The sequence below is a fragment of the Ipomoea nil genome, unplaced genomic scaffold (assembly GCF_001879475.1).
Source record: "Ipomoea nil cultivar Tokyo-kokei standard unplaced genomic scaffold, Asagao_1.1 scaffold0317, whole genome shotgun sequence".
Taxonomy (NCBI): domain Eukaryota; kingdom Viridiplantae; phylum Streptophyta; class Magnoliopsida; order Solanales; family Convolvulaceae; genus Ipomoea; species Ipomoea nil.
In genome coordinates, this window is record NW_017616745.1 from 195,176 (window position 1) to 265,343 (window position 70,168).

Genomic DNA, 70,168 nt, shown 5'->3' on the forward strand with positions numbered 1-70,168 from the left:
AAAAAAAAAAAAAAAAAAAGAGTTTGAATTCATTATGGAAGAAAATATTTAGAATCCACACTTTGATTGCTAGATTTTTGCTTAGATTTTATGGTTTTTGTAAGTTGAATATTTTTAGGTGCTGTTTGTTTTTTAAATGTCAATCTTGCATTTTCGGATTTTATTTTTGGAAACATAAAACTATAAAAGAGGTTATCTCAAAAAAAAAAAAAAAAAAAACTATAAAAGAGGTCGCCGTCCATACTCCATAGGTGGGGACTGGGGATATGGATACCAGGGATAGCCCAGGCAATTGCACCGGAGAAGAGTCCGCGGCGGCGGCCGGAGCGGGTTCACGGTCATTAGTGAGTAATATTGATGGAGAAAGCATGCGTGCAATGTTCGTGGCATCGTCACCGCTGGCAGCAAGATTAGAAGCGGAGTATGAGCAACATAATTTCGGTGATTTTAGGTTTAATTCTGGTGGTTTTAGGAGTGGTAGACCTGTGATGTTTGAGGGGCCGCCTGGATTTCCTGTTCGTCCATCTCATACTTCGAGGCCTCCCGCTAGGCCGGCGGCGGCTGCCAACTCGTCTGCAGCAACTCATCAACCCGGACAAAAGCGAGCAGCTCCGGCCGAGACGACAACCCAAGAAACACCGCAAATAGGTTATGAAGGTAAAGCAACTTGATTCTAGCAACCTAGAGCGGTCGGTCGGCAACCTTGATCTGAACCTCGCTCTTTGATCCTCAACCATTCTAAATTTCTCCCATAATTAATTTAATGTTTTTTTTTTTTGGGTGTAGGAGCCGAGTTGTCTTTAACGGAAGCGAGTGTTGTTTATGTGGAACCAGGAGAGGTTATTACTCGCTCCCTCAACCGATCGAATATAGAATTAATTGTTTGTTTGTTTGTTGGTTGGTTGTTTATGCATGCATTCCGCTTAATCTAAGGTTACGTTACGTTTCTGAGTCCATTACGTTGATTGAAATTATATTATTATTATTTGAATTTCAGGATTTATCATCCAAGATTATTGAATTTTGTCTTAGTAAGCTGCACTCAACATCATCATCATCCGCATCTGTTTGTGTGATATTATCGGCAGTGGGAGCCGTTTCTCGTGCTACGGTTCAGAGGAATCCCAATGGCTTTGAAACCTTTGAGGTGAGCTAGCTAGCTAGGTTTAATTATATTTGTGGTTGGATATATATGATATATATGTTATATTATTATTATGTTTATAATATAATGGTGCATGCATGTTTAATTTGTTTGTTTGTTTTAATTATTTAAATTAAATTATTATGGTTTAATTTGGTTTGGGTGCGGGGCAGGGGTGGCACGAAATCATGCATCTGGGTGGAAAATATGAGAGGAAGTGGTCATCGGAAGTGGAAGTAGGCGGCGAATTGGAACGCTCCATATCTGGGGGACTCAATATCACGTTGGCTAAAGGAGACGGGAGACTCATAGCCGGCCCTGTTGGGGGACCTTTAATAGCTGCATCAAACATTCAGGTTGTTCTTGGAAGCTCTGGATGTTGAGAATGCATGCAGGCCGCCGGAGAAATAATTAAAGTAGTACAACATAAATTGGATTATCAACATATATAAGTTTTTGTCATTTCTACTTTTATTTATTACCCTTCTCCCTTACTTTCTGCCTTTCAATACCAAACTCTGGATTATCTAAAAGAGTATCCATAATAGTGTATGTTTTTTTGTATTTTTTTATGTGCCATGTAGGAGTAAGAAGGGGAGGTAAAAAAAGAAAAAAAAAAACAAAAAAACAAAAAGAATGAATGAGTCTGACACAAATTTTTAAAAAATAAAAATAAAAATAAAAAAGTTGAGCAGTCGTTAGTGCGTGCACGGGGCGTGTGAGGTCTCCATCATTCGGAGACAAACGCAAATTTATGATTCAATAGTCAAACTGTAAACCCCATACAAATCATTTAATTTGCAGAAATTTATTTTGCCAAAAACCCCACCCCACATCAATAAAAATTTCTACCCATTTTTCTATTGTTCTAAAAACCAAGTATAGTCCACCGATGTGGATGCTCAATAATACAATTGAAAGCATGCATACAGTAATAATACAATTAAAGAGGTTAATTGAGTAGGAAATGTGTTGTATTGCTTATTTCTTTTTTCTTTTTTCTTTTTTTTTTTTATGGCTGGGATTGAGAATTCTCAATTCTATAATATTAAATTTAAGATATGAAATGATCTAAGGTATCATTGAGGGTTTGAGAGAAACATATAAAAATAAGGATTATATTGAGTCTAGATATCGGCTAAGCTTCAATGGAAGACCAACTACAAAAGCAAGCAGCTCCCGAGACGACGACAACCTAAGAAACGCCGCAAACAAGTTGTGAACTTGATTCTAGCAACCTAGAGCGGTCGGTCAACAACCATCAATCTGAACCTCGCTCTTTAATTTGATCCTCAACCATTATAAATTTCTCCCATAATTAATTAATTAGTAGTTCTACTTTAATGTTTTTTTGTTTTAGATGTAGGAGCCGACTTGTCTTTAATGGAAGTTTATGTGGAACCAGGAGAGGTTATATTATTACTCTCGGCCCTCAACCGATAGAATATACAATTAATTGTTTGTTTGTTGTTGGTTGGTTGTTATTGCATTCCGCTAAATCTAATGTTGAGAATGCCGCATGCAGGAGAAATTAAAGTAGTTGTACCGGTGGGGAGTGAGGATCGGATACCGGCATTTCAATTCGATGAGGTCACCGGCCCACGTTTCAAACACACTACACTAGTCAATGGACAACATAAATTTTTGTCATTAATTTTTACTTTTATTACTTTTTGCCTTCCAATACTCCGAATTCCCGGATCCGTTTTTTTTTTTTTTTTTTTTTTTTTAGTTGGTTCGTTAGTTGATATCTATCCTAAAATTAAAGTGTTGGCCTTGCCTTGTACTTTTGCCGTGCATTGTTTTTTGTTCTTGTTTGACTATGAGGCCGGCAACTAATGCATTCTATGATTCCGCTTTCTTTCTCTTTGATCTCTCACATGCGCTGCTCTATTTCATTCCATCTGTTTATTGGGGACAATAATACAATTGGTAGAATATTAATGCATGCATACAGTAATACAATTAAAAATATGATCAGGATTGAAAATTCTAGAATATTGAATTTAAGATATAGACTACTGGTCTAAGATATCATTGAGGATTTGAGAAAAACATATAAAAATGACGACTATATTGAGTCTAGATCAGATATCAGCTAAGTCTTAATAGAAGACTAATTATATTAAATAATATAAATATATGCACATAACTCTGTAAGTTTATATATATTATTGTGCACGTGTCGTGCAACTACATTATGTGTTATTATTATTGTTGTTGTTGTGATATATATATATATATATATATATATATATATATATATATATATATATATATAATAAATTATTTAAATCATTTTAATGTTGGACAAATTCATTATAAATGAATTTCTTTTTTCTTTTAGAATTATCAGTTGTATTGATATCAATTTAATAAATAGTGAATAACAAACACATAAATTTAATGTCGTATTTTTCTTTTTATAGTAAGTCATTTTTTTTTAAACCTAAAGTAAGTCATTAATTCAATCAAAATATAAAATGAGCACATTTAATATTATTATATTTATTCATTGTAACTATTTATGTTCAAATTTTTTCACCAAAAAAAAAAAAACAAAAAAAAACAAAATTTATGTTCAAATTTAGTTTACGACATTTATATTATAAATTATATATTGACATTGGAAGAATTATATATTGACATTGAAAATGATTGGACGATGGATATTTCAAGAAATTATTTCATTTTATATTTAATGGTACATCTATCAATTTATTTCTCAATTAGTCAATTAATAAATGTTAATTAAATAAAAATCGAATACATAAATGCTAATATAGTATTTCGTATATTTTTGCTAAGTATGTCCACCAAAAGTAAATATTTTACCTTTCTAGAAAAAAACAAATCTATAATTTTTTAGTATTTAATTATTATGTAAATCTTTGTAAGAATTCACATCATTTTTTGTCCAATATAGTAAAATATTTCGGTGAAAATTTAAAATTCGACTCCTATAAATTAACCTGGATATACAAGGTTCGGCCCTCATAAATCTTTTCAATTCACAAAGTAAGTCCTAATTCAAATGTCTCCTATAGTGTTTTCAAGTAGAACCTATTGCATTTATTCCTTCTTTTAGGTAGGAAATTTGTTATTGTTGTTTCTCATTTTGTCTTCCCATAAGTAATTCATCAATACTTTTGATATTTGCCAGAAAAAAAAAAAAAAAAAACAATTTTGGATGAAAAGATTTAGAATCACACTTTTGATTGCTAGAACTTTGCTTAGATTTTATTAATAGAAGATGATCAGCAGCTCAGTGTGCAACAGATGGTGATCAAGGCTATTTGATAAGGGCATTATAGTCTTTCTTCATGTATGGTTGTTATAACCGTTTTTCCCTCCATCCTCCTTGGCTATATATGTCTGCCATCTTCTTCTAGCTGATATACTTGATACAAGATGTACTCACCTCCACCATTAATGAAACTCAGTTCATTCATTCTTCACTAAGCCGTTCTCATCATGGCATCAGAGCGGCGATCGTACGCCGCTGCTATCTCCGGCGTAGGCGAGGCTTCTCCGTCGGCGAATGCCACTACTCCGATCAATGGATCACAAATCCCTGCTGCTCCAGGAGCAATTTTGCAGGAGAATCAACGCGGTCGTCCACAGAGGAACCTCAGCATCGAAGATCAGGATAATCCGCTCCTTCTTACTGTCAACGACAGTCCTTCGATCGTCCTTGTGAATCCGCCGCTTTCAGGGAGTTCCAACTACAATAGTTGGTGTATCTCTATGCGTATTGCGCTAGAGGTTAAGAACAAGTGGGGATTAATCAACGGTGATGTTGAGCCCCTATCCAGAGATCATCCGCAATACTCTGCTTGGCGCCGATGCAATCTCCTTGTTTGCTCATGGCTGTTCAAATCTGTACATCCTCAGATTGCTCAAAGCATAATGCACCTTGAAAACGGGAAGGACATTTGGGAGGATCTTAGAAGAAGGTTTTCCCAGCGTGATGCTCAACGCATTTCTATTTTGCAGAATGATATCTATAATATGAAGCAAGGATCTCTAAGCGTGAACGATTACTACACTAAGAGTCGAACATTGTGGGAGGAAATGAACAACCTGAGGCCTATTCCTGTTTGCAAGTGCACTTGTAATCTCGTCGATGAAATTCGGAAGGAGAGAGAAGTCGATCAGGTAATCCGATTCTTACAGGGATTGAATGACGACTACAGCACTTTGAAATCTCATGTCCTTGTCCTTGATCCTCTACCTGAGGTCTACAAGGTCTTTGTTATGGCCGAGAAGTTAGAAAGGCAGATCAACTTGACTAACTTGAACCTGGAAAGTCTGGACAGCATTCACTCTAATGCGGTGCATGACAACCAAGGTTCTATCAATGGAGATCATGTAGGAGCAGTTCTGAATAACTTCAATGGAAAGAGAAACAATGCCTCTAAACCTAAGTGCACCTTTTGTGGAATGCTAGGGCATACTGTTGACAAGTGTTATAAAAAACACGGATATCCACCGGGATGGATCCCGGGATACAAATCCAAAGGAAAGCAGGTTGCGGCTATGAATACTAATGGTACAGATTTGGGAGTCACAGCTGAACAAATGCAAAAGATAATGGCCTTTATCGAGTCTCAATCCCAATCTGCTCCTAAGGTTAACACCAGTGCAGCAGTTGCACTTGTGCCTAAATTTGATGAGATGAAGTCTACTGATGAAGGCAAGTATATCACTTCTCCCTATGTTAATTCTGTTGCCTTATGCTCAGCTTCTTGGATAATTGATTCAGGAGCTACAAATCATATTGTGTGCTCTTCTGATTTTCTCACAAACTGTCACAAAGTTGATAATGTTGCAGTCAATCTACCCACTGGTCAGAGAGTTAGTGTTGAACACATAGGAGATATTGAACTTGACAATGGTTTATGGTTGAGAGAAGCTTTACATATTCCCTTGTTCAAATTCAATATTATCTCCGTAAGTAAACTGCTTAAGGACACCACATATACTCTAACTTTTGTTGATGGACAATGTCTGATTCAGGGGATTGGAGTGATGGCTGGTTTAGCTAAAGAAGAAGGAGGGTTATACCTGCTGAAGAAGCCCCCAAAGAAGTCTGGAAAGGGATACTCAGTATATTGTAGAGCTATGGCATCAAAGATTAGGGCATTTCCCTATTAGCAAACTACACTTGTTTTCTGAAATAAATGTTCCAAGTAATAAGACTATGGCATGTGATGTATGTCACTTAGCAAAGCAAAGACGTTCTCCCTTCCCTTTAAGCAAATCCGCTTCCAACACTTGCTTTGAACTAATCCATATTGACATTTGGGGACCGTTCCCAGTTTGTTCCTTAAGAGGGGAACGTTATTTCCTAACCATCGTCGACGATTATTCCAGATACACCTGGCTGCATTTAATGACAACAAAGTCTGAGGTCAGGCAGTTCATACGGCGATTTCATGCCTATGTCCTTACTCAGTTTGGCATTTTGATCAAAGTAATCCGTAGTGACAATGGTCAGGAGTTCCTTATGAATGATTTCTTCTCTGCAAAGGGGGTTATTCATCAAAGATCCTGTGTTAACACACCACAACAAAATGCCATAGTCGAACGAAAACACCAACACATACTGTCTGTTGCTAGATCTCTTCGGTTCCAAGCCTGCCTTCCCTTGCAATTTTGGGGCCATTGTGTTATGTATGCCACCTTCCTGATAAATAGGCTCCCATCTCCCGTTATTGATTGGGAAAGTCCCTATCAAAGGTTGTACAAGAAGCCTCCCAACATTGAAAGTCTGAAAGTGTTTGGTTGTCTCACTTATGCTGCCACTTTGGCTCACAATCGACATAAAATGGCTCCAAGAGGGAGGAAATGCATCTTCATTGGAGTTCCTGCAGGTATAAAGGGTTACTTACTCTACGACATGACAGATGGTTCCACTTTTATTTCAAGGGATGTTACTTTCTACGAAAGTCAATTTCCCATGAATAAACGTACTGCTGAGAATCAGTGGACTACGCAGCCCTCCCTTCCGCATCTCCCTATTGATACTCCTCTGGATTTTTAGCCCCATCTGACTGAGCAGCCACACACAGCTGATAACCCTTTGAATTTTGAGTTGAGTAAGGGTGATCAATCCAGCTATATTCGGCATACAGATACACAGCAGACAGATGCTCAACCAGTGTTCGACACTCTAGCAGATAACACTGGTGATAATTCCCAGTCTTCTGAAAACAATGAGCCACAGCCAGCTCATTCCCTTGCAGATGATTCTGTTGATGTGAGGTCTGATAACCTTGTTTTGCAGCTCAGAAGATCCGAGATAACTCGTCGAGCTCCTATCCGTTTGCATGACTATTATTGTGATCCAATCACACAGGATGGATCTTCTCCGCACACTCTATCCAGTGTCATATCTTATGACACTCTCACCACTCCTCACAGGTTATTCTCCATGGCAGTTACATCAGTCAGTGAGCCAACCACTTACAGTAAGGCTGTCCAATATGACTGCTGGAGACAGGCTATGGCCACTGAAATTAAAGCTTTGCAGGAAAATTGCACATGGGAGTTAGTTGATTTACCACCCGGAAAGACACCTATTGGTTGTAAGTGGGTGTACAAAACAAAGCTCAAAGCGGATGGTTCTATTGAGCGTTTCAAAGCTAGACTAGTCGCGAAGGGATTCACACAGCAGCTGGGAATCGATTATATAGAAACCTTTTCACCCGTGGCTAGGCTCACAACCATTCGGGTGTTCTTAGCCACGGCTGCTTCTCGTGGATGGCTTATACATCAGCTCGACATAAATAATGTTTTTCTTCATGGCAGCTTAGATGAAGAGGTCTATATGAAACTCCCACCGAGGTTTCAAGGGAGCAAACCAGGGCAGGTATGCAGGCTGCTACGCTCTCTTTATGGCCTTAAACAGGCAAGTCGTCAGTGGAATTCAAGATTAACTTCTGCCCTCACTAGCAGAGGTTTTGCACAATCCAAAGCCGATCCTTCACTGTTTACAAAGGGACATAGCTTACAGTTTATCGCCATCCTAGTTTATGTTAATGATATATTGGTCATAAGCCCTCAGTTGTCATTAATCAATGATCTAAAAGTCTTCCTAGACAATACCTTCAAAATCAAGGACCTCGGCTGCCTGGGTTATTTCCTGGGAATTGAGGCACACACGAGCAGCAAGGGGCTTAACATATGCCAGAGGAAATATGCTCTGGATATTCTCTCTGAGTCTGGCTTCTTAGCCTGCAAACCTGCAAGCACCCCCATGGTTGCAGGACATCAACTTCGAGCAGAGGGAGGTGATGTTCTTGCAGATCCCGGTTCTTACAGACGCCTTGTTGGTCGCCTCCTTTACCTCACGGCCACAAGGCCAGACATCACATTTGCGGTGCAGCAGCTCAGCCAATTTGTAGACTCTCCAAAAGCTGATCATTTAGCTGCTGCTCATCGTGTCTTGCGGTATATAAAGAAGGCCCCTGGCCAAGGCCTATTTTATCTGAAAGCCAACAACTTGCAACTTCACATTTTTTCAGATTCCGATTGGGCTACATGCCCTGAAACTCGAAGATCTATCACTGGATTCTGCGTGTTCCTTGGCTCAGCTCTTGTATCATGGAAGACGAAGAAACAACCCACAGTTTCTCGGTCATCTTCCGAAGCCGAATATAGAGCTCTTGCAGCTACCGTTTGTGAGACTCAGTGGATCAAAACTTTGCTTGGAGATTTACAGGTTGAGATGGACAGGCCGGCTGCTCTCTTCTGTGACAGCAAGTCAGCCATCGCGATCGCTGAAAATCACGTCTTCCATGAACGAACGAAGCACATCGAAATCGATTGTCATATCGTCCGTGAGAAAATTGGCCAAGGGCTCATTAAACTGCTATCTGTTTCTTCTTCCAGTCAGGTTGCAGACGGTTTTACCAAACCTTTGCCGACTTCTCTTTTTCAGACCTTTATCTCTAAGCTTGGTGTTCAGAACCTTCACACTCCAGCTTACGGGGGGGTAATAGAAGATGATCAGCAGCTCAGTGTGCAACAGATGGTGATCAAGGCTATTTGATAAGGGCATTATAGTCTTTCTTCATGTATGGTTGTTATAACCGTTTTTCCCTCCATCCTCCTTGGCTATATATGTCTGCCATCTTCTTCTAGCTGATATACTTGATACAAGATGTACTCACCTCCACCATTAATGAAACTCAGTTCATTCATTCTTCACTAAGCCGTTCTCATCATTTATAGTTTTGTGAGTTGATTATTTTTGGGTGCTTTTGTTTTTTTGTTTTTTTTTTAAATGTCAATTTTGCATTTTCGGATTATATTTTTGGAAACATAAAATAACTATATATAAAAGAGGTCCATAGGTGGGGGGATCGGATATGGATACCCGGCAGAGCCAGGGCAACCCCACCGGAGAAGAGTTGGCGACGGCGCCGGCAGGTGCGGGTTCACGATCATTAGTGAGTACCATTGATGGAGAAAGCATGCGTGCAATGTTCGTGGCATCGTAACCGTTGGCAGCAAGATTACAAGCGGAGTATGAGCAACATAATTCCGGTGGTTTTAGGAGTGGTAGAGCAATGATGTTTGAGGGACCGCCTGGATTTCCTGTTCGTCCATTATCTCATATTCCGAGGCCAGTTGCTGTGCCTCCCGCTAGGCCGCCGCCGGCTACCAACTCGTCTGCAGAAGGTCATCAACCCGGACAAAAGCGAGCAGCTCCCGAGACGACAAACCAAGAAACGCCGCAAACAGGTTGTGAACTTGATTCTAGCAACCTAGAGCGGTCGGTCGACAACCATCCATATAAACCTCGCTCTTTGATCCTTAACCATTCTAAATTTCTCCCATAATTAATTTAATGTTTTTTTTTTTGGGGTGTAGGAACCGACTTCTCTTTAATGGAAGCGAGTGTTGTTTATGTGGAACCCGGAGAGGTTATTAATTACTCCCTCAAATCGAATATACAATTAATTGTTTGTTGGTTGGTTGGTTGTTTATGCGCCTTAATATAAGGTTACGTTACATACGTTGCTGAGTGTAATTATATTATTATTATTATTTGAAATTTCAGGATTTATCATCGAAGATTATTGAGTTTTGTTTTAGGGAGCTGCACTCTACATCATCTGTTTGTGTGATATTATCGGCAGTGGGAGCCGTTTGTCGTGCTACGGTTCGGAGGAATCCCACCTCCCATCCCAATGGCTTTGAAACCTTTGAGGTGAGCTTGCTAGGTTTGTTTAATTTGTTTGTTTGTTTGTTTGTTTGTTTGTTTGTTTTAATTAATAAAATTATTATGGTTTAGTTTGGTTTGGGTGCGGGGCGGGGGCGGCAGGGGTGGCATGAAATCATGCCTCTGGGTGGAAGCTACGACAAGTCGTCGTGGCAAGTAGGCGGCGAATGCTCCATTGCTGGGGGACTCAATATCACATTGGCTAAAGAAGACGGGAGACTCATAGCCGGCCCTGTGGGGGGATCCTTAATAGCTGCATCAAACATTCAGGTTCCGTTCCAATCTAATAATTTGTTAATTTGTTACTATACGTTACTAGCGATATATATGATATGATTAGTTATTAGTTGCTTATTTTATATTCCAATCTAATAATAATCTTATATACATATGACTGGTACATAGGTTGTTCTAGGAAGCTCTGGAGGCAGCGCAACTAACTACGATGTTGAGAATGCAGGCCGAGAAATAATTAAAGTAGTACAACATGGTGCAAATTAAATGCAGGTGGATATATATACCCCATAAAAATCACTTAATTTGCAAGAGTTGATTTTGCCAAAAAAACCCACCCCACATTAGTAAAAAACTCCTACATACCCATTTTTCTATTGTTCCAAAAACCAAGTATTAAGTATAGTCCACTGATCGATGTGGATCCTCTAACCTCTATTTCCTTCCATCTGATCTGTTTATTGGGTTCAATAATACAATTGAATGCATGCATGCATACAGTAATAATACAATTAAAGAGGTTAATTGAGTAGGAAATGTGTTGTATTGCTTTTTTTTTTTTTTTAGCCGGGATTGAGAATTCTCAATTCTAGAATATTAAATTTAAGATATTGACTGGTCTAATGTATTATTGAGGGTTTGAGAGAAACATATAAAAATGACGATTATATTGAGTCTAGATATCGGCTAAGCCTCAATAATGGCGGAAGGCCAACTACTATACATTGCCCATGGAGATGGCACTACCACAAAATGCTTCCAACTTCAGTTATTTTTTAAGTTACGTACGTATGTATAGTATAATGTTGATTATATTGTATAGTAGATCTTGTCGTAATAGTATATAACCAATACGATATGATGTTGTTTTCTCAAAATCGATGTGTTGATTATATTGTATAGTAGATCTTGTCGTAATAGTATATAACCAATACGATATGATGTTGGTTTCTCAAAATCGATGTCGTATTTTAACAACAAATAAAATAAAATTAACGAAATAACATGGTTATATATGAACATTTAACGTGGTATCATTTTTAAGAAATCTAACTATTGTATCTTTTTATAATTTTCTTAATAACGAGATACGAGTTCAGTTCTTTTTAGAAAATTGATGTTGTATATCTTTATTAAAATTTTTAAAAATAAGATTCGACGTCAATTTTTAAGAAAAATTGATGTCGTATCTCTTTATTAAAAAAGAAATTTAAAACAAGATACGACGTTATTTTTTTCAAAAAACCGAAGTCGTATCTTATTTTTAAAAATTTTGTATAACTTGTGAATCTTATTTCAAATTATTTGATATTTTTTCCTTTATGTAATTTAAATTTTAGGTATAAAACTAATTTTTTTTGGGTGAAATTTAGATATAAGACAATATGTTAACTTTAATATGGCATATTTTTTTGTCATGCCCCGGGCCTATAAAATAATAGGACCCGGCATGATTATTCATTTATTTTATTGTAAAAGATACAACCTCAATTCCATTAAAAAAACGATGGCATGTCTTCATTACAAATTTTTTAAAATATTTTAAGATAACAATGTTGGTTTTTTTTTTTTTTTTTTTTTTTTTTTTTTTTTTTTTAACAGAGAGGAGGGTTGAGCCCAGAAGATTACATGCAAAATGTTGCTCCCAGTTTATCTTGCCTTACTAAAGTATCCACAGTGGAAGAAGACCGACAAAGTAGCTTCTTATAAATAGGAGCCTATAATGTATACAAGCAATATTCTATATTTCTATCTAGAAAGATTATTAGCTAGTTTGCAAATTATTTTTGTATCACGTACAAGATGAAGTGTGTGCATGACTGCATGCCATTGTATAGTGTTTTTGCTAATCATCAAAGATAGGAAATTTGTAAAGTTACATTCTACAAATAGAAATTTGTGGGTCATTTTTTTTTTTTAAATATTACCCACTTACGCAGTATTAGATTATGCCTTACAAAATAGATACCATTAAAAATATAATTGAAAAATTATATTGTAAAAAAATAACATAAAAGTTAAATAAATAAAATTGCTTGAGCATAGAGGTAGGACTAGAAAAATGTATGATTAGTGAATGAGAAGGCGGAGAAGGTGGAAGAAGAGGATGCAACATAAGCATTGAGGAGCTCATTTTGGGTGGACCAAAAGTCGGCTTTTAGGCCGCATCGTCTAATTGCTTTGAGTATCTTGTTCCGATGAGTATACCCCGTCACGGTTACTTTTTGACTTCTCCCGTCTATTTCTACTTTCTCTATTCCTGTTATTTAATTTTGCATCATAAAATTAATTGTGAGTAATTGTGTTATGTTGTGTGTGTCTTGTGCATGTTAAAAAGAAAAAAAAAAAAAAAACAATAATTATTACAAAATTTGATTCCCAAAATTAATACAATTAATCCTTATTATTCAAGCCTGCCTTTGCATGCATCTGTTTAATTTGTTTATGTGTGGGGGGTGAGAGATGAGAGAGAGTACCTCTTAATTTGGATAAGCATTTGCGCAATCTTTTCTCGTGTATGCCAACCATCTCTACCTTCAATTCAACCACCTGCAAATTAAAAGCTTATTAGATAGCTTGGTGTTTAATTTCTAAATGGAAACATTATATTGCATACAAGAATTGAAGGAAACAGTAGTAGTGTTCCTCGTACCTCCATGAGTGAATCTATGATAGATCAGATGGAGCTATCCTAGCAGCTGATCTTGACTAGAATTTATCAAATGAATTAATGATATGATGAAGAGATCGAATTGAAGAGACAGAGGGCGGGTCTATATAATAGCTAGATGTATACTAAGTCTGGCAAGCTAAGTGAAGTGCGGAAGAAGGAAAGGAAGGAAAGACAGTAATCACAATAAGACTCGTAGCTTCTATATATATACACGATCCTTAAAAGGACAAAACATACATAGTAACTAAAGTACAGTGAATATAATAGGATATAATGTTGGAGACTGAGCCCTCATCTGATCTGATCTGCTTAATTTGCTTTATATATGCAATGACAATGTTAGATCTGGGTTGGCTGTTGGAACCCCAAACTCCAAAGCAAACTCTCATCATCTTGCACGCCTTTTCCAATCATTGCCTTTGACTGCTCTCATCTCATCTGGATGCTCTTCTATATACCTTTATTTTTCAGTTTCAAACAACCACAATAATCTCAATAATATATCTATAATTCCCACAAATACATACGTTTTGAAATATAAATTTAGCCTCGTATATACACAGGCTAATGAAGCTATTATGGTAAAATTAGCTAGCTTAAATTTATTAATTTAGTTTCCTGTTTGATATCTTTGAATATGGAATCGTTGATTAGTATTTGGTTTGAACTGAACTGGATTACATGAGTGCTATAATTAACATTTTAAAAAATATATATCACCCTCATTAATTAGTAATTGAAATTTCAATCATATTAAAAGTTGATTTATCATGTTATCATTTTATCAATTACAACTTATCTTTTATCTATTAGTAATTCGATCAAAGAAAGTTGCACAAAAGAAAATCAAGACTGAGATATATGTAAACATATACATGGCAGCCTGGCAGCTCTAGGAAATAAACTATACTGCAAGTTTGGTATTTCAATTCTTTTAATGATGCTTTTGTTTGATTATGCCTTCAGATGTAGGAGGATTCTTTTTTTTCCTTTTCCTTTTTTTTCCCAATGTTAAGAGTATAAAATAAAATATTATCACCAGGGCCGGTCCAATCATTTTCTAGGCCCGGGGCAGGACAAAAAAATGGGCCCCGGTTAATATATATTTCATGCCTAAGATTTAATTTAAATAAGAAAAAAATTACTAATATCAATAACTTTAAATAAGATTAACAAGTTTTTAATAATTTTACAGCGACAATAATAATCATGAAAAAAATTCTAGGTGCTTTCCTTAATGTAAAATAATAAATAATCGTATAAGTGCCTTCATAAATAAATAATTATTATAGTTTATAAAAATGAATAAATAATTTAAAATCGAGTCAACTTATAAACAATAACATTGTTATCATAATAAATAATAAATTAATTATTATTAAAAATTTATAAAACAATAATTACAAACATATGTGAAGCTAAAAATATTTTTTTGACTAGGAGAAAGAAATTAAAATATTTCAAAACGCAATAAAAAAATTCAAAAAGATATGAAACATAATTATCTAGATAAAATAGTTTGAATATAAAGCATATTATAAATCACACATCTTCTATATTTATATGATTTTTATAAATACTTTTTCTTTTAACTAGATAAATTTCAAACTTTTTTACAATAATTTGAATACAATGACACATGATAGAAACTTCTATATTACATTGATTAGATATTCATAAAAATGTACGGAGTAAATTATCATTTAATTTTTTTCATAATTCAATCTAAAAATATATCATATAACCCCCTCCGTCCTATTTTTATGTGTCTTGTTTGGTTAACATGAGTTGATTGAAGTTTTTTTAATTCAATTTTTCATAATATGTTTAGTATAAGTATATAAAAATTTATAAATTTAGAAACTGCATTAAAATTTTAATATAAAAATTTATATATTTAATATAATTTTTTTTCATATTATGTTTAGTATAAATTTATGAAAATTTATATATTTAAAAACTACATTAAAAATACTACTCCGTATTAAACACAAAAAATCATTAAAAATAATTTTTTAAAAGATACATTATAATATAAGCAAAGAAGTAAAGTTGAGGAATTCTAAAATGTAAAGGGAAGGATTGGATCACCGGCCTTTGATTGGAGGAGGTTAAAATTTAAATATCTTACCAACTAAGCTAATTCACCTTAGTATAAAATATATGTATATAAATTACTTATACTCAATACATATATACTATGTATAAGAGATAAGATGGGGCCCTCCCCAACCATGGGCCCTGGTCAAGGGCCCAGCCTGCCCTTGCCCCAGGACCGGCCCTGATTACCACTATGTAAAACAGTTTAATAACTCATATATATAAACCCAAAAAAAAAAAGTTTACAAGGTTAAAGTAAAGAAAAGCAAATGGACATTCGGATTGAGAATGACATCCGACATGCACAACAGAGATGACATTGACAATCCATATATATATATATCTTAGGATTAGAATGTCTGATTATCCGGAATATTCAAAGAACGGAGATCGTCAGAATCTAGCTAGGTCCAATATTCTAAAATGAATATCACATCCCAATCATTCATATACTCATGGCTGCTCCCCAATTTCTATTTTTTATTGTTCAAACTTCAAACAGAAGTACTTTTAAATATTGACCTACTTATAACTTCAATGAAATACACATTTGTATTCCATAAATAATTTTGATACTATTATTGATTTGATGATACCTATAAATATATTTTTCATTGATTTATATTTATTCTCATCCTCAATTTTAAACCTCTATTCTGAATATCAATCATTAGACTCAAATTCAATTATTTCATCACATATATTTTCTTTTTAATATGAAATGTGCATTCATATTCAATTCCATAAATACTTTCAATCTTATTATTAACCTAAAGACACATAACATATTATTTATATATATATATATATATATATATATATATATATATATATATATATATATATATATATATATATATATATATATATATAGTGGGCAATCGTTATGCTATGGACCTGTGTCCAGCATGCAATGTGGACACAGTAACGGTGCCGTTAGTGGCACCGTTATCTTCCACTTTTTTCTTTTCTTTTTTTTTTTTTAATTTCAGACCGCTTCGTTATAGGAGTATATGTTCATAATTTTATCACTATATGTTCATAATTGTAAGTTCATGATGTCAGAGCTCTGTGTTCATAATTCCATAATTGTACATTCATACTTCCATAAGTGTACATTCAGTACAAAAATAATGTACATTCAACACAAAAATAATGTACATTATATTCAGGGGATGTACCTTATTTTTGTACTGAGTATACATTCAGTACAAAAATAATGTACATTTAGTATATTAAAAATGTACTTTTTATTGTGGTCCACATAATACTGTGTGGACCATGGTTCACACAATAATTTGCCTACAGTGGGACAAGTAGTATGGCTATGAAAACTATGGATCGCAAAGTTTGGCTTGCGTAATATAGATTCCTTACAATTATACGGATTGCTAGAGCTGTCAAAACGGACCCAACCCGACATTGGGCCCGTCTAACCCGTATTTTAAACGGGCTGAGTTGGAGGATTTCCAGCCCGTCCCGTTTCCAACCCGGCCTGTATAACACGCACCCCACCAAATGTGTTGTATAATTGGATATTTTATTAATATTTAAAAACATTGTTGCTAACAAAACTTAAACCCTTGACCTTTTACTTAATTTATCAAATTATTACTATTGAAACCAATTATACTAAAAACACATGTTAAATATTTTTAATATAATTATATACCTATTTACATCATTCACAAGCATTATTAAATATATAATTGATTGATTTATATTACATTTATTACAAGTATTAATTAATACGGAGTACAATTAATTGTATCTTTATATAAATATTAATTTAAAGTTTAGTTATTATATAAATTACATAAAGTAATAAAATATATATTTTATAAACTTTATAACTTAATAGTATATATTATAATTACAAAATAAAAAATATTACATGTAAAATATATTTGTATTAATATAAATGAAATAAATTATAATTACATATTAAAAACTAAAATCTAATTTTATATGTGTATATGTTATATGTGTATATACATATTTGTATATATATAAATATACATATTTATTTAGTATGATTAATGTGGTTGATTGAAAATAGTCTTGGCTACTAACTTAGAGGTCATGGGTTCAATTCCTAAATAATATAACAATAAATATTTTAATTATGTAAAAAAAAAAAAAAAAAAGAATAAACGGGCTGAGCTGGCCCGTTTAGCTCGTCAACCTATCCTACACGGGTCGGGTTAAGAAAATCCCAACCCGTTAACAAATGGGTCAGCCCGTCCCGTCCCGTTTCCCGTTGAATCCGAAACGGACCAGCCCATATGGGTCGGGCTGGCCCGTTTTGACAGCTCTACGGATTGCACGTTAATAATTTCCTATTACCATAATATGATTTCCATAATTAATTAGTATATATTCATAATATTCTGTGTAATATTATTTAACTTTTGGTTATATATATATATATATATATATATATATATATATATATATATATATATATATATATATATTACATAATATCATATGAGGAATATATGTTAATTCAAAAAAGATAAATCCAAATTCATTAATGTGTCTATATTCATGTAATATTCCGTGTAAAGATTTCAATATTTTTGGTTTTATATATAGTACATAATACCATATAAAGAATACATGTTAATTATTACCTAATTCAATAAATGTGGACATTAATAATATTTTCATAATTTGTTCAATGGGCGCAATTATGAATTGGGTCAACCAATTCCAACTCCGTGTAATATGACCATAATAATCTATATATAATTAATTAGTCTATATTCTCTCCTATTTAAAATATATTTTTATTCAACTGTAAGGAATACACGTTAATTATTGCGATTAGAGCCAATAATAATGGCTTCACTGAGGCTCAAACTCACAAGCCTCCCCTATGGGAGTCCAATTCGAGTGTCATTAGACCACAAAGTCTTGGCTAATTAACTAATTAATACTTAATAAAATTTATTGTTAATTTGACTATTAATATTAGGCAATTATATAAACAATATATACAATTAATTAGAACGTGTAACGCTGATGTGAGCAAAATTAATATATTTTGTATTCTACAACAATATCATAAATTAATATTATGCTAATTCATCATTAATAATTAATCCAGATTATTATTAATTTGACTAATAATATAGATTAGCATAAATATCTATTAGGGAAAATGACATTTTTTTCCCCTGAGTTATATACTTATAGCACTTTTCCCCACTCAATATTCAAGTGGCTATTTTCCCCCTAAAATGTTAAATGGACATATTTACCCTTAAAATAAATATTTTATTTCTTTTTCTTCTCCAACAAATTATGACCATAATTTGGTTCAAACCTAATAAACACTATAGCAACCAAACTGAAATATTTCAATTACAATTTAGAATCGAAACTCGATATATTTAGAGTTTATTAAAATCGCGGAACGGACGGTTCATGTTCCGAACTGAAAAAATAAAATACATTTATTGTTGAATTTAGACTATTTTTAAAATAAAAATAAAATTTTAAAATATAAACGGTTCAAAATCGCGAATCGGGTCCGGAACCGCCGGTTCATGGTTCAGGATCCAATTTTTTTGATTCATATTTTTAATAAATTGAAATCCAAATATTGGGTTCTAAATCTGAATCATAACCGGAAACTTTTAATTCGATTGCTATAGTGTCCGATTCAATTCGAACCGAATCGTGGTCATCCCTACGTATACGCAATAATTTGTTGGAGAAGTAAAATAAATAAAATGTTTATTTTAAGAGTATAAATGTCAATTTAATATATTAGGGGGAAAAATCACCACTTTTAAAATAATTGAAGGGGCTAATGTGCTTACCAAAATAATTGAGGGGGGAAAAGTGCTCAGGGAGAAAAAGTGTGATTTTCCCTATTTATTATTTGTAATATGACCATAATAATATTTAATTTACTAATTTATGATAACATCAAAATATAAATAACAGATTTGATTAAAAATAAAGTGCAAAACAAGAGTGCAAACAATAAAAAATAACATAAATTTGTGAACTTTGTGATTTTAATTTTTACGGTGTGATCCGTTTCTGATTCTGAAGAATTTTAAAGCGCATGGAGTTCTTTGTATTATTTCGTCTGTTCCTAAATTTGTGCACTTTGTATGGATTTGAAATTTATAAGCTTTGAAGTTGAATTTTTGAATTCTTAAATTGAGTTAATTTTTGAATTCTTAAATCGAGTTACGTGTCATCTTTTATTAAATGGATTTCTCCTTTTCTAATTAAGCTAAATATGACCATTATATTTATTTTTATAATATTTACAATTAAATTATTTATCATTTCCCCCACATTAATTTTAGTAATAATATAATTATATAAATCTTATTACATATAGTTTTTTTTTTTAAAGATAATTGTAGACAAACGACTCCTATACTATTCAATCAATTGAGTGATACTTTTACACTAATTTTATAATAAAATAAATGTGCACTTTTAAATATTAGTATTGTTTATAATTTTCATCATTAATTTTATTATCTAAATATATAATAAAAGAATTATTTGCGCATCACACTGGTAATTGGACAATTATTTGTTCGAATTAAGCAAAAATAAAATCAAAAAATGTAATCGATCCAACAATTGCACTATATAATATTCATTGTTATAATTTATATAATTATATATCAATCCAAATATTTTTAAAATATTATAATAAATTTTTTTCGTGCAACGCACATGTGAAAATACTAGTTATAGACAAAATAGTTATATTTGGACTAATATCCACCATACGGGCGGTATAACCAACTCCATAGTATAATTTGCCGTGAATTATAACGTATGTAATTTTTTTGAAATCGTAACGTATGTAACTAAATTGTTCCACCTACAATTCATATACATGTTCTGAAGTTCCATCCCTTGATCATCTCCTATTACTCTCAGAATCTCAAGGTTTCGTGCGATTTGCCGTCTTCCTCTCCTCTCTTCTCTTCTTCATTGTACGCGACGCCATTTCATCCACTTTCTTCCTGGTTAGAATCGAAATTGAAGAAATCGAGCCGCCCAGTAGTTTTCGTGTGAGCCCGATTTGTATGGTAACGCTCTTCTTCTCACTGTATCAAGTGGAGAAATTCCTCAATTTTTTTTACAACACTAAATTTACTTCGAGTTCCTGTTGTCAGTCTTTCTGTGTGCTTGGGTTTCACTCCTTTTGAAACCTTGTGCTCAAGATTGGAGCTTTGGAGGCGATTTGCATATAATTTTTGACTGAGAAAGCTTTGCAATTGTCTTGATGGCTGAATTAGGATATCCTTTTGACAAGTAAAATTGATTCCTTTCATATCTAACAAGCTACACAAAAAGGGAAATTTTGGTAGGAAAAAGTGGCAAAGAAAGAATTTAGTAAAGCACAATACATTATGAATGTATCTTAATTGTGCGTGTTTATGCATAATTATTTTCTTTCCCTTACATGATGCCAGTAGTCTTACTTTTATATTCCACATGCTGATTATACATTGTCTTCTGATGTTTATTGTTTGCCAATCTGGTTTGTGGAGCAGAACAGTTATCTACTCTGTATTTAAACTTTGTTTTTCTAATTATGAAGAATATTTGATATGGTGTTGCTGGTATGATTTTGTGGAAGTAATCTTTGTTTAAACTTTAAATAGGGTTGGCTGGTCTAGTTGCTAGCAAACCTAGTTATCTCTTATTACATGAACAAGCGGCATTCAGTTTTAAGTTATTGATTCACTATGCAAACTGTTCTGAGTCATTGTAATACAGTTTAGATCAAGACCTTAAAATTGATGACAGCACAATCCATCCAGTCCTGAGTGTTTTGGGTTAGCAAGTTAGGGTTTCTTTGTTGGGTCTTTCAGGGATCTGTAAGAACAGTTAAGAAACTCTTTTTTTTTTTTTTTTTTGAATCAATGAAATTCTATATCTATACATATTAATGTTGCTAAAATATCCATTAAAGAGGTTATCACTTGTTAATTGTGAATGTTTGTCCTTTGGAATGGTTTAGCTACCTTTTATCTTAGGAACATCTAAATACATGTACTTCTGTTATGATCTTGAACATGCTTGATGCTACTTTTCCTGGTTTATTGCTCTTCTTACTGCTTATGTTTTGCAATGTGAAAACAAGCTTCCTTCTCTGTTCTATGTCTATGACATGGATTTTACAGAATGCTATCAGCACTTTCTAGAGTAATAATTTGGCAATGTTCTGTATAGGCAGTCTTTATTTGCACTCCTTCTATTCTCACTGTATCAAGTGGAGAAATTGCTCAATTTCTTTGCTTTTCTTTTGAGTTTCAACACAATTTACTTTCTATTAACTAACTTTTTGCTTTTAATCCGAGTTTCAACACAATTTACTGTCGATTTAAGTATCTACTGTTAATTTAATGGTAATATTTGTAACCTGATTCGAGGTTAATATAATCTAGCACATTTTTTCGGCTACGACTTGCATTGGGCTATCCTTTAGTTTTTATTTAGTTATTCTTGTCTGAATTACTTCTTTTTCTTCCTATATATGATACTCCGTATGATGAATAGTTTGTAGAGCTTTATATGGTGCTTGTGAGTTGTGACTGTCAATTTAGAATTGCTATGGTTGATTTTGAGTATTGATATATTATGGTTTATGGGACTGTAATATACGATGAATTGATCATTTTATGTGGTCCATTGATGTTTACACAGCCTTCAAACCATACGAGAGAAGTACACCAAGGCAAAATTTGAACAAGTGACTGACTTTCAGGTATGGGAATCATACTCCACTCACTTGGCTACCTTTTGAGGTTAATGAATTTTCTATGTATGCCTTGATTGTGGTGAGTGTAATTCCTGATTTAACTTGTAAAACCAGTCAATCCATTCCGTGTTTGGTAAGCTTCTGGCATTATTTAAGGGAAGCATTATTTGCAAATTAAAGCACATAATAGAAATGCTATTATTTGACTTTGTGATACACTGATACACATGTTTGGGATGCATGCATCCTTCAATTCTATGAGGAACATTTCATTCAAGTCCTGTCTATGCAAAACATTTCATTTGTTTTTCTCTATGTTGTAAATTGTAATGGATCTTGACAAGAAGGTTCTATTATTGTAACTGTATAATTAAGAACTCCCTCAGTTCTGTTAATGTAAGCAAAGGGTATATTTAGGCAGTATTTTCTGATCCAATCCTGTTATTTGCATCATTCTGAAATGCATCTGATATTTCACTGCTAATTTCTTCACCCTTCGCTTGAAAAGAATTTTCCTTGTTTGTTGATATGCAACAATTTTTTTGAATGTTGGCTCAGGTAATTTGGTTGTCACATAACTGTTCTGTTCTTTTGGTTACTGCAAGCATCTAACGGGGGAACCTAGGTGAGCACTGAAATTGCACAGATATCAACATGGATGCCTTGCGTTCAGAAAAGAAAGGGAAGAAAGTGATTGGGAAGAATTCAAAGCAGAACTTGAATGGGGAAAATGATAGTCCACAAGTTGAGGTTGAAGGATACTCCCGGAGGAGTAATTTAGAGAGGAGGCCTTGCATGATGCCCCTTCTACCCATTCCCAACATGGAAAGTAGTTCAAAGGCATCACTAATTTTGAGTGGAACAGCTTGTAAAGGAGTAACTGGGCCACCTATTGGAGCTTTTGACATTGGTGTCAGCAAATCTGCATACTATTTTCGTGTTGCTCTGCCTGGAGTTAAAAGGGACCCTGGTATGGTTTGTCACTCTTCATTCTAATTTATTGTCTTTAGCTTTTACTAGTTTCTATTCTGACACTAATTAATGTGGTGATTATGTGATTATGAAGCTTTAAAGGAGCTAAATAGTTAACATAAAAACCAGTTAGGCATTAATTGTGGTTTGGCACCCAAGCCTAATTTAGAAAGCTTGCAAAGCCTGCAAAAGGCTGCCGCATGGCAGCATAAGGCAGACTTCTGTACTAGTTTTTTTAAAAAAATTATTTATTATTTTATTAATAATTTGTTATTATATTCTAATATGATTTGGAAGTTGATCATTTTTAAAAGTGAGAGAGTATTGCAGGGGTGTACATAAAATATTAGGTGAATTACAAATTTGATGATGTAGAAGTAGGACTCACTTTTGAAAGTAAAAGAGTATTGTTGGGATAAGGATAGCCTAATATTTTATGTACACTGGCTAATTACTATTTCTTTTGTTATATTCTAAAGCTGCAATTTGAAGCATTACATACATTGTTTTCAAGAATAGCTACACCATTATATTATTGTGATTTGTGTCTCAGGCGACTTCAATTGTGAGATTGAACGTGATGGCATGGTTCATATCCGAGGGGTGACATCAACTGGCGGAAAAACCGTGTCAAAGTATTATCGGGTTTTTGCAATGACACATCAGCAGCAGTGCCCGCCTGGAGCTTTCACTCTGTCTTTTAGGTTGCCCGGGCCTGTTGATCCAAGGTTGTTCTCACCCAACTTTGGATGTGATGGTATTTTCGAAGGTGTTGTTGCAAAGTATAGCCCGTAGTTGCATGTATGCATGCATACAACAGTTTAGACTCGCCTGGTTTACTCGATCAGCCCTGTAATCCTGTATTTTGGTATTGACAATATAATGTGCCTTTTGTACTGTCTCCCTGCACTACACTTGCACATTCACTGCACTGCACTGCACTTGCACATTCACTGCACTGCAGAAGATGAAGGGTTACATAGGTGTTGAAATTACTCTTTGATGCTATCAACAAAATGCTGTGTTACTGTTATCAAGCTCCTAACAGATTAACAAAAGTTTTTAGATAATTAAATATTATTTTAATAAATAAAACAAATACTTGTAATTATAATTATTATTTATAAATTATTGAACTTTGTAGGTAAATGTTTGGGCAATGTTGTAAATAATTTTGTCAAAAAGTTATTGCAATAGTGAAAACGCTGTCATTTAGTGTTTTTGGCAGTAGTTATTTTTAGCTTGTTGGGTGCATGTTAGCCCATATTTCCAGGCTTCCGGCTACCATTCGCACCAATAATTCAATCTTGTATTTCTGCATTTGGAAATTTGGAAATTGGAATGTACTTTACTCATTAACCACGTCTTCGATCCCTTTGATCTTCTTACTCTCAAGTGTGCAATTCTGGTCGTCTTCTCCTCTCTTCTCTTTTTATTTGTATGACTGTTATTACCCAAGAATGGGAACCTAGGCTGTGGCCTGCGGGAGCCCATAGCAGGGGCCTAAGAAATAAGACTATAGCCTGGGTAGGGCGAGAAGATGACCCAAATCAAGATAGACGATTTGGAGGAAGATAGCTTGGGCATGACAATGTTTTATAAGGTAAATGACTGGTAAGTGTTGAAGGGATAGGTGTTGAAATTACTCTGTGATGGTTAGAACAAAATGCTATCTATCTTATGCCTAACAAAGATATAGATTCAAATTTAAGGGTTCATTTACTAAACATGGGATAGGTGTTCAAGGGTCGGCATAAGGAGATACTATAGGCAGATTAGAATGAGATTAAATAAAAATAAAAATTATCAGATTTAAATTTACCTACAAAATTTGTTCATGTACTAAACATGGCAATTTAACTTTCGTCACGTTATAAAATTATCAATTAGTACATTTCAATGTTTTAAAAATCCATTTTAAACAAATCACCATTTATATCATTTGTGTGTGTGTGTGTTTTATTTTATTTTTTAAATTGAAGTTGAGGATTTTATCAATGTCAAGGATAATGAAGGATATTAGTTTGAATTTGTTATAGAGTATTGCGAAGCCTAAGTTATCCCAAAAAAAAAAAAAAATCTAAAATTCAATGCAATAAGTAGATAATGATAGAGATAATCACTCTAAACCGAGTACTGGTACAACTGACTCTAAGAGATCAACATTGACCCACTAAGATTTGATCTCGTGACCTTTCATATGGAAGAGTCACTACATGTCATCTGAATACAATGCCCTTGGCAGTTGATTTGATTTCAAATAAAAATAATTTAAAAATAAAAAAGAAAGACCGGCGGTCCAAACTGAAACCTTCTGTTCAGGAACCGGGTTCCTTAAACGTTCCGCTTCCGCAGCAGTGACATCACCACTACCCTCACGCACTCACGCTCCTCCGTCTCCAGAAGCCAAATCTCTAAATCCGTCTGATTCCTCTCATCGTCTCCGTCGGCCGTCGCTCCAAGCTCCAGCACCCATATTTACTAGGTGACTTCTTGACTCCGGCTCTCTCATCGTCTCCGACTAGCGACGCGTTTCCTTTACTAGGAATACTAGCGTCTTTACAGGTTTGCCTCTAGGGTTTTACTGCGATATTGAAACTTCTTCTTCTGCTGTCATATATTCTGTTTTCTACTTTGGACATTGTATTTCATGGAATTAGAACTAGATATTCGTCGGATCCCCATGGTTTAGGTCATTGTGGACTTGTGGTAGTTCCTTATGTGCATATAATCTGATGCTACAATAAACCATGCATCTTTCTCTCTTGCCGTGTAGTTCAGAAATCAGAATGTAATTTCCACATATTTCAATGAAGAAAGCAGTCGTAGGTGGGTTGCCACATACAAGTGTTAGCAACTATTGATGGTTTAAGGTTAATTTTATTGATGGTACTTTGTTGTAGTTTATGCCATATTTGATCTCTATTGTACATTGTCCCCAAATTTTAGTGCTTAGCATGCTTATTATGAATAGTGTTGCAGAATTTTATAACCCCTCTTCTGTTGTCAGTAGGTAAAAAATTGAAAATTGGAGAGAGATTTCTACACTTCTCATTTGCTCATTAAAAAAATAATAATAATAATTACTGAGCAAGCTCACCCGTTTAGCCCGCCACGGGTTGAGTTCAAATCTCCCAACTTGTATTAAAAACAGGCTGGATTGGACCTGACCCTTTTGGGCCAACCCGTATTGACAGCTCTACCCTACCTGGAGTCACTCCCAATACTTACACTTAGTAGCTCCATTTTCAGCTTCCGCCATTTGAATCTGTGGTCAATCCAAAATGTTATTTTGTATTTCAAACAACTCTTTAGTAGTTGAGTTGAATTTACTCAATGTTGCAGCAGGCGCTAGGCACTTGTCGGGCGCTTGGGGGGCCTAGAGCGCCTAGGCGGCCGAGTAATCAGAGTATATTGTCTCCACTTTTCAGGGCTGGGAGTTGTTAGACTGTTATAATCTCTCAAACTAGTCAACTGCATATGTTGGTTGGTTGCGTACATGGTTGGAGGAATATAGAAGAGGAGTAGCTGAGTAGGAAAAAAAATCACTCAACCGAGTTGAGAGCCAACTTGGCGCCTAGGGCGCCAGTCGGTCGGCCGACTAAAAGCCGCCTAGAACTGAAATTGCCTCGGCCTAGGGGTGCCTAGGCCGATTTTTACAACACTGAATTTACTTCAAGCTCTTGCTGTCAGTCTTTCTGTGTGCTTGGGTTTCACTCCTTTTGAAACCTTGTGCTCAAGATTGGAGCTTTGGAGGCGATTTGCATATAATTTTTGACTGAGAAAGCTTTGCAATGGAATATGATTGTCTTGATGGCTGAATTAGGATTTCCTTTTGACAAGTAAAATTGATTCCTTTCATATCTAACAAGCTAACACAAAAAGGGAAATTTTGGTAGGCAAAAGTGGCAAAGAAAGAAATTAGTAAAGCACAATAGTAAAATACATATGAATGTATCTTAATTGTGCATGTTTATGCATAATTATTTTCTTTCCCTTACATGATGCCAGTTTTCTTACTTTTATCTTCCACATGCTGATTATACATTGTCTTCTGTTGTTTATTGTTTGCCAGTCTGGTTTGATGGAGCAGAACAATTATCTACTCTGTATTTAAACTTTGTTTTTTTTAATCAAAGAAATTCTATAATCTATACATATTAATGTTACTAAAATATCCATTAAAGAGGTTATCACTTGTTAATTGTGAATGTTTGTCGTTTGGAATGGTTTAGCTACCTTTTATCTTAGGAACCTCTAAATACATGTACTTCTGTTATGATCTTGAACATGCTTGATGCTACTTTTCCTGGTTTATTGCTCTTCTTACTGCTTATGTTTTGCAATGTGAAAACAAGCTTCCTTCTCTGTTCTATGTCTACGACATGGATTTTATAGAATTCTATCAGCACTTTCTAGAGTAATAATTTGGCAATGTTCTGTATAGGCAGTCTTTATTTGCACTCTTTCTATTAAAAGCTAAAATTTGGGTTTAACATATAAACTATTGGAAGGTATTGAGAGATTATAACCTTTTGTCAGGGCTGGGATCATGAGTTCTCATCAACATGCAGAGCTCCCTCAAGTAAAACCACTTGTAGCATTAAGTGGTACTGCAAAAGAAGGTGCCATTGGACCGACCCTTGGTTTGATTGACATTGGTGAGAGCGAGTATGCTTACCTTTTCCAAGTGTCCCTTCCTGGAGTAAGAGATAAAGGTCTGTTCTTCTACAATTTCATGTTCAACAATAGGTTATGGTTCAGGCAATCAAATGGATAGGTGCATAGAATTCTGATCAGTTGTATGCCAAGATCAGTGTTGACATCAGATTCTTATTGTACTTGAAAATGCTTTAATTTGCCTGGTAATCAATCTAGAATATGTTAATCAAAGTAAAACGTATGTTACTGCTTCTACTATTATAATACAATGACTACAGTTAAAGGATATTTGAATTAAGACCTATAACATGTCAATATGATTTCTAAGAAATGTAAACTTCTCTGTACTATACCCAGATGTTTTTTATGAGCATATATGGTGGTTGGTATTAAAGTGGAATTGATGTTAGTTGTATAATATCATACAGGTAATTTAAAATGCGACATACAGAGAGATGGCAAAGTCCAGATAGAGGGTATGATCTCAGAGTCTCAACTTTTAAAGAACGCCTCTGAAGTTTATCAAGTGAATGTACAAGAGCTTTGCCCACCCGGACCATTCACCGTATCATTCAGTTTGCCAGGAGCAGTGGATCCCAGGCTATGTTCTCTAACATTCAGACAAGATGGTATTCTAGAAGTTGTCGTACTGAAGTTTGGATTACCTCGGGTTTCAGCCGAAGGTTTGTCTGAAAATTGGTCCAATGGCTGGTTCCAACCTTCGTAACTGTAATCAGTGTTTAGGTATGTTTTCTTGATTATGGTCATAGGACATTTAATTTAAAAACTGATGAAGGTGGTTGTAATCCTTGTTGTGAAGAATGCGATAGAGTAAGGTCAGACTCCCCAAAGTCTAGGTTCCACCCACGCTTCATTTTCCTATATATGCTACTCCGTATATTGCTATTTACTAGCTGAATTATGGAAAATTGGATTTTGTACCATGACTACCATCCCAAATTCGTTTGATTTCCGACATGCTTTCCTAGCTAGTAGATATCCATATATAGTTGTATTTTTTGTCACTTAACATATGCTTTTTTTGGTCAATAAAAAGTGATTGGAACATGATTCTTGTATTTGAAAGTTACGAGTTCGATTGTTATTAACATTTTTTTGGTTAAGCTTGTTGTATAAGGTCTTTCCAGTATTGTAATTAATTTGTAAGTTATTACACATATTCAATCAATGAATGTCTGTTACTAAAAGTCTAAAACTAAGATTTTGATTCTAAGCATCAAAATTATACTCCGTAGTGTTGTGATAAATACAAGGTCAGCATCAGTTGAGGTTGCAGCTCCAATAGGATTATAGGAGGAATGAATGTTTATGAAACTGGTCAGCTTCAACTTTCATTTGACATGTTTGGTAAATAGTTGTTAGCTGATTAGGTTAGTGACTTTGACCAGTTGATAACATTAGTTGATTGTAAAAACATGTTTGGTAAATTAGTTGTTAGCTGATAATTGATTTCATACAACGTAATTTTTTCAAAAAGTTTATCAAAAAAGTTATTTTGTCTAATTTTTTAAATTTTAGTATTTTGAAATGATAAGTTGTTACAAAAATTAATTAATAAATTTATAGTGATCAAATAAGTCAATATTTACTCATATGATAATTATGTTACCATTGTCAATTTTCATAGAATACTTAATGAGTCAAAGTCTTCGTTTGTCTTGTTCGACGAAACTGGTGAACCTCAACTCTCATTCGACATATTGTCAATTTTCATTGAATACTTAATGAGTCAAAGTCTTCGTTTGTAAGTCTTGTTCGACGAAACTTGTTTCGTTCAACTCATAATTAACAGCAACGATATGGTATGATATACACTACAACTCGATCGATCTATCTGATCTATCACTTGAGCTTAACAAATTAAATTAAATTAAATTAAATGGCGTTGAAAGTGCTTTCGGCACTGGACTCCGCAAAAACGCAGTATTATCACTTTAAAGCTATCATCATAGCCGGCATGGGTTTATTCACCGATGCCTACGACCTCTTCTGTATCCCTCCCATCATGAAACTCCTCGCTCACATCCATTATCCCCACCAATGCGACGACACGCGCTGCGAAGTTTCTCCGGCCGTCAATTCAACCATGGTGGGAATAGCCCTCCTTGGAACCGTGATAGGCAAGCTGGTTTTCGGGCGGCTGGGCGATCTGGTGGGGCGACGCCGAGTCTACGGCTTTGCACTGGTGCTCATGATTGTCAGCTCTGTGGGCTGCGGATTCTCTATCTGCACCTCCACCACATGCGTCATCCTCAGCCTGGGTTTCTTCAGGTTCTTGTTGGGAGTGGGGATTGGCGGCGACTACCCTTTGTCGGCCACCATAATGTCGGAGTTTGCTAACAAGAGGACGCGCGGCGCTTTTATTGCGGCCGTGTTTTCCATGCAGGGTTTTGGGATCCTGCTCAGCTCCACCGTCACCATGGTTGTGTGTTCCATCTTTATCCGGGCTACCAACCTCTCGCCGGAAAATCTTCATACTCCGGCGTCGGCGGACTTGGCCTGGAGAATTATTGTGATGATAGGTGCAGTGCCGGCGGGGATGACATATTACTGGCGTATGATGATGCCAGAGACCGCCAGGTTTGAAATTTCATTCTAAGCTCGATCTCATGCTGATGCTGGCATAGAGTCATTATAATATATAGATGCTTCCAATTGCATGCGTTGACGTCACTTTATTTCTTCTTATTCGATCTATTTAAGGATTCCATAGCGGCAGTTATGTTTGTTGGTTAATTATACCTGGCCTAAAAATACTGAATCATAAATTACAATTAACACTACTTATAATTAACTAGCTAATAATTAACTGGCTAATTAACACTTTTACCCCTGAATTATTTCATTTTTAAAAATTTAGTCCTGCAGTTATTAATTTAAAATTTTAAACCGATTTATCAAATTTCATTAACAAACACTTTGTTATTAGGTTATTTTTGTCCTTTAAAAATTAATATTTATGGTTAAAGTTTTACTCTTTACATGTAAATTAATGTCATTTTTAATTGTAAATATTGATTCTAAATAATAAAAATAATGTTAATGAAATTTGACAATTATATAACACTAGGACTAAAATTACAACGTTATAAATAATCAATAAGCTAAATTTATTTAAATTAACTTGGGACAAAGTTTCAAAAAATAAAACAATTCAAGATCCAAAATTATATTATGCTTTCCCTATAATACTATGGCCCTGGTAACATAGTTAGCTTCAATTTTGACTTATTTGATAACTATTAGCTGTTTGACTTGGTTAAACAATAAGTGTTTAATTAATTAGCTTTTGGTAATAGCCTTTTGAGTAAGTTATTTTGCATGTAGTAGATAATGTTATTAACTAGTCAAATCCACTAATCAAATCAGCTAACAGCTATTTACCAAACACCTTATGCATATATGGTATAGGTACACAGCTTTGGTGGAGAAAAATTTGTTGCAAGCAGCCAAGGACATGGAAAAGGTGTTGGACGTTTCATTAAGCCCCATAGAAGAAGAGGAGGAAGAGGATATCGATCCAGAATTATCTTCTTCACCCATAAGAAACACACATTTCTGTAATAATGACTATTCCTTATTCTCCAGAGAATTCTTCCGCAGACATGGCCGCCACCTCCTTGCTTGTTCCCTTTCATGGTTTCTTGTGGACGTCGTCTTCTACAGCAGCAACCTCTTTCAATCCCACATTTACCACCAATATCTCCCTGCAACCACAAAAAATGCTTTCCTAGAGGCCTTTAACATCGCAAAACTCCAAACCATCATCGCCATTTGCTCCACAGTTCCTGGCTATTTTTTCACCGTCTACTTCATCGATCGCATTGGCAGAGTCAAAATCCAGATAATGGGGTTCTTTTTCATGGCCGTGGGGTTATTCGCCATTGGAGTCCCTTACTATAGCTTCTGGGCGGAGAACAATAATGGAGTTAAGGGTGTGGGGTTCATGTTCCTTTACGGACTCACCTTCTTCTTCTCCAATTTCGGGCCCAACACAACCACTTTCATAGTCCCGGCGGAACTGTTCCCGGCCCGGTTCAGAACAACGTGCCACGGAATATCCGGCGCCGCCGGGAAGGTGGGGGCGATTATTGGGGCGGTTGGTTTCTCCTGGGCTTCCCATAAGTACAAGCAGAAAGAGCATAGGGCAGGGATTGGAATGACGGCGTTGTTGGTGATGCTGGGCGGAGTTTGTATTGCCGGAATGATAAGCACCTACTTTCTGACGCCGGAGACCAAGGGGCGATCATTGGAGGACAACGAAAATTTTGAGGAACATCCTCAAAGATGTACTGCTTCCTCTATGTGTCTCTCGCACTGTTTCAAAGGATACACTGCTGTTGAGCCACGATCATCAACACCGCCAGCTAACAATAATAATCCTGCTGCTGCTGTTAATAATACTGCTTAATTCATCATCTATTTATATATATATAGAAGAAAAAGTTGTAGTAGTTGTGTGTAAAAAATATCAGATAAAAGTATTACGGGGGTGTATTCAATCATGACTTTTGTAGAGTTTTAAAGACTTTTAAAATTATAGATTTTAATAAACTTTGATTGACTTTCGTAGAGTCGTTCAAAACTTTTTAAAACTTTATAAGACTCTCTAAAAGTCTATACAAATAACATTCATAGACTTTTATCAACTTTTTATTTTAAAAAGTCTACAAAAGTCATTGAAATTCTAAATTGAATATTACGAATATAAACATAAAAATAATAAAAATCAAAAAATATATAAGTATTTATATGAATATTATGAAACATATATTAAAATTTGACGATGAAAAATTTGCTTTGTTCATGTATTTAGGGAGAATTAGAGATAGTTAGGGATAAAAAATTCATAGAAAAAATAAAAACCAATATAAACAAGCAATAATGAAGCAAAAATAATATTATTTCGAATTTTTAGATGAAGATTTTAAAGGTTAGGAGAGAAAAAAATTGGTAGAGTTTAGGTATGACGAAAATATAGGATAATGAAGAAAAAATAATTTTATTGAATTTAGATAGGTTTATAGAGTTTAAATAGGGGGAAAAATAGAGTTTAAATAGAGAGAGAAAACATTCAAAGTTGTTAGAAAGAAAATTTGAAATCTTGGGGTTGAGGGTTGGATTTCAACTATTTATATTTGACTAGGAAAAGTCTACAAAAGTCTTAAAATTAAAAAGTCTACAAAAGTTCATAACTTTTTGAATACCACATGACTTTTAAAGACTCTTTAAAAGTCTTAATCGAATACCACATGACTTTTAAAGACTCTTTAAAAATCTTGATTGAATACCGCCTAACTTTTAAAGACTCTCTAAAAGTTTGAATTGAATACCTCCAAACTTTTAAAGTTCATAAAAGTCTTTAAAACTCTATGAAAGTTATGATTGAATACACCCCCTTAGTGTTTTTTTATAAAAAAATAAATAAATAAATTGTGTGACTATTATATTAGTGGAAAATTAGAAATATAATGGATATATGTTGGATGCCTAAGAGGAGAGGAAATCACAAAAATTAATAGGACACGTAATGATTACATGAAGTGCATGAATGTAAATTACGTTTAAAGAGCTGAGTATTTGTGTATATATAAAGTTACAAAGATTCATGGATATATGTTTAATGTTTTATGTTACTATCAATTTCCTCTCTCTCTCTCTCTCTCTCTCTCTCTCTCTCTCTCTCTCTCTCTCTCTATATATATATATATATATATATATATATATATATATATATATAGTCAATTATATATGAATTTACAGCACAAGTAGCTTAGTTGATTTTGGTGTATTAGATTATTTTAAACTATGACATAAATCAAATTCGAGCTATCACAATGTACATGAGATAGTTATACTTAATGTAGTGAATTTTATATATGCAGTTATAGATTAGATTCTATCTTGGTAACTCAACTGAACATGAACCACAGAGGCTAAGGAACCCCCGGAACCCCCTCACTTTGAGAGATTGCTCTCACACTATGGCTGGTGAGACTTCACCTCTATGACCAGTTGAGCTGCCTATGCGGTCGGTCATCTTTTCATTATATCAAGGCTGGTGAGACTTCACCTCTATGACCAGTTGAGCTGCCTATGCGGTCATCTTTTCATTATATCAACCCTAAGGGCCCCCCACACCCCGGTCCGACAGAGCATGTGGGAGGATGTAAATCATGGTGACTCAACTGAACACCGCTGGTGAGACTCGATCTCTAGCCATTCTTTCAAAGTTTTACCTCTATGACCAGTTAGCTACCCAACCCATGCTAGCATCTTTTCATTATATTGCGGAGACAAATGGTTGACCCACAAATAAAATTTTGAATTGAGTAAATTACATATTTCCTATTAATCAATTATTATTAATGACAATAAAAAGGTCCAATTAATGATGGACTTACATATAAATGTCAGTACTGCCCTTAACTACGTCTTGCCTTCATCTTCCAACATACTCTCTTGTCTTCAAACTTTTACCATCAAATATGTTAGTAGATCAGTGAATTTGCAAGTTCACAACTTAGTCCGAGCTGCTCATTCGAATTCTGGTCGTTATATCTGGGAAGATTCCCCACCTCACTGTATTGGATCATTGATTAATTGAGTTTGTTTTAAAATAATAGAAAAAAAAAAAAAAAAAAGGCAAATCATGAAGTTAGGAAATTCTCGTGCATGCCTTCTGCTAGTTGCGGTGCCTCACGCACGTATGACATAAAATGCTATGGAGTATTAATTAACATTGCTATTTGTGTTATTTAGTATGTCGGATAAGCATGCCTAACAAACTTGAACTTACAAGTTTTAGCCTTTACTTAAGCCACTCTAGTAAATTGTTGGGCGGAGGTTATGTTGGTGAACGATTAAGTCCAACACTAAGTGGCTAAGGAAATTGTTAGGTGGAGAAAGGATCAAATTCACCATCCTACCTTTTAAAAATATAATGTGGCAACGATATAAGAAAATAAAGTAGCTAGCGCATTCATTATGGGCTATAACTTTTCATATAGTGGTAAGCGCTTGATATATTCTAACAAATGATATCAGAGTCTATCAAGGGTTCGGCGACTCTCCGTTAATAATGTAAAGGGGAGGAATTGGTGTCTAAAAAATGTGGCGAATTAAATATTCGAGATGACAATAATATTCCATTACTTGTATACGCACACATTTCCCATAATTAATGTGGAGAACAACCCTTTTAGCATAGAAACAATGAGTATGGGAAACATTTGAAGCATATATGGATGTTTTTGTAAGAATTGAAGTTATTGGGTGGGAAACAGTTTGTGTATGATTTCATAGCCGTTAGCAGTTAGGAGTATGTTATATATATGTCGGGTAAATGGGAGAACTGTCCTCCACCGTGGTGGCAGCAGGGAAAATGAATACACAATCAGGGGGTTGGGCCGTCGGTCCATTAATAAGGGCCCACACTCGATACATGAGAGGGCCCCTTTCTTTTCCACTGCAACACAATAAATAAATATATATATATATATATATATATATATATATATATATATATATATATATATATATATATATATATATATATATATATATATATAATATTCAAATGGGTTGGGGCCCTGCCTTAAGTGAGGGCGGAGGCTTTGAATTCAAAGGAACAGCAGAACAGCGACTCATTAATGAGTCACTTAACATTAAGGATAAGACAAAATAAAGATAAATGTCAAGTGGCTCGATAAATTTGTCTTACGTCAAAAAATAAATGTTTATAACACAATTTAACTGGAATAATAATCTACACAATTGTTATGTTGTGCATCCGTATGCACCATGCATGGTGCATACGGATGCAGAGACGACGTCGTTTTGACGTCTAACTTTAAAAAAAATTCAGAATTGCATAACTACACATCCATAATTTCATGACTATATATCCAGAATGACATAAATACACATCCATAATTTCATAACTATAAATCCAGAATTGCATAATTACACATCCATAACTTCATAACTATACATCCAGAATTGCATAACTACACATCCATAACTTCATAGCTATAAATCCAGAAATACATAACTACACATCCATAATTTCATAACTACACATCTAGAATTGCATAATTATACATCCAGAATTTCATAACTAAAAATCCATAATGAATGAATTAAAAAATGAATAACATAATGCTGTTGCTGGGAATCGAAACTATTTTTTTTTTTTAAGTAGGACGCACATTTTGATACAAAACGACATCGTTTTTGTATCTGTATGCACCAACATAATTTACCTAATCTACAAATTAAAAGACTTAGCCCATCCAGCTAAATAATCAACCTAGAGTTGATTCACCCTAACTAATGACAGAATTTAAGACGATAAATCTACAAAATAACTAGAGGTCAGAGAGAGATTAACCAGAGTGTGTCACATTATGTCCCACTAGTCGCTTACTATTATTATATTAGTTTGATCCTTATACCCACTTCAACAACATCACTTACACACACTCATTGCCTTATACTCACACTCTTGTAATAGTAATGGTACCTGGGTTGGACTTCTATTTAAAAGATTGTGAGTTTGAGTCTCAATGGAGACATTATTGGTTCTTTGTATTTCGATCAATAGGTTGAGAAAGTATATATATGAACAGATATTACATTGTAATAGACCAGTAGCATTCAAAAAATTGGCCGGGGCGGATTAAGAAAAATTATTTATGTGGGGCATAGTTCAAATAACTTTTGAAATGTCAATGATAGTGACAAAATATCAAACACTCATAATATGGTTCAAATACAAAATACAATATAAATTACAATACAATATTTATGATAGACTACCTGATAATTAGGCGGCAGAACTAAAATTATACTTGGCTGAGGTGAAATTTTAAAGTACTTTGAAATGTTATAAAAATATTTATAACAAAATATGAAACATAATCAATTAGATAAAATAGTTTGAATAGAAAATAAATTATATTTATAAATACTTTAATTTTAATTAGATCAAATTTAAATTTTTTAAAATTAATTTGAATATATATGATGAAATTAATACAAACATGTGGCCTCCATTAACTAAATGATTCAAAAAATTTGACTTAAAAATAACATTTAATTTATTAAAGGGCTGAAAGAGCTAAAATAAAGAAAACAACTAAGCTATCAAGTACCTAATAATTTGTACATTAATTTTGATTTTATATATAAGGGAGTGGGGAGGGGTGAGGGGGAGGGGCATCTACCTTCACTGTCTCTATTGTAGATCCATCCATGATAATTGGACAATTTTGATTCTCATTAAATTGACCGATTGCAATCACTAGTATATTCTGAACTCTTAATCTCTTTTATATTATCATAATGTCATTCTACACATCTCCTCAACTATTCTAATTTACATTACCAAATGTTTTTTTTTCAGTAATGTGATGGTTGAATGGCAATTTTTGTAAAAATTATGATACGCAATTGATTGGTGATGATCAATGCAGCAAGAATAATGTATATTACCTTATATATGTAATTAGGAAAATAATTAGCATTTATGTGTAATTGATAATTAGGAGAATAATTAGTTATTTCATTATTAAAATTACATTATTTTAAGAAGTGAGATAGTATATATATGGTACTCTATGTAATGTTAAAGGCATGCAGGAATCAATTATATTAAAAAGTTCTTCATTTTCTTTCGTTATATTGTTTTACTTTTGAAGTTTACCGTGACTCGAATACGGTTAGGAGTCAGAAACCTACTCGAAAGATTTCTTCCTTGCGTACTAAATTTCAGTATGTAACAAATTATGACTTGTATTGCAATCCCATGTAACCATCCTAATCCTAGTTTAAATCAAACAACAAATGAAATGGGTGGATGATTGGAAACCACGTCAGCTGTCAAAATTAGGACCCCATTCTACATATATTATTGATGCAGGATGAGACTCAGTAGATCTCAGTAATCTCACAAACAAATTAAATTGATAGGGGAGAAGTATAACACAACATAATAGTAACAATATATATATATATATATATATATATATATATATATATATATATGCCAATTAAGTATCTTGTAGTTGGATGGTATCATTGTTACTGTTTCAAACGGAAGGATATTAACTATATATCATGTTGGACAGATATTATATATAAGTTAGATTGTAGTATTAAAAAAATAAAATATTGTTTTGTCACGAACTCAATTATAACTATTATTTTAAAGTATTTATTGATCCCCTGACTGTGAAACTTTGATTTGTAATGATCAAATAGGAGCTGTGAGTGATCGTCTCATGCTTGAGACGGAGTAGGCTGTTTTGTTTTTCTATCCCTCAGCCTGGGGTGTCCCTCCTCCCGTTTGTAGTTTCAAAAAAAAAAAAGTATTTATTGAATAAATTTTATCTTTTTATAATATATAATAAATAATTGTATTTTGGAAACATAGTAGCATAGTATCATATCATATCATAGAAGAAATAACAAGTGGTGTGGAGACCTTTTTCAGCTGTGGTGTGTACCCCAGACCCAGGCCCTGCCTGCCTTCTGATGATGGGCAGCTAAGCTGAGCTAAGCTATCACCTATATCCAACAGCTTCTCACGTGTGCGTCCACAACCTTTTCTACCAAAGTCAAGCTGGATAATAATTAATAATAATGTGTCAAGCACATATGATACTTCTACAACTTCTTTTACGATATTAACTCTTTGAACTGCATTATTTAGAGAAAGTATAGAACATATATTTACCTTGTAATAGAGTCAATAGTATTAAAAAAAATTAATAATAATGTGATCGGGTGACAATGCAAAACATGGAGTGCATATGGTTTTCTAACATTAATTATTAACATATATATGCGGGTATACATTTATGTAGTCCAAAATGCATGCAAGAATAATGCCATAAATTAAAGTTATTTGTGGGTCTTGATATGCTCTTTATCAATGAGGTGAAAGCAGGGCGGGGCCATCATGTGTGTATATATATAGATGCAACAAGTCCGGGCAGGGAGGCACGATATAAGTTTAGTGATAAGCTAAGGCGGCGCCAGATATATATGGAGTAATTCATCATATATATATATATATATATGTGTGTGTGTGTGTGTATCGTAACCTTTCTAGGTCCACTTTCATCAATGAAATGAAGCATACATACCTACAATTGTATTTATCAATTATTGTATGTATTAAATACAATAGTATAAATGTCGATGTATGTTCATCTAATACTCCTATCCGTAAAATAATAATTATAAATGAAGAAAATGAGTAAAAAAGATAAGAGAGAGAGGGGGGATAACGTTACGTAAGAAAAATATTACATGTACTCTTATTTTCTACTTTTTAATTTTTACTTCACACACAAAATTTTGATATAGATATTTGTATTGGGATTCACATTAAAAAAATAGTCTATCAATGTCTGTCACATTAAAAAATAAAATTTAAAAAATATTATTTAGAAGTCTATGTAGTAGAACTCGAAGAGCATCCACACTAAGGGCATCCCCAATAAAGGGGATTTTAGATAGATTTTGGAATAGTAAAAGCTTGAGGTTGGATTTTAAACAAATGTGGTGGTTGAAAATTTAGTGGATTTTTCTCCTGCAAAAATGGGATCTTTGTGGGTCCCATTAAATATTAAACAAAAAGAAGAGATGAGAAAATAAGCGCGTACTGCGCAATTTTCGCGCCCAGTAAGGCGCGTGCATAGCACTCGCCTTCTAGGCGCGTTTGGCACAGCTTTTAATATTTCTTTTTCAGATTTCTTTTTTATTTTTTTCTTTTTTCTTTTTCTTCTCTTTTTTCCTTCATCCTCTCTCCTAATAGGCACCTAAAATACCGCAAAAAAACTCATTACTATTGAGGATGCCCTAAGGGGAGAATGTGGGGAGCATGTCAGATTAAATCTCCTTGTTTGAGTTCAAAGCTAATGTAGGGAAGATTTATTTGGGGAAGAATTCCTCTGCTAATGTTAAAAATATTGTCAGGAAGACAAAATAAAGAAGAAAAGGTGCTGTGCGCGTATTGCGCACAGCACCTGCCCATACGGGCGCGTGCAATGCACGCGCCCAAGGGCACGTCAGGCGCCTGACACTAATACTTTTATATTTTTTTTTTCAAAAATCAATTTTAATTTATTTTTGTTTTCTTTTTCTTTCTTCCATTTCATCTTCTCTTTCCTAATCACTCTTACATTCTCCCCCATTCTCCCCAACCATTGTGGATGCTGTTAGGTAATGGAATGAAGATGAGAGCATGCAGTACGTGCGCACTGCACTGAACAGCACAGAAGAGCAGTGCAGCTAGGTAGTAGATAGCAGGATGGATTACTATTTTTTATCTTCTGTAATCTGTGGTGACTATCTTTTACGTGATTTCATTTCTATGACACATTTCCAGCTTCTTTAAACATCTTTTTTCGAGTCTCATCTCATCTTTTAACTAAACTCCCTACTCGCTACCTAATCCTATCTATGCTTGCTTACGTTTACCTACATCTCTGCTCACGCCCGCACCTCTATTCCCAGTAATTATATATATTTGAAAATAGAGTTAAATTAGTCATTAAATTTTACTTAAAAAGTTAATTATGTCTTTAAATCTTGTAAAAACTACAATTAAATACATAAATATGTTATTTTGAAGTATTGAAGTTTAAAAATTGATCGGTACCCTATAATTACAGGTTACCTAAAATTCCTCCAACCCTTCCATAACTTTTCGGCTAATTACTGGTGACCGGTGACCAAAAATCGTAGTTGGAGTAGGTGACCAATTTGTCTATCTTCTCATTTGCCGAAGAAGGCAAGCCAGTTGTCGCCTTCTCCGGCAACTAGAGAAGGCGAGTAGGCGGCCAACTGCTTGCCTTCTCCAATTGTCGGAGAAGGCAGACCAACTAGTCACTTCCTCCAAATGCAATCAGCAATTGTCCGATCACCAGTAATTGTGGCCGAAATCTTAGGTGGCCTGTAATTACAAGCTACCAACCAATTTTTGAGTTTCAATGCTTCAAAATAAGATGTTTATGAGTTTAATTGCAACTTTTGAAAGATTTAGACCAGGACCTATTTGACTTTTTGAGTAAAGTTTAGGGTCATCACTTTCCCTATATATTTCTTTATTTTGCATTAATCATCTCATTTTACTCCTTACTAACTAATTCTTTTAATATTTCTTCATAGCTTTTACAGATGTTTGAATCGAATTTGTTTTTTTTTTTTTTTTAAATAAATTTAAAATTAGTATAAGATTGCCACACAAATTTTAAGCCGGCCTTTAAGTTCATTCTGTATTATTGATATTGTTGTGGTCCAAATCCAACATCCTCCATGTAAGGAGTAACAAGGTAGGCATGCATGCCCAGATAGAGGCCGGTGGGAGCTTGAAAGCTAAGGTATGTAGGTCGTTGAATTAGTAATGACTACACTAAAGTACAAATTAAACAAAAGGTTAATTATTATGCCTAGTTATCAGTCTAAACAATTAAGTGAATTTTTACAATAAAAAAGAATAAGAGAATAATGATCGGACTTTACAGAAAAATATATATATAAGTTGTAAAGAAGTTGGAAAGTGACCCTAATAGCACCACCAATCATTATCATTGTTATTTTCATTTATCATTGTTAGGAATGATTAAATATGATATATTGTGTAAGATGTGATATTCCATATATGCATATACATACAAAGTACATAAAATAATATAAAATATATATATATACACACACATATATGTTCACACACACACGCATAAATCTGTGCAACCAAACCTAACTTGGCATTTACTAGCCCCCTACCCCCTGTCCATCAATTCCCTAGTTTTCCCAAATTATTTGTATTTTTAATATTAATATAGGCAAACCCTTTTCAGGTGGGGCATTTTAGGTTCTGTCGCAAGCTATCTAGCTCTACCCTTTAATTTATGAACCCATTTCAAATCTATGCATTATATTGCCACTCAATACACTCACTATCCCTACAATACATACATATATACATACGCTAGCTCTCTGATTCCTCTGCTTTTAACCCTTCCCACATATAAATTCCCCCCTCCACGTTTCGCATTCTTCTCTTCTGTATATCTATACAACTTCAACTCAGGTTAGAGAGAGAGAGAGAGAGAGAAGTGGTGAAGATGTTGGGCATAGAAGATATACTGTGCGAGCTGAATAGAGAGGAGGATAACGGCGAGCAGGGTTTGCCGCCTGGTTTTAGGTTTCATCCCACCGACGAAGAGCTCATCACCTTCTACCTCGCCTCCAAGGTCTTCCATGGCACCTTCTCCGGCATCCACATCACAGAAGTCGACCTCAATCGCTGCGAACCTTGGGAGCTCCCAGGTACCTACATCTTCGATTCTCATCTCTTTCAAACATATATAAATTCAAGAAACATAGTACTATTCGGCGTATTAATTTCACCTAGCTAGCAAGGTTGTATCCGGCCATGCATATATAGTACGTACGTACGTACGTAGTCGTCATAGCTGCGCTAATGGATAGATGGATGTGCAGATGTGGCAAAGATGGGAGAGAGAGAATGGTACTTCTTTAGCCTCCGAGACCGCAAGTATCCGACCGGGTTGAGAACAAACCGGGCGACGGGAGCCGGGTACTGGAAAGCCACCGGAAAAGACAGGGAGGTTTACAGTGCCTCCAGCGGGGCACTTCTGGGCATGAAAAAGACACTGGTTTTTTACCGAGGACGAGCCCCTCGCGGTGAGAAGACCAAATGGGTCATGCACGAATATCGCCTTGACGGTCATTTTTCTTGCCGTCACACTTGCAAGGTCAGCTTCATTTCTTTCTCTCTCTCCATATATTTCCCTTAAACAACAAATAAATAATACACAGTACGTACTCCGACTTGCTTACAGTCCGTAGTAATGTATAATAATACTCCGTATATATAGATAGAGAAATAACATGTATAGTTGCAGCAATGTTTGTCCTTTTAGGGTTGACTTGTAATATTTTGTCTGATGATGAAGTCTTTGTAGATTTGAAATGAAAGATTGATGGATGGAAAGGTTCAGTATAATATAATGTTGCTGAAAATAGTTTACATTAGTTTTCTTTATTAGAGCATTTAATTTAATATATATTTTATGTTCAAGCTAAGGACTATAAAGTAACAAGCTAAGGATACTATTACATGTCCCAATATAATAAATGAAATTGTAATCAAGATTATTAGAAAATTTTCCTAGTTTAGTGATGTTATATATTTGGTTGGCAGGAGGAATGGGTGATATGCAGAATATATCATAAGATAGGGGAGAAGAGAAATGCAATAATAATGGCACAGGCTGCAGGAGGTGGAGGACAAAGCTACCCTACCTTAAAGACATTGACATCATCGGCCAACGTAGCCTTACCTCCATTTCCTGAAATGCAGTCTCAGAATCCGATGCAGCATCATCATCATCACCACAAGTCCATTGTATTTCATCATCACCAAGAAAATGACCTCAAATCCTTAAACCACCACCACCCTCTACTTCCTCAAACCAACCACCTAGGCCTTCTCCCCATAAATGGTGTCCTTTCCTCGTCCTTTTCTGCCATCACTTGTAATAAAGCAGCAGCAACCACCTCAAAAGCCAACACAGACAAATACAACATGTTAGATTGTAACAACACAATCTTGTTACCCTCTTCTTCATCATCATCCATCCTATTCAAATCTCAAACTGGAGCTTCCAAATCCAATGCCATTGCTGCTACTGCAAACTGCAAAATTTCTCCCTGCCATCTTTCTCATCCTAATCCCAATCCTAATCCTAATGCACCCACCCTAAAATACCAGAACAATCCCAACCCACTCTTTTATGGAATGGGGATTGGGATGGATGCAGCATTAGAGACGATGATGCCATCAGCTGCTCCTACTTTCGATGACATGTCTACTTCCTCTGAAGCTTTCACCAGGACCTGTTCTCAGATGGTGGATCCCCCTATTCAACTCACTGCAGATTCTTGGCCTATGGATCTCTAACTTTATATACCCACTTTCATATATATATAGAGAGAATGTGTATGATGTATGTTCCATTGCAGCTTTACACATTCTTGTGCTCTCAATGTAGTATATTTAGTAGAGATTCATCTGGTTGTAGACTTGTAGCTACCAAGCATTACATTATCCTAAATTTAGATTCCATATTTCCTTCCACTCTACAAACAGTGCTTGCAAAACTTGAAACGGAGATTTGAAGCTAGGGAGGATTTTACTCACACAGGGTGGTGGGATTTTCAGTGTGATGTGACGACTATGATAAGATGGGAGAAAATCTATTGATGATTGACAATGGGATTTGGGGACCCGACCCTCTCTCAGTTCCCTCACTGTGCCACCCCAATCAACTATCTGGCTCCAGTTGTAGGATCTGAACAGAGAATCTGTATGATGGTATGAACATGAAATCATGGATACTGAGATCCCCCCCCCCCCATACTTAAAATACACCAAATTACTGAATAATCTAGTCTAATAGATTAATGCACAGTGCAATAGCTGAACAAGAAATTTGAGAGTGAGAATCTTTGATAATGAGTTCAAATGAATTTCTTGAATATAAAAGAGGATAGTTCAGGGTGGATATGAGTAGCAGTCTATTTTCAGGATATAGATGAATATTTGATGCTGATGATAATTCCAATCACATGAAACAAAACTCAATTGTCACATCACACATCATAGTACTGGATGGTAATATAGAGAAGAAAAAAAAAAACAACCTGTTCATGTTTCCTTTTAAAGTTATTTGTGGAGAATTTGCCTAGTTTTATTCTGGTGCACTTTGTTCTTCCTCCTGCATTACATCATACTGTCCTCGATTTCTTTCCCATGATTTCCCTGTGGAGAAGAAAATATTTTATACAGCAGCCTAAAACCAGATCATTCTGAAAATTTGCATCCACAGAATCTCAGGAATATTATTACAGAATTGAAGTGCCACAGTATCACTACAACTTGAGTACAGAATCGAGCTGCCACACTGTATTATTATTTATTACATATCACATTTCATTCAGAAGCAACATATTACTTACTGTTGGGAAACAGCAATCTTGAAAGTCCCATCCCTGCCCTGCATCAAGAATAATTAACAATTTAGTTGCAATAATAATAATCATAGCCACTAATTATGAAGATCAGTGATCAGGAGTCCATCAACATAGAATAAATACTTATAATCATTGTTTTCAATAATTTTCCATGAAAGCAGAAACTCAGAATCGCATGGTATCTTAAACAAAGAAAGATGATATCACAAACCGAACTCCAAAAAAGCTGACACAAAAGGAATATGCGAAAGAATAAAGGTAGCAAACGAATAGTGGAATTGAAATAGCGAGCAGCAAATTAAAATCAGATACGACATAGGCATTATTATAGGGAGAGACAGACCTAAGAAGAAGATGATGATGGTTTAGGTTTTGGAATAACAAAATCGGGAGGAGAGTAGATCACAGCGGCGGCCATAACTCCCGGCAACACCGCGTACTTAGCCAGCACGGCCAGCTTCGACACCACCGCCTCTCCGCTCATCCTTTCTACACTACTCTTCTGCTCACGAGACGCCGCGTCGCACTCGCACACCTTCAATTCGCCTCTGCAACTCTACTTTGCGAAATGGATCCCGACCCGATTGCCGCTAAACTTGTAACTTGTAAACCGATACAAATTTGTGTATAACTAACTTATAAAGGATTATTAAAATATACTTGTAAAGGATTGGATTATTCTCAATAGAAATTAAGTATGAAATCAAATTTTTAACTTAAAAAATCAATTATTATTATTATTATTTTTTTTTTTAAAAAAAAAAAAATCACTCATTGAATGTCAAACAAATGGATTAGGAACTTCTGCAACATAGCCAACCTGCATCCTAAATAAACATTAAAACAATGAAAGAAAAACCAAAAAAAAAAAAAAAAACATGAATGAGGATGACAAAACACTCAAAAAAACTCATCAACTATGTTACATTTTATTCCTTCTCTGATCTGGTACCCACGTATTAGTTGTGTTAGTGCAGTCATGAATCTATCATTCATCCTCAAATCTATTGGGAGATTGAGAGTCCCTCCTCATCATCATCTGTACAATATCCTGCACAACTTCCGACATGGGTGGCCTGAACTCCGGCTCCGGCTGCTCACATTAACAAAACATTCCAACAAAGAAAGCTAAGTGCCAAAGCAGCTAAACAACAATAGTCTGTATTGTACGAGGTTGGTTAATTAATGCACCTGAATGCAGCGGGAAATTATGTCAGCAAAGTGTGATAACGATTTGACGGAGTATTTCCCGCCAAGAGAAGGATCGGCCATTCTTGTCAACGCATCGATATCATGGAGCTGAGGTATCGCCCATCTCACCAACAATTGCTCTCCTCGCCTCCTAGTCCTAATCAAATGTATATATGATCACAGGTACTGAAACATATAATGTTGGTAAAACTGCAAAAAAAAAAAAAAAAAAAAAAAAAAAAACGGTTTTTTACCTGTCATATGACATTCTTCCTGTTATGAGTTCCAACATCACCACTCCGAAACTGTAAACATCACTTTTCGAGGTATATATTCCTGACTCTACTTCCGGGGCGCCATAACCATAGCTTCCAAGAAGCTGTCCTGACAACTGGATAAGCCGTGATGAGAGTTCTCAATCACTTTAGCAATTATTGCCTAATTAAATAAATCTTCCTGAATAAGAAACTACCTGATTGATAGTTGCTGATGATATCAATGGAGCCAAACCACAATCAGAGATATGAACACCCAGTTCATCATCAAGGAGAACATTTGCAGATTTGAAGTTTCTGTGAATAACTGGTGGCTCACAAACCTCATGCAGATACCTTCAACATATAAAACAACAAACAGTTGATTGTAACAGCTGATTACTAGTAGAACGGGTGAAAAATTCCTTAGTTACTACTTACTCCAAGGCTCTTGCAGCTTCAAGAGCCATCCTGATTCGCACATTCCATGAAAGTGTTTTCTTGAATTCATCATTGTTGGAGTGTAGGGCATCCTGCAGTGTCCCGTTACTGTAATACTCATGGATCAGGAGCCTTTGACCATGCTCCACACAGTAACCCGTGATTTCAACAACATTGGCGTGATGAATCTTATGGATGTTGTTTACCAGATCAACAAACTCGTTATCCTTGAGTTGATTGGAGACTCTATTGTCAAGTTTCTTAACAGCAAACAACTACAGAACAATAAGGCAACTGTCAAAGGATGTTGAATTGAAAGACACAAATAGAATCAACAAAGAAAAGAAGAAAGGATTAGCAAGTTATGACTATTCTCAAGAACTATTCCATCAAATTACCCTGCCATCTGGAAGCTCTGCTTTATACACAGTGCCCAAAGTTCCAGCTCCAACAAGATTATCTTGAGAAAAGCTATTGGTGTATTGCTGAAGAGATGCAACTGTGAAAGATTTCACTGAAGTTGGTAAAAGTGAGCTTTTTGGATGCTTCATTATAACTCTTTCTTCTGTGGGAGGAGGAGGAGGTGGCAACATAAAATCAATATCTAATCTGCTCAGGCTAATCACATGGCTGTCCTTTTGAATGGAAGCCGGTTTTCTTGGTTGGTAATCTTCATTTGGCTTCAAGACTAGGGGAGCTGTTAATGCATTTAAGAAAGACATTCATCACAGAAGGGCAGAACCTACTAAGTCAATACCCTATTAACAATGCAAAATTTACATTACCTTTCTCTTTATCATGACCTGGTTGAACCAAGGAATCATTATCCCCCGGGTTATCTCTGGGTCTCATATATGGAGCTAATTCGTGTTGCTTAGGACCTCTGCAAGTTTCTTGCATTTCCCTAAGGCACTTTGGCAAACAAAGCAGGGCTGCTAAAACCAATATTATGAATGACCAAACCACTGTAATTGATATCCAAACTATCCTTTTAGCAGATGGCCTTTTGCTACTATTGGAATTTGATTCCCCGGCAAATGATGGCCCATCAGTCTGATTCCCAGGTCTTCTTTCAGTGATTGGCGGTAACTTTCCTGAAGTCGGAGGCCCAAAAAATGGCAGTGCCGGAGATGGTGTTGTGGATGATGACGATGGAGGAAAAGGAGCACTAATAATACTGCTGAAAGGGTTTCCACCATTTCTGCAGGAATTTTTTTGCTTTTATTTCTTTGTTTAAAGCAAGCAGAGACAGTGTGTGTTTGTTTGTTTTCCAATTCACACAAATATTTGTATTGGTTTACATTAGTTTCAAAGCTTTTCATAATTGTTACGAAGCTTAATTGAAACTCCTTCCTTCTTCGAGGAACTTACCTGAAAACAGGAATATCCAAGAGCTTCTGAGGTATAAGCCCTGAAAACAGGTTATTTTCTATGTTTCTGGAGGGATGCAGGGAAGAATAAGAAAAAAGTTAGATGAATACTGAAATGGTTGTTTAGAAATAAACATGTACCGAAAGAAATATAGTTCAGAAGACTACAAATCTCTGAGGGGAAGATTTTGTAAAACATCAAGGGTTCCAGAAAGCTGATTATTCTGCAAATGGCTGGTGATCAAGAAGTTAGCTTTATGACCAATAATCGATTGAATCAAACTGAAACATCTGAAACTTCAATACTCACAGAGTCATGAGGGATAAATTTCCTAGTGATGATGGCAAAACCCCACTTAAATTGTTATTAGATAAATCTCTGCAAGAATTTAATTTGACCAAATAAGATAGTTTAAAGAAATTGCAATAAAGAATGCTTTTTTAATTATGGCATCATACAGATTGGCCAAATGCACAAGGCCTTGGAAGGAATCGGGAATTTCTCCAGCCAAATTGTTGTCATTCAGAGATCTGAAACACATGCAGAAATAAATTATCTCTTAGCAAAATAACAAATTGTGAAAGGGAACAATTTTCGAGAACAAACTTACATTGCTGATAGTTGACTCACAGAGGACAAAGAATCAGGAATACTTCCAGTAAACTCATTAGCTGAAAGAAAACTGCAACAAGTAAAGATTATTATGTGTTTCCCCGGCAGCTATAACATTAACGCCTTCTTTATCTGTAAATCTTTCCAGTGGAAAATGACAATATATACATACAGGCTCTGCAAAGTAACTGGTAGATTGGATGGTATAGCGCCCCCAATACGGTTGTTACTAAAATCACTGCCATAAAACATTTGATCCTTGTTACTACATGAAACAAAACAGATGCATATACAGAGACAGGGAAACCCACACATAAAGACATTTGTTTTTCACTTACATTGTTTTGATAGAAGAAAATGCTCCTAATTTGTCCCCCAATTCACCTCCCAAATTGGCACTATTAATTGTACTGCAGATCGAGAATATGATGACAACAATTAACATCTTAATTGGTTTAATAAACCCGCAGAATAATGCAGTAATAGAAGGAAGGCTCATACATTGACACTATATTTGTATCCTCACACACAACACCTTGCCATTTTCCATTACACGGGTCCACATCAACGCCCCATCCGGGAAGAGGAGGGGATCCCAAAGCAGCATATAATGTATAAATTGCATCCACTACACCAATTCAAAAAGCTATATCAATACTAAAGATGAATTGAAGAGCATCCTCACATGATTCCAGAAGTTGCAGACCAAGTAGATTGGGCGTTAGGCAATTAAAGCAAAAGGAATCGAGAAGTGGACAACCATTAAGACGACTTACCATCTCCAGGGTTGGCTCCATCAGACAAAATCAGGAGAAACCCCAACAAGATCTTCAAATTCAAACACCAAAATGCCCATCTCTTCCCATCCATTAATCCAAAAACTATCAACTTTTCCCACAATCTACTCTCCTTTGAAGAAAACCATTGCATACACAATGCATAAAACCTCTCCTATCTGCAAAAGCAGCTAAAAAGTACAAATTAACTATCCTACTACAATGTCGGTTTGTCATCAAGTTCCTAACTTTAACAACTTCTTCTACTCCCAATCTCAAATAAAATAAATCAACACTACAACGATACAAATGGGTATCTATCTGTGCATTTATAAGAAGCAAAGACAAAACTTTGAAAGAAAAACAAAAAAAGTGAACCTTAAGCAACCTTAAAAAAAAAAAAAAAACAAAATGCTAATGAATTATGAGCAAATAATGCAGTAAGAAGCATGATTCCAAATAAAGCAGAGATTTTTACAGTGGATGATGAGCAAAAATGTAAGAGCCCAGTTAATAATGCATTTTAGTAGTAAATCTGAAGAGAGCTCTTACAGGGCAATGGCTGGAATCCTGGAGGAGGAAAAGATGAAAAAAGCTATGAAATGTGGAAAGTTGCATTAGAGAATTCTTGTTCTTCCTACTCTCTCTAAAAAAGAACAAACGACAGAGTGCTTGTGAGTGCAAGGCAAATATACATACCTGCTTTAAGTCACTTTGAGGAAGTGGAGTTATAATACCACTCACAGGGGCGGCGCGTGGTGTGTCGCTCTTTACTGATCTTATGTTAGTGGAGGTGGAGCGTGGATATTCGTTGAGCATATGGTGCGTGAGGACTTGAGATTAGTAAAGCGTCGTTGTTACACTTGGACATTTTCATTTTCAGACAATTATGAGACAATAACAGCCTCCAATCTAGGTTTGCAGATTCGTACAAACAACAAACGTGCACTCGATAAATTAAAACGCCAAACACTTGAGTTTTGAAAATTTATCACATTTTAATCTTATGTTGCAAAATGCAATATATTAATAAATTGTCAAATTAATAACGCATTTCTATAAGTCACAAATGTTGGATCTTAAGTTACGAAGAGTTTGGTACAATGCATTAGGCATTTCAAACCGATGCAATGGCAAGGCATAAGCATGTGGCATGCGTAGTAACAAACTTACGTGGAAGTGTAGCAATGGTAGAATATACATATTTATGGTTTTTTTTTTTGAGTTTTTTGCACTTTTGGTCCCACGACTATAGTGGCACTAGCAGAATTGATCCACGACTTTTGAACCTTGCAATTTTAGTCCACGACTATTGATTTTTTTTGCAAAAATGGTCCTTCCGGCCACTTTTCCGTCAAAATTTCACCGGAAAAAAAAATCTTCATTTTTAACAGGGCTAAAATTGACATTTTATTTATCTCAACAAAATATATATATATATATAAGCGATTGCATTTGAGAATCTCCGCCGCTTCTCTCGCCGAAAATCTATACAGCGAAGCTTTTCCGATGTCTTCGAATGATCCGGCAGGCGTGCTGGCTCCGCCTCGAATGCTGCTGCCGGATAACCCAACTAGCCCAGGGAACGCCACGGCCGCTCCACCGCTTACTGACAGCCCTGCCTGCTCTAGGAACTCCGCCGCCTGGGGTTGTAGTATGTAGCCCAGTAATATTGTATGTACTATCTACTATGTAGTCAAATGTCAATTTTTTTCTTCTTTTTTTTTGTTGAGATAAGTAAAATGTCAATTTTAGCCCTGTTAAAAATGGAGAATTTTTTTTCGGTGAAATTTTGACGAAAAAGTGGCCGGAAGGACCATTTTTGCAAAAAAATCAATAGTCGTGGACTAAAATTGCAAGGTTTAAAAGTCGTGGATCAATTCTGCTAGTGCCACTATAGTCGTGGGACCAAAAATACAAAAAACTCGTTTTTTTTTTTCTTCCAACCTTATGAATTGAGATGAAGACAAATGAAAATACAGCATATATGTAACACACTCTATTTTCAATATTGCAAACCATGAACAAATGGGAATACATGTTGGAGGGCAGTAACAATAGTTACATATATGCAACACTAAGCATAACAAATTATTATGTTTTAAGGAGTGATTTATATTTAGAGTAAATACCAGCCAAGGTCCCTCGAGTTTGGTGATTTCACCACCTATAGTCCCTATCTTCTGTAATTACCATCCGTGGTCCTCCGAGTTGCGAAATCTGACCTATTGTCATCCTCCCGTCAGTTTCATCCGTTTGGACAGTTTAAAGTGGGGATAGAATGGTCATTTTCCTTAAAAAAATCATTTTTAGTTTCTTTCGTCTGGCCTTCTTTGATCTCCTTCATTCGTTCCTCATTCCTCTTTAATTTCTCTCTCTCTCAACGTTATCTTCCAGAGTTGGTTCGTGAGCCACTCGAACGCCTGAGTAATGGAGATGTCAAAAGAAAAAATGATGAAAATGCCCAGGCTCTAATAGACGAGAGAAATGGCAGAGATTGGGTGTTCTTGCTAAAAGCAGAACAACTCTCTCCAATTGCAGGGATCCAAATCGGCAAACGAACAGCAGAATTTGGGGAGTTCAAAAGAGAGAAAACCCACTATGGAAGTATGACCACAAAACACCAAAGTTGAGCAGAAGAGAAAAGATTTTAGAGGGAGCTAAAAAGGACAACAGAAAAAGGCAGAAGTTGGTGCTGCTTGGAGTCAAGTGCAATTGAGTTTTGTTGTGACTTCAAGGACCTTGTGTGTGTGCCAAAACACCAAAATTGTTTGATCCCCTGGGTTTACGCGTGACCGGTCGCCACCTGGCCCTGTGAGGATGACTTACAGGCTACAGGAAACAAAAATGTGGCAATGATCTTATCCCATCTACCAAATCTTGACCTGAAATAGAACCAACACATTCATCCATTTGTCTCCAGAGAATGTACTTATGTACCATGTCGTTTTCGTTGCCATGTTTCTATATGATAAACACTAAAACTGAAACTTTAAGGCAGACAGATCTCATAGGTCCAACTAATTTCAATAGCTTCCATGGACTAATAATAAAACTCGGTGTGCCCGGATTCCGAAGCGGCGGCGGCAGCGCTGTGGCCGGAAAATGGGTTTCGAAAGACAAGTACAGAAACAGTTGAGGCGGTCGCCGGAGGAGAAGATGGTGGAGAGGGACTTGGAAGTAGCGGTAATAGCAGTAAGGTTGAACCGTTAGCCTTGGACTGAATTAATCTCTACAAGCTAGATAACGTTGATAGAGAGAGAGAGAGAGATTAAAGAAGAATGGGGATGAATGAAGGAGAAGAAGGCCCAGATGGGAGAAATTAAAAATGAAATATTTAAGGCAAATGACAATTTTATGCTTACTTTAAACGGCTCATATGGAAGAAACTAACGGAAGGATGACAGATGGTCAGATTTTGCAATTCGGAGGACCATGGATGATAATTACGGAAGTTAGGGACTATAAGTGGTGAAACCACCAAACTCGAGGGACCTTGGCCGGTATTTACTCTTTATATTTATTATAAATCATGACACAACATGTATATACATACTATCTATAAACAAAACTCATATGTATATATGCCAATTATTGTATATTTTTTTTGAAAAATATATGGGTGTTTCATTAAAAAAATGCTGATAAAATGTCTGGTGGGTGGCTATCCCAATACATAGCAATATTCTGCTGATAAGCCGTAGTAGCTAATGCATGAGCTAAATAATTGTCTGATCTAGGAATAAATTTAAATAAACAATACTGAAATAAAGTGGCAATTTGCCTGCAGTCATTAATAGCATAGCCCACATAGGAGCGAATCGTAGTAGTCGGTGTTGCAAGATAGCATTGCAATGTCAAACAATCCGTGTATAACTCAATATTCTGCTCCCCTCTCCCCTTCAACCATGATAAAGCCTCTTTGCATGCCAAGGCTTCGGCCATAAGTGGTGTCAAACAAGTTGACAATGGTGCATTGAAGGCCGATATATATTCTCCGTTTGCATCGAACAAAACCGCCCCTACGGTGGCCCTTCCCGTGTCGTGTGAATACCCTGCGTCGACCCGACACCTTCTCAAACTCGGCATTCCATTCTCGGCAGCGCCATGGACAGCCTCGGCAGCGTCGGTCCCGGTACTGGCGGGCAGTGGTGCTGGTTGGCGAATCGGGCGTGTCATAAGCCATGCATCCTTGGCGGACATAGCGGCTCGGAGTATGGAGCGTGGCCGTGGCAGACATGCCTCCCACACCGCTCGATTCCGCGCTCTCCAAATGTTGTATAGAATTGATGCTGCATATAACATTCCATCAGAATCTAAAACATTTTGAAGTTCCTCAAACCAAACATGAAAAATATTCGTGACAATGTTGGGGATTGGAAGGTTTGATTGTTCCCAAATGTTTCTTGCATAGTCACACAAGACTAAAGCATGCATTGTATCTTCTTGTGATATCCCACACATGGCACAATAAGGGCTCACATCCACCCTCTTTATAAGCAAGTTTGTAGTAGTGGGTAATATATCACAAATGGCTCTCCAAAGGAACATTCTCCATTTTGGGGGTACTTTGAGTTGCCATAGAGATAGCCAATTCATAAACTCGCCACTTTGGCTCTCGTAGTCTCCCACTATCCGCCTGTATCCACTCTTCACAGAATATAGTCCTTTTGGGTCCCCATGCCAATACCATGTATCATTGTAGTCCAGGGAGACAGGTATTCTCATAATTCTTCCCACATCAGGTTGGAATAAATCTGTTAGAATGTCATTGTCCCATGTTCCTGTTTGTTGATCTATTAACCCCCTTACTCTTGATCCTTGTAATTGTACTGGCATTTCCGTTCGTATCATAGGGCCGTCCTCATCTTGTAGCCAAGGGTGGGTCCATATAAAAGTTGTTTCCCCATTTCCGATTCTTCGCCTGACCCCACTACAAATTATACTCTTTGCTGCCATAATACTCCGCCAACAGAAACTGGGGTTATTTCCTACCTGTGCATCAAAAAACGTTCCTTTTGGAAAATACCGGGCTTTATAGACACGAGCCACTAAAGAGTCAGGTTTAGTGAGCATTCGCCACGCCTGCTTTCCCAACATTGCCAGATTAAATGCACGTAAATCCTTAAATCCCAATCCCCCATATTTCTTTGGGACACAAAGTTTATCCCAAGCCTTCCAGTGTATTCGTCTATCACCTCCCGAGTCCCACCAATACCTATTCATGGTCCTCTCAATTGCCGTACATACTGATAGTGGTAGTAGAAAGACACTCATTGAGAAGGTAGGCATGGATTGTGCTACACTTTTCAATAATATCTCTTTCCCTGCTTGGGATAGTAATCTTTTATTCCAAAACCCAATCCTTTGGCGTATTTTATCTTCAATATAAGCAAAGGCTGCCTTCTTATTCCTTCCAACAAACGAGGGTAGTCCCAGATATTTGCCAAAATTCGGGGCCTGTGTCACTCCCAAAACCTGAGCCACATTATCCCTGTCAATAATTCCTGTATTTCTGCTATAGCAAATATTTGACTTGTGGTAGTTAACCACCTGTCCAGATAGGTTCTCATATGCTGTCAGACATCTCTTAATCTCATTTGCCTCCTCCTCCTTAGCTTTGAAAAATAATAGGCTGTCATCCGCAAAAAATAAATGAGAGACTTGGGGGGGCACCTCTCGCCACTCTACATCCATGAATCAGCCCTTCCCTGTTAGCCTGTTGCAACATAAGTGAAAGTCCCTCCGCACAGATAATAAATAAATATGGGGATAACGGATCTCCCTGTCTCAGTCCACGGGTAGGTATAATTGGATCACTTCTAGAGCCATTCACCAGGATACTATAGGAAACCGTAGTCACACATTTCATAACCAAGTCCACCCAGTTCCTATGAAAACCCAACGCCATCATCATGTTACGAAGATAGGGCCACTCCATCCGGTCATAAGCTTTTGCCATGTCTAGCTTAAGTGCACCCCATCCCCCTAATCCACACTGTTTTCTGTTCAAAAAATGGCCTACCTCCGCTGCTAGCAAAATATTATCCGTTATCAACCTATCCGGAATGAAAGCACTCTGTGACTCAGATATTATATCATCCATCAATGGTTTCATTCTATTAGTCATTATCTTCGCAATAATTCTGTAGACCACATTACTAAGAGCAATTGGACGTAGATCAATTACCATCTCCGGGTTATTCTTCTTTGGAATCAGCACAATATCCGTATTATTTAAGCCAGGCGGAAGTTCACACGTTTCAACACAATTAATCACGAAGCTCGCCACATCCCCTCCCACTACATCCCAAAAGTGCTGATAAAACCCCGGGTTCATTCCATCCGGGCCCGGAGCCTTATCAGGATACATCGCAAACAATGCATCTTTCACCTCCTCCACCGTAAAAGGTTGTAATAGAGAGTCATTCTGTGCCTGTGATACCCGTTTCTCTACCTTCCCAAAAAACTCCTCCCCTGTCCCCGGAGTCCCAGAAGTGAAAATATTGTTGAAATAATCCAGAATATTTTTTCTCATAAGTTCCCCTTCCAACCAATCCCCATTATCATTCATTATCTTAAATATAGTATTCTTTTTCTTACGATGCGAGGCATACCTGTGAAAGAATTTCGTGTTGGAGTCCGCCTCCTTGAGCCAGTGCTGCTTGGCTCTCTGCCTCCAGTATGCATCCTCCTGGGCTTCCGTTCTGCTTAAAAGTCTCTCAATATGCTGGAATTCAGCAAGTGAAGTCGCATCAGTACGACCCCTCAACCGTTCCTGATCCTTTTTCAGCATTAGAATCTGTCTCCCATACTTATGGAACCGATCCCCACCCCAGCGTGTTAACCGGTTTCCACAGTACTGAATACATTCTTGCAACCCCTGCCCTCTTCCCTCGTCCCATGCTTGCTCCACTACTCCCCTACATCCCTCATCGTACAACCAGGCCATCTCAAACCGAAATCCCCTCCTTCTTGCTCCATTCACCCGTACTCCCTCATTAATTCCACAGAAAATAGCAGAATGATCCGACTTCCTGGTTCTCAGGTTCGTAACTTTAGCATGGGGAACCACGTTACGCCACCCATCCGTCACCAGAACCTTGTCTAGTCTCTCCTCAATCCAATTCACAGTTCCCTTCCCCTTCTCCCAGGTATATGGATACCCCACCATCGGTAGTTGCGCTAGGCCACAATCCTCCAATGTGTCTCCAAAACCCCGTAAAAGGCTATTTGGATGCGGATTTCCTCCCATCTTCTCGTACTGATATAATAAGTCATTAAAATCCCCCATCACGATCCAATGGAGATCCGATTTTGCCGCAAGGGTCCTCAACAAGTTCCAAGACTCGGCACGACGGCTACGTTCTGAGAAGCCATAATAACACGTCATCCTCCAGCGCGGATAACCTGCCATAGTGACCTCAATATCAACATAGTTCTTCGCATAACTCAGTAATCTTGCCGTATTATTCTTTCTCCACAATAACGCTAATCCTCCACTTAAGCCATCGTTATCAACATAGAACAAACCCTCAAACCCCATCGTAACACGAAGTCACTCTGCATGATCTCTTGCTACTTTAGTCTCCATCAGAAATACAAAGTCGGGTTGCTTACGGGACACCATGTCCACCACCTCACGAACTGTCCGTGGATTACCCAAGCCACGGCAGTTCCAACTCAGCGTACTCATTGGCTCGGGCGGGTTTGTGATCCAGAACCCGCCGAAAACAAGTTTTTTGAGCCATCTAGCATCGTCACATCAGTACTACTTCCCTCCTGCTCCCGACGGCGCTTAGCCACCACGGCCGCCACCTCCTCACTCTCCCTCCTCTCTGCCTCCTCTCTCGGGTCCACCTCCACCGTCGGACGCCGTGCCGGATATCCCGACGCCGGTAATGGCTTCGGCTTACCGCCGAACGGAATCAACCACGGCCCACCAACCTCACGTGGCCCCTTAGTCCCCCCTACCCTCAAATCCGCAGAGTACGGATATTGTCCCACCGGTATCCTTGCTTCCCTTGCTTTCAAACAGAACTTATACGAATGCCCTAGCATTCCACAACAAAAGCAAAAAGTGTGCATCCTCTCATACTTAAAATTGACCCAACACGTTGTCTTGTCACGTTTCAACAATTTCATCCTTCGTTTAATCGGTCTATCCACAGGGATTGAAACCCTAATTCGAAAATATGTTAACCATGGAGCCCCAATAAACCTATCATCCAACTTCACAAAAGTTCCAATAAAATTTCCAATCTGTTCAAGAATCTGAACCCCCGTGTATCCCAGTGGGAGATCATGCACCTGTACCCAGAGATCAATCGTGTTTAGCTCCACATCAACCGGTAACACCCCATCCGGAACTCTTTTGCAAACAAGTGAATGATTATTGAATGACCACGGACCTCATCCAACACATACTCCACGTCAGTCTCATGGTAGAAAATAAAGAGAAACAAGTTCGGTTGAATTTCCGTAACCTGCATCCCCCTTACCGGTTGCCAAACAGAAGCCATCACATGTCGCATGTATTCCACTTTTATGATCTTCGTAGTTAGGAACCTGCCTACCATCCCCCACGACTGCTCCGTCTCTGCCGGTCCTCCACCATCCGCCGCACCAGCCAGGGCGAACACAGCATCCTCCTCGTCGTCGAGGGCGATGTCTGCCCAGCTTCGCGTTATGGCCTCCACATCACCTTCGCCCATCGCTGCCATCTGCCGTAACCAAGAAAACGAGGCGCAAAATCGGTAGCCACCGATCAGAATAGCCAAGAAAGCCGATCAACAAGCCTAGAAAACCCTAGTGGAGGAGAAAAGCTCTAGAAACCCTAGAGAGCGTAACTTTACTTTTTTTATTGTATATGATTGAGCCAACTTTTTTTTTTTTTTTTTTTTGTGCAAATTTACTTATAACTTGTGGAGAAATAAAAAACATACTTCACAAATAAAGAGTACCTCAAATCTCAGTATAATAAAGCATGCATATTAGGGTGGTCCTACCATTTTATAAGTTTGGGGACCTAATCTTAAAAGAAATTATCTTACTTAGAGATTAATATGTATTTTCATATTTAAAACAATATTAATATAGAATATAATCAAATAAAATAAAATGTATAAGTTGTTTATAATTTTTAATACACATAATACTAATTATAAAAAAAAATAAAAATTATAGCTGTTTTCTTTAAAATAAATTATAATTACATCAGTACATTTATAAATAAATAATTATAGTTTTTAAAAATGATTTAAGATCAAATAACCTTATAGACAATCTCATTGTAAAATATTTATAACAAAAAATATATAGTACTTTTTTGCCTGGTCGTTTGATTACAGATAATGTACTTGTGGCATCCGAAGTGATACATTACCTAAATCGAAAGAGGGAAGGAAGGGAAGGATGGTGTGCATTGAAGTTGGATATTGCCAAAGCCTACGATAAAATGGAATGGGCTTTTCTGAATGAAATGATGAGGCGTATGGGTTTTCACCAGCGATGGATTAATATTGTCATGCGGTGTGTAACAACAGTTCGTTATAGGGTTGGAGTCAACGGGGATCTCACAGACTTTATAACTCCTACTTGTGGCCTTCGACAAGGTGATCCTTTATCCCCTTATCTTTTCATTCTTTGTGCAGAAGGTTTATCACACCTAATCTCTATGGCTATTCAGAAGAAAGACATTTCACCATGTATTGTGGCTAGAGGTGCTCCCGGTGTCTCTCATTTGTTCTTCGCAGATGACAGTCTCCTATTACGGGTTGTAACCCTCCAAGTGCTGATGGAGATTTCTATTATTGGCTGGCAGGGAAGTTGGCAATAAATGGAAGGCAGTCCACGCTGAAGTGCATAGCATTGTGTTGGTCAATATGGCTTATGCGTAATGACATTGTATGGAATCAAAAGTGTTGGCAGCATGAGAAGATTTTGCTTGAAGTGCAGCGGATGGTCTGTGAATAGAATGCTTTATCCACGGCTTCAGTAAACAATGTTCAAGCCCATTCTCCGGAAATAAATCAGATAAATATTCCCGAAGGTACGGTGTCTGTATCTGTTGATGCTGCAGTTTTTCCAGATACTCAACAAGCAACCTTTGGAATTGTTATTCAGGATCGGCATGGTGTTTTCCTTGGTGCAAAAAATGGTCTGATTAAAAGTTTGAATGACGCTCATTTGGCGGAAGCTATGGCCATTAAAGAAGCTTTGACATGGGTTAAGGAGCGTGGTTACTCGAAGAGCATAATATTTTCAGATTGTCAGCAAGTGTGTAATTTGCTTACGGGCTCGTTACAGGATTTATCGTTTGCAGGTTGCATCATTAACGAATGCCGAAAGCTCCAACGACACCACGAAAGTGTGTCTATTAAGTTCATTTCAAGATCAGTGAATAAAGCCGCTCATGTTTTGGCAAGGGCAGCTCGTTCGAACTCTGATGATTTAATTTGGCTTGATTCTATTCCATTATGTATTGAACATTTGCTTTAATGATTAAAGTCCTTTGGTTTTCAAAAAAAAATATATATGAAACATAATTAATTGAATAAATTGTGTCACTTTTGCACACATTCGATAAAAATAAATAATAGCATGACCAAGACTATGTGGTCTAATGGTACCCGGGTTGGACTTCCATTTGGAAGGTTACGAATTCGAGCCTTAGTGAAGGCATTATTGATTTTTTGTGTTTCAGTAGGTTGGGAAAGTGTAGTTAGTTCTATGGGCAAATTTGACATGATCCCGAGTGCCTAAAAATGATAAATTCTAAAACAACTCATAAATCATAGGTGACCGCAATTCAATTTAACTAAAGTTTCAAAATGGAACTATATATATATATACTATGTGTGAATTTGTCAGAAACTATAACAATACAAAATGTTAAGGTTAAGGTTTACACCGAATGGACAATGGTTAAGGTTAACGTTTTTTGTTTTGGCAAATCATGAACCATTAATTATAGATCGAACCATACGATAATTACAAACTTTTATATTAACAAATAATAATAACAATAAATAAGGAAATAAATGCTGGCCCATTTTCTTTAAAAATAATAGATAATACTTTTTAAATTAACGCTTACAATCTTACATACAAATTTTAAAAATATAAAATTGAACATGTTCATTTTATTTTAAATTAAAATTCAAATAATTAATTTTATTTATTTTTTAATTTCAACCTTTTGTATTTCCAACCCGGGTCTCCGACCTTCTTCATATTCAACTTTCTGCCAGGCTGCCACTTAATTCCTTATTCAAATAATCCGTTTTCAGCAATCATCCCATCGTGCTCCGTCCCTGGATTTATTTGTTGTTATGTGATTGATCGAGTTTGGAGCTTTTCATTTTCTACAATGAAGAGGTTAATTGATTTTGGGAGAAAAGCTTTGTTCTACGTTAGGGTTCTGTCGGGCTATGAAGAGCGAAGAATCCGGTCTTATCGCCTACAGATTCAGCAGCGTCTTCAGCAGGTCCCATTTCATTCACTCTCGTTTTCCTTTATTATTCCCGCAAGCACTATGTGAATATTCGGTGAAGTTTTGCTAACTACGATTTGCTAGGTCTTCATGAATTGCTGTTCTGAATTACTTTGAGATATAGTTTGGATTTGTTATACTAAACTGGTTTAGGTTTTCGAAACAGTTTTTGCTCAAACTTTCGTTATTATAATTGCACTATTGGTTATGTTTCTTGTTCTTTCATGTTTAAGTAGAAAAGTTTGAGCTCAACTTGGCTGAAAAGAATATCTGATTGGAACAATCAAAACTAAAAAGATACTGCATTGTATTGGAATCCGGTTTGTGATAGTTAATGCACACCAGACTCCTTGGCAATCAATTATATATATATATATTGTAATGATCTCAGCAAATGGCCAGGAGAAATAAGAGCAAACGACGTCGCTTGACGTCGTTGCGGTTAGAAGACGGTTACAAAGAGCAGAAAACGTCGTCGTTCCAATAAGTGACCGGTTAAGTAAATAAAGACCGAAACGGTGTCGTTTAAAGCATTGTAATAGCGGTTAGAACAGTTATAAAAGGGGTTAGCTGGCAGTGTATGTGGCATTCACCAAACTGTAATGAAATCAATTTTCTTCTTTCTCTTCAACTTTCTCTCTCTCTCTCTCTCTCTCTACTTCGAAACCCTAGGATCGTGACATCTGGTATCAGAGCCCAATGGAGGCGAGACTGAAACAACTAGAGATAGTTGTGGCTGATCTGAGTGAACAAATGGATACTCATAAGCAGACCACCGCTGAGCTAATGGAAAGATTAGTAGCTCAGATGGAAGGCAAGATGAATGAGTGGAAGATTGAGATAGCAGAAACTATTCGGCTCAACCGACCACCACCACCATTGATGACCACGATCCCTGGTGGATCATCAGTGAATGGAGTCAGAAACGAACTGCCAGCCTCATCTCATCAAGGCCAACATCCACCTGTACAGAGGCCAGGAAAAGGACCAGCAATGCAGACAGCTGGCACAGGGGATTCGGATAGTGAGGTGGAACTGGAAGGATTTGGTACAAATTGGTCAGGGAGGGAGATCCGAACTCAGATTCCACAAAGACGAGCCATGGACTCTCCATTCATGAGGTATCGCTATGATTTTCCACCATTTGATTATGAACAACCTAAGTTGTGGATCAGTAGATGTGAATGATTTTTGCAAATGTCTCATATTTCCCGGATTGAAGTCATGCATGTGTTATATGTGAACTTAACTGGAAAAATAGGCCTGTGGTTTGAAGGTTACCTCACTGGTTTGGATGAACCATTCCAATGGTCACATTTTGCTGAGGCAGTTTGTAAACGATTTGGTGATGATAGTGGAATAGTGATGCAGGAGTTCACCAATTTCAGACAGAATGGAGGAGTTATGGAGTTCAATGATAAGTTTGAGGAATTTAAGAGCCTCCTGATTCAGAAACACCCCACCCTCAATGATCTCTATTTCCTAGAAGCATACATAGCCAGGCTTAAACCAAATCTGAGAGGCTTTGTGAGAACTACTCAGCCTAAGACACTAGCAGATGCAATGTGGAATGCTAGACAGTTGGAAAGAGGGTTTAAGTCTAATGAACCACCAAAAAACACACACCAATTCCAAAACAGGAACACCTTAAGCCAACCATACCCCACCATTCCTAGAACACACAGTAAACCACCTAACCAAAAGCCTACCAACTCCCAAGGATCTACAGCCTCCAACACTATGAGTAGCATTGCAAAAGGACCTGAGAGTGTTAAGATCAGATCTCAACTTAGAGAGCAGAATAAGTGCTTTAAGTGCTTTGAGCCATGGCAACCAGGGCACAAGTGTAAGGGAAATACCTTCCATGCTGTTGAGGAAGGGGAATTTCAGGATGCATCTGATGGGATCAGTACTGAGGAACTGGAGGGAACTGAGACTAAGGAACAAGTTGAGATCTCCCTATGTGCTGTGATAGGTGGGGAGGGATTGAATACCATCAAGTTGATGGGAACAGTGCAGAGACATCCAGTAGTGATACTAGTGGATAGTGGAAGCACTCATAGCTTCTTAGATCCCAAGATTCTCACACAACTAAGAAGAGAGCCAGAAAAAGCCCAAACACTGAGAGTAACTGTTGCTAATGGAGAACAGATCAGTTGTGATGCCATTTGTAGAAGGCTGAGGTGGCAGATCCAAGGAGAACCCTTTGAAAAGGACTTCAGGTTGCTGAGGTTAGGGGGATGTGACATGGTCCTTGGTATGGATTGGATAGACCAGTATGCCCCTATCCAACTCCATACAAGGCCCCCTGGTATTTCATTCATTAAAGAAGGACAACAAGTAACATTAAGGGGGTTGACTAGGAAGGCTGTTAAGTTGCAGGAGGTGTCCAAGAGGGACTTGAAGAAGTGGCAGCAGTATGGGATCCAAGGGTTCTTGGTGCAATGTGAAGGAGTAAGTCAGAGAAGAGGGAATAATGAATACAGTGTATGCTGCAAGGTGGTAGTGCAAACTGAATACAAAGAGCTAGCTGAATTAATTCAGCAGTTCCAGGAGTTATTTGAAGAACCAAAGGACCTGCCTCCCAGAAGGTTATATGACCACTCCATTCCTTTATTGCCAGGGGCACAACCTGTAAATATCAAACCATACAGGTATTCCTTTGATCAGAAAAATGTTATAGAAGAGATGGTTGAAGAAATGTTAAAGACTGGGGTCATCTCTGAGAGTGTATCCCCTTTTGCATCACCTGTATTGCTAGTGCCTAAAAAAGACAACACCTGGAGGTTTTATTGATTATAGGGCTTTGAATAACATCACTGTTAAAAACAAATTTCCAATTCCAGTAGTGGAGGACCTTTTTTCTGAGCTTGCTGGATCAAGGTATTTCACCAAATTGGATCTAAGGGCAGGCTACCATCAAGTAAGGATGAGAGAAGGGGAGGAGTATAAAACTGCATTCAAAACACATCAAGGCCTATATGAATTTAGAGTTATGCCATTTGGCTTAACTAATGCTCCTGCAACCTTCCAAGCACTGATGAATCATGTGTTCAAGCCCCTGAGAAAGTTTGTTTTGGTATTTTTTGATGATATATTGATCTACAGCCCTGAACTGAGTGTGCATTGGGAACACCTCAAGGCAGTTCTAGAATTGATGAAGGAACACAAGCTGTTGGCCAAGCTGAGTAAATGTGCTTTTGCAATGAGAGAAGTTGAGTATCTAGGCCATATAATATCTGAGCAAGGGTTGCATACTGATCCTTCAAAGTTGCAAGCAGTAGCAGAATGGCCTAAACCTACAACTATCAAGAGTTTGAGAGGATTCTTAGGCCTGACTGGATACTATAGGAGATTTATCAAGAGCTATGGAATGATTAGCAGGCCATTGACAAAAATGCTGAAAAAGAATGCATTTCAGTGGACTGAAGAGGCTGAGATTGCTTTTGAAAGCTTGAAAAAGGCCCTATGCTCAGCTCCAGTCTTGGCCCTTCCTGATTTCCAGAAAACTTTTATAGTTGAAGCAGATGCTTGCCATAAGGGAATGGGAGCAGTGTTAATCCAAGAGGGAAGACCTATTGCTTATTTCAGCAAAGCCTTTGGAGATAAGCACCTAGGTTTATCCATATATGAAAAGGAATACATGGCCATCATCAATGCAGTGGAGAAATGGAGAGCTTATCTAGTAGGGAGGAAATTCATTATTCAAACTGATCACCACAGTTTGAAGTTCTTATTGGATCAGAAAATCACCACTGCTACACAACAGAGAGGCTTGTCCAAACTTTTGGGGTTGCATTATACAATACAATACAAAAGGGGCAGTGACAATGGGGCTGCTGATGCACTCTCCAGAAGGGAAATGAATCAGGAGCCTGAAATAAGTAATTCTGAGTTCCATACTGTACTGGCTATCAGACCACAATGGATTGAAGAGGTGCTTCACAGTTATGAGGGGGATGGATGGGCTCAAGAGCAACTGACAGTCAATCTGATTACACCTGGGGTTGATCCCAACATTGCTATAGCTGAAGGGCTCATCAGGTACAAACAAAGGATTTATGTGGGAGAAAAGGGTGACTTGAGAAACAGACTAATCCTACAAATGCATGACTCTCCATTGGGGGGACATTCAGGGCAACAAGGGACTTACCAAAGGCTCAGATCATTATTTTATTGGCAGAAAATGAAATTGGATGTTAAATCAGTAGTGGAAAGATGTGATGTATGTCAAAGATGTAAGTCTGAAAATGTTGCAACCCCTGGACTCCTGCAGCCTCTGGCCATCCCTGATCAAGCTTGGAGGGGAATCTCAATGGATTTCATTGAGGGATTGCCAAAATCCCAAGGAAAGGAAGTGATTCTTGTGGTGGTGGATAGACTCACCAAGTATAGTCATTTCATGGGCTTAGTACATCCATACTCTGCTGAGAGTATGGCCAACATTTTTATGGAAAACATCTACAAGTTACATGGATTACCAAGGGACATTGTAACTGACAGAGATAGAGTGTTCCTTAGCAGATTTTGGCAGGCTCTCTTCAAACAGCTGCAAGTCCAATTGAGCATGTCTACTGCCTATCACCCACAATCAGATGGCCAAACTGAGAGGGTCAACAGGTGTTTGGAGACCTATTTAAGGTGCATGGTGTTCAGCAAACCAAAGGTTTGGGCCCAGTGGCTGCATCTAGCAGAGTATTGGTATAACACCAACTTCCACACATCCTTACAGTGCACTCCCTTCCAAGCCCTCTATGGGTATGCACCACCTATGTTAGCTCTGGAAATAGGGCAGAAGAGAGAGGAAGGAAGCTGGTTGGAAAAGAGAGAGACTATGTTGACAATATTGAAGGAGAATCTGAGGATAGCTCAGCATAGAATGAAGCAGCAGGCTGACAGAAAAAAGGAGTGAAAGAACCTTGCAAGTTGGGGATTGGGTGTACTTAAAGGTCCAACCCTACAAGCAACTCACAGTGGCAGTAAGGTCTAACATCAAACTCTCATCTAAATACTATGGCCCTTACCAGGTTATAGCAAAAGTAGGTCCTGTGGCCTACAGATTAGCACTACCTCCAGGAGCTCAAGTCCACCCTGTCTTCCACATTTCTCTACTGAAAAAGAAGGTGGGGGATCATGTGACACCACAATTGGAACCACCCTTGGTGGGGGAAGAAGGGGAGTTATTGGCTCAGCCCTTGGCAGCATTGAATAAAAGATTGGTGAAGAGGGACAACAAGGCTGTCACACAGATTTTAGTCCACTGGGCAAATTTGCCAGAAGAGGCTGCCACCTGGGAGGATTTCCACCACATCAAAAAACAATTTCCTGATTTCGATCCTTGGGGTCAAGGATCCAGTAAAGGAGGGGATGATGTAATGATCTCAGCAAATGGCCAGGAGAAATAAAAGCAAACGACGTCGCTTGACGTCGTTGCGGTTAGAAGACGGTTACAAAGAGCAGAAAACGTCGTCGTTCCAATAAGTGACCGGTTAAGTAAATAAAGACCGAAACGGTGTCGTTTAAAGCATTGTAATAGCGGTTAGAACAGTTATAAAAGGGGTTAGCGGGCAGTGTATGTGGCATTCACCAAACTGTAATGAAATCAATTTTCTTCTTCTCTTCAACTTTCTCTCTCTCTCTCTACTTCGAAACCCTAGGATCGTGACATATATATATATATATATATATATATATATATATATATATATATATATATATATATATATATATATATATATATATATATATATATATATATATATATATATAGAGAGAGAGAGAGAGAGAGAGAGAGAGAGAGATTAATGATCAAATTAGAACCACCCCTTAGGTGAGAACGTAAGAAACAACATGAATGCAAACAATCTACTACATTATTGCACACAATCTACTCCAGGGTACATTGTGTATCTGGAATATTAGATTGTGTGCATTCATGTAGTAGTTCGTTCTCACCTAAGGGGTGATTCTCACTTGAATGCAAGCCTATGTATATATATATATATGTGTGTATGTGTGTGGAATACATTTTGGTTTAGATATCAAAAAGATCTTAAGTGTTCCAACACATTTTCTCAATGGAAAGACTTGATGGCTAATTCGATGCTGATAGAAAATACACTTCTAGTGGATTTTATTAATTGCATGTTTTAACAGTACACATTCTGACATATTTCGTTCTTTCCTCCCCCTTTGGTGGTATTTGATAACATTGTCAAAAAATTTTGCTAAATTATTGACATATTATTTAGTGTTTCTTTGCCTGTATTCTCATTATGTGTTTGTTGGTGTCAGGCAGAAGAGCGGAAGGCAGCAATAAAGAAAGTGCCAGAACAGATAATTTTAACGGAGGTTCGTAACATGGTGGAAGAGATGCAAGCTCTGAATAAGAAGCTAGAAGACACTGTGAGTTCCAACTTTTCCTTTATTATTTGTTAGTAGTTATTCTAAAGACTTTTATTAGGATTCTAGTATTAGAAGAATACACTTTGCAGCTGTAAGGCTCCAACTTTACCTTGATGGTTAGCTAACAATGACCTTAAACAATCTGTGATGTCTGTGGGCTCTTCACTTTCATTATATTAATTTGGATGCCTTGCAGAATGCCAATAGAACTTTTCCAGACATTTGTAACTTGTGGTCTGTTACCAGTTCTTCCTCCTGAGTTGAGACTAATCATTCAGCTAGATGCTTCCTTTTTTTTTTTTTGGATGACGAGGGAAACCCCACAACCCTTTCGAGTGTGAGTAAACCCCGCCTTGTGACCCTAGCCGGGAAAGGACCACAAGTAAACTAGCCTAGCCGCCTAGGTTACCCATAGCTGACCGGCTCAAACCAAGGGGGCAAGGATTCCAACTCGTGACCTTGTGGTTACAAGCGTGGATCTCTTGCCATCTTGGTTGGGGTTACCCCCGAGCTAGATGCTTCCTTGATATGGAGAAAGCTTGTAGCAAACAAGGAATATATCATTCATGTGAAACATGGCCTTGACTTATTAAAGGAGACAAGAATGGATGCTAACCTGCAAGAACTCCTTTGGAAAGGAATTGGAAGCACAATGTCACCAAGAATGATCTTCTAGTAGATTGGGAACAATTCCAGTGGTTAATAGGACACTCAATATATTTTATACTTACCTAACCTGAAATTTCCTTCAGTGTGAGTGTGATAAATCAATTCATGCATTTTCCCGCCATTTAGAGGTAGCTAATTCATGTGCCAAAATATGTTTAGGCAATTCTAGATAAGGAAAACTGCAATACTGTCATTGCATCCATCATCACTACCGAGGAAAAGGGAATAAAAAAGAAATTGAAATGAGGATCTAGCCCAATCGGAGAGGAGCTTTGGGAAGAGAGAAATGGTCCCAAAAAAAAAAGATGAAGAGATGAAACAGTTTTGGAGAGAGAGAGAACAGCTAAAGATCAGGAATTGAGATTTTAGGCCCAAAGGGAGTTTTGTGGTTGGTTCTGCGAGGGTAGATACTAGATAGGTGAGTAAAGTGTAAGATCTACTAGTTCAATGTCAATCATCGATGTGTATTGTTTTCTGAGCATGCTAAAAAGTTGAGCCAATTTTCTACTTGACTCAGCTTGTTTATTTGGGAATGTGATGAAAGATATCAATTTTGCTCAACTGAATGTAACTTTAAGGAGCTTGAACTTCAACGAAGTGATCAAACTGTATTTTAAGTCAATCTGTTGAATATTAGGAAACCTTTATTGAATATTAGGAATCTCCTAGTAGGGTGGACTTAGTTTTCTATTCCTATTAGGATTAGTGGAACCCTGACTTTTCTCCTGTATGAGTATGACAGACCTTTATTAGGGTGTTAGGCAGAGCTAGGTGAAATTTTTGGTTTTACTCGGGTCAGCTCTTTCTTCCTGTTACTGGTCAAGTCATGAGCCTTGGTGACTGAGCAAATTGATTATTATGTACAGGAGAGTGCAATCAATGAATATTTCAAGCCAATTGAAAAGGAAGCAGAAGTTGTAATGCAGATGCAGCTTGAAAGAGAGGCAACGACAATGACAGATGTGATGACAGAAATGCACAGACAGGCTTTGCTCGAACAAGTTGAGGCAGAGAAAAAAATGGCCATGCAAAAGCTGGAGAAGAACAAGCAGTTGCAAGAGAGCGCACCCGGGACCACTTCTCAACCAGAAAGATGACAACTTTGTTGTCGTTAATGTTTTTAAGTCATTCTGAAGCAGACAGTAAAAGTGAGCATTCAAGCAGCTCTTCTATAAACCATTATGTAGTTACATTTGGTATGATTTTTCATTTTTGTAAGAAAAATAGAAAACTTCATGTCCCTTCAATAAGCATTTTTGGTTGTTCTAAACCTTTCATCTTCTATGAAACACTGTTAAACATTCCCTTCCACATTCCAGTATGGTAGCCAAGGATTTGTTTAGTCATCAAACTTGAGTAATTCACGAATATCTTGATTTGTTTACACACCGGGTTAGATTTTAAAAACGATTTAAAATCAAATAACTTTATAGACAATCTCATTATAAAATATGTATAACAAAACATATATGAAACATAATTAACTGAATAAATTGTGTCACTCTTACACACATTCGATAAAAGTAAATAATAGCATGAGCAACTGTTGCCTAAAAATGATAAATTCTAAAACAACTAATAAAGCATAAGAGAGTGCAATTCAATTTAACTAAAGCTTCAAAACCATACGATTTATGATTACGCACTTTTATATTAAAATAATAATAATAATAATAACAATAAATAAGAAAATAAGTGCTGGCCCCTTTCTTTAAAAATAATATATAGTACTTTTAAAATTAACGCTTACATACAAATTTTAAAAATATAAAATTGAACATGTTCATTTAATTTATTTGAAATTAAAATTCAAATAAATAATTATTAACCTTTTGTATTTCCAACCCTGGGTCTCCGCCCTTGTTCATATTCAACTTTCTGCCACATAACCCTTTAATTCCTTATTCAAATAATAATCCGTTTTGAGCAATCATCCCATTCTGTTGCACCTCCTCGCCTCCGCGCATTGCGGCACCTCGCAAGATCGTTGAGCCAGCAACCAGTACCCAAACCATCTTCCGTCTTCGTCTCGGTCAGCAGCTACACCGGCGACGATTGTCGATTTCTTCTCCGCCCGCTCTTTCACCGT

At 36.6% G+C, this 70,168-nt stretch overlaps 10 protein-coding genes across 17 annotated transcripts in view; 7 read left to right on the forward strand and 3 right to left on the reverse strand.

The window, feature by feature from the left end:
- The first annotated feature begins 4,618 nt into the window (after window positions 1-4,618).
- Window positions 4,619-6,301, forward strand: LOC109165318. Its single transcript, XM_019314031.1, has one exon. The coding sequence runs from the start codon at window positions 4,619-4,621 to the stop codon at window positions 6,299-6,301; it is 1,683 nt and encodes a 560-aa protein (XP_019169576.1).
- Window positions 6,302-12,664: 6,363 nt separating this feature from the next.
- Window positions 12,665-13,320, reverse strand: LOC109167595 (heavy metal-associated isoprenylated plant protein 28-like). Its single transcript, XM_019316640.1, has 3 exons — window positions 13,264-13,320; window positions 13,088-13,160; window positions 12,665-12,870 (listed from the first exon to the last, which is right to left on the reverse strand). The coding sequence occupies exons 1-3, from the start codon at window positions 13,267-13,269 to the stop codon at window positions 12,665-12,667; spliced, it is 285 nt and encodes a 94-aa protein (XP_019172185.1). The 5' UTR covers window positions 13,270-13,320.
- A 6,956-nt stretch (window positions 13,321-20,276) lies between these two features.
- Window positions 20,277-24,143, forward strand: LOC109167574 (increased DNA methylation 3-like). Of its 2 annotated transcripts, none has more exons than XM_019316606.1 (4): window positions 20,277-20,459; window positions 22,084-22,144; window positions 22,697-23,108; window positions 23,664-24,143. In XM_019316606.1, the coding sequence occupies exons 3-4, from the start codon at window positions 22,793-22,795 to the stop codon at window positions 23,903-23,905; spliced, it is 558 nt and encodes a 185-aa protein (XP_019172151.1). In that variant the 5' UTR covers window positions 20,277-20,459; window positions 22,084-22,144; window positions 22,697-22,792; the 3' UTR covers window positions 23,906-24,143. The 2 variants fall into 2 exon arrangements, with proteins under 2 accessions (XP_019172151.1, XP_019172161.1); XM_019316616.1 differs by lacking the exon at window positions 20,277-20,459 and adding an exon at window positions 21,245-21,263.
- A 1,337-nt stretch (window positions 24,144-25,480) lies between these two features.
- LOC109167584 (increased DNA methylation 3-like) lies at window positions 25,481-28,890 on the forward strand. Its single transcript, XM_019316628.1, has 3 exons — window positions 25,481-25,675; window positions 27,653-27,828; window positions 28,201-28,890. Exons 2-3 carry the CDS (start codon window positions 27,663-27,665, stop codon window positions 28,497-28,499), a joined length of 465 nt encoding a protein of 154 aa, XP_019172173.1. The 5' UTR covers window positions 25,481-25,675; window positions 27,653-27,662; the 3' UTR covers window positions 28,500-28,890.
- Window positions 28,891-29,466: 576 nt separating this feature from the next.
- Window positions 29,467-32,211, forward strand: LOC109167557 (probable inorganic phosphate transporter 1-9). The gene is made up of 2 exons (XM_019316589.1): window positions 29,467-30,373; window positions 31,205-32,211. The coding sequence occupies exons 1-2, from the start codon at window positions 29,673-29,675 to the stop codon at window positions 32,202-32,204; spliced, it is 1,701 nt and encodes a 566-aa protein (XP_019172134.1). The 5' UTR covers window positions 29,467-29,672; the 3' UTR covers window positions 32,205-32,211.
- A 9,705-nt stretch (window positions 32,212-41,916) lies between these two features.
- Window positions 41,917-43,816, forward strand: LOC109167565 (protein CUP-SHAPED COTYLEDON 3). Its single transcript, XM_019316598.1, has 4 exons — window positions 41,917-42,136; window positions 42,311-42,585; window positions 43,035-43,558; window positions 43,589-43,816. The coding sequence occupies exons 1-4, from the start codon at window positions 41,932-41,934 to the stop codon at window positions 43,791-43,793; spliced, it is 1,209 nt and encodes a 402-aa protein (XP_019172143.1). The 5' UTR covers window positions 41,917-41,931; the 3' UTR covers window positions 43,794-43,816.
- A 54-nt stretch (window positions 43,817-43,870) lies between these two features.
- On the reverse strand, window positions 43,871-50,227 carry LOC109167530 (protein STRUBBELIG-RECEPTOR FAMILY 3-like). Of its 6 annotated transcripts, XM_019316570.1 has the most exons (21): window positions 50,064-50,176; window positions 49,512-49,690; window positions 49,237-49,363; window positions 49,074-49,145; window positions 48,908-48,973; window positions 48,734-48,805; window positions 48,582-48,653; window positions 48,433-48,501; window positions 48,291-48,356; window positions 48,124-48,189; window positions 47,538-47,953; window positions 47,151-47,449; window positions 46,753-47,027; window positions 46,530-46,668; window positions 46,312-46,448; window positions 46,058-46,214; window positions 45,793-45,959; window positions 45,210-45,693; window positions 44,852-44,889; window positions 44,537-44,654; window positions 43,871-44,197 (listed from the first exon to the last, which is right to left on the reverse strand). In XM_019316570.1, the coding sequence occupies exons 2-17, from the start codon at window positions 49,663-49,665 to the stop codon at window positions 45,855-45,857; spliced, it is 2,292 nt and encodes a 763-aa protein (XP_019172115.1). In that variant the 5' UTR covers window positions 49,666-49,690; window positions 50,064-50,176; the 3' UTR covers window positions 43,871-44,197; window positions 44,537-44,654; window positions 44,852-44,889; window positions 45,210-45,693; window positions 45,793-45,854. The 6 variants fall into 6 exon arrangements, with proteins under 6 accessions (XP_019172115.1, XP_019172111.1, XP_019172122.1 ...); XM_019316566.1 differs by lacking the exon at window positions 50,064-50,176 and adding an exon at window positions 50,211-50,227 and having other exon boundaries at window positions 45,210-45,959; window positions 49,512-49,702; XM_019316577.1 differs by having other exon boundaries at window positions 43,871-44,184; window positions 45,210-45,959.
- A 2,069-nt stretch (window positions 50,228-52,296) lies between these two features.
- Window positions 52,297-57,057, reverse strand: LOC109165332. The gene is made up of 4 exons (XM_019314053.1): window positions 55,188-57,057; window positions 54,871-55,129; window positions 53,296-54,729; window positions 52,297-52,396 (listed from the first exon to the last, which is right to left on the reverse strand). The coding sequence occupies exons 1-4, from the start codon at window positions 57,055-57,057 to the stop codon at window positions 52,297-52,299; spliced, it is 3,663 nt and encodes a 1,220-aa protein (XP_019169598.1).
- Window positions 57,058-60,744: 3,687 nt separating this feature from the next.
- Window positions 60,745-69,400, forward strand: LOC109167619. Its single transcript, XM_019316675.1, has 3 exons — window positions 60,745-60,999; window positions 67,300-67,410; window positions 68,946-69,400. Exons 1-3 carry the CDS (start codon window positions 60,883-60,885, stop codon window positions 69,174-69,176), a joined length of 459 nt encoding a protein of 152 aa, XP_019172220.1. The 5' UTR covers window positions 60,745-60,882; the 3' UTR covers window positions 69,177-69,400.
- Window positions 69,401-69,933: 533 nt separating this feature from the next.
- Window positions 69,934-70,168, forward strand: part of LOC109167627 (ribosome biogenesis protein erb1-like) — a 2,547-nt gene continuing 2,312 nt past the window's right edge. The window contains exon 1 of one of the 2 annotated variants that reach the window (XM_019316697.1): window positions 69,934-70,168. This exon is cut by the window's right edge and continues 28 nt beyond it. The gene's annotated coding sequence lies outside the window, so the exon portion shown is untranslated. The other variant, XM_019316688.1, reaches the window with a different exon arrangement.

Coding starts and splice junctions, on each gene's coding strand:
- LOC109165318 (XM_019314031.1), top strand. CDS start 4,619: ATGGCATCAGAGCGGCGATCGTACGCCGCTGCTATCTCCGGCGTAGGC.
- LOC109167595 (XM_019316640.1), bottom strand. Junction 12,871..13,087: donor ATGCTTATCCAAATTAAGAG/GTACTCTCTCTC, acceptor ATTAAATAACAG/GAATAGAGAAAGTAGAAATA.
- LOC109167574 (XM_019316606.1), top strand. CDS start 22,793: ATGGATGCCTTGCGTTCAGAAAAGAAAGGGAAGAAAGTGATTGGGAAG. Junction 23,109..23,663: donor TGGAGTTAAAAGGGACCCTG/GTATGGTTTGTC, acceptor TTTGTGTCTCAG/GCGACTTCAATTGTGAGATT.
- LOC109167584 (XM_019316628.1), top strand. CDS start 27,663: ATGAGTTCTCATCAACATGCAGAGCTCCCTCAAGTAAAACCACTTGTA. Junction 27,829..28,200: donor TCCTGGAGTAAGAGATAAAG/GTCTGTTCTTCT, acceptor AATATCATACAG/GTAATTTAAAATGCGACATA.
- LOC109167557 (XM_019316589.1), top strand. CDS start 29,673: ATGGCGTTGAAAGTGCTTTCGGCACTGGACTCCGCAAAAACGCAGTAT. Junction 30,374..31,204: donor ATGATGCCAGAGACCGCCAG/GTTTGAAATTTC, acceptor TATATGGTATAG/GTACACAGCTTTGGTGGAGA.
- LOC109167565 (XM_019316598.1), top strand. CDS start 41,932: ATGTTGGGCATAGAAGATATACTGTGCGAGCTGAATAGAGAGGAGGAT. Junction 42,586..43,034: donor CTTGCCGTCACACTTGCAAG/GTCAGCTTCATT, acceptor TTTGGTTGGCAG/GAGGAATGGGTGATATGCAG. Junction 43,559..43,588: donor TCTCCCTGCCATCTTTCTCA/TCCTAATCCCAA, acceptor TCCTAATGCACC/CACCCTAAAATACCAGAACA.
- LOC109167530 (XM_019316566.1), bottom strand. CDS start 49,665: ATGCAATGGTTTTCTTCAAAGGAGAGTAGATTGTGGGAAAAGTTGATA. Junction 46,669..46,752: donor GAAGCTGCAAGAGCCTTGGA/GTAAGTAGTAAC, acceptor TATATGTTGAAG/GTATCTGCATGAGGTTTGTG. Junction 46,215..46,311: donor GGAAGAATGTCATATGACAG/GTAAAAAACCGT, acceptor ACATTTGATTAG/GACTAGGAGGCGAGGAGAGC.
- LOC109165332 (XM_019314053.1), bottom strand. CDS start 57,057: ATGGGGTTTGAGGGTTTGTTCTATGTTGATAACGATGGCTTAAGTGGA. Junction 55,130..55,187: donor TGGATGTAGAGTGGCGAGAG/GTGCCCCCCCAA, acceptor TATTTTTCAAAG/CTAAGGAGGAGGAGGCAAAT. Junction 54,730..54,870: donor AAAATACGCCAAAGGATTGG/GTTTTGGAATAA, acceptor GACCATGAATAG/GTATTGGTGGGACTCGGGAG.
- LOC109167619 (XM_019316675.1), top strand. CDS start 60,883: ATGAAGAGGTTAATTGATTTTGGGAGAAAAGCTTTGTTCTACGTTAGG. Junction 61,000..67,299: donor TTCAGCAGCGTCTTCAGCAG/GTCCCATTTCAT, acceptor TGTTGGTGTCAG/GCAGAAGAGCGGAAGGCAGC. Junction 67,411..68,945: donor ATAAGAAGCTAGAAGACACT/GTGAGTTCCAAC, acceptor TATTATGTACAG/GAGAGTGCAATCAATGAATA.